The following is a 72,089-nucleotide window of genomic DNA, read 5'->3' as shown; positions in this document are numbered from 1 at the left end:
GGAAGCGCACTCACTCAGAGAGCACAATGGACAACGACGGCTTCTGTGGCTGAATAATCCATTGACACTTACTGTGCTGGGCCACACACAAAGAGCGGCCATCTGGACAAGGTGCGATTGCAGGGCCTGAAGTGGTGGTGTCATGCCTCACAAATAGCACATCGCAAGACAGGTCCTGTCAATCAAACGCATGACTCCCCATTGGTAATGCAGCATCCCAATGAGGTACTGTCTTGATGCGATGTACGTACACCTTTAAGGGAACAAACCTTAGACTGGTGTCCATCATTACCCACCATGAGCCAGGATGTGATGTATAATCCCATGACTTTGTAGACAGAATACAGAAGCAGTCGTACAGGTCAGACATGTCTACATAGTCTCCCAGTTACCATTGTCTGTTTATAGTTCTATCTTCAGTTAGAAATCCCACATTATGGTGATGCCAATCCTTGTTTTTTGATTGCAATAAACAAAGAAACACAACAGTGCCACTGAGTACTGTAACAATATTCTACCAATAGTCAAACTGCTAAATACAGAATGACAGCAATTAGCCCTCAAGATGGAGTTTGTAAGCCAGGACAAAAACAGAATTACCTGGAAAAACTCAGCAGGTCTGGCAGCATCGGCGGAGAAGAAAAGAGTTGACGTTTCGAGTCCTCATGACCCTTCGACAGAACTTCTGTCGAAGGGTCATGAGGACTCGAAACGTCAACTCTTTTCTTCTCCGCCGATGCTGCCAGACCTGCTGAGTTTTTCCAGGTAATTCTGTTTTTGTTTTGGATTTCCAGCATCCGCAGTTTTTTTGTTTTTATCTTTGTAAGCCAGGAGATGCTTTTAAATGGTGTTGTGCTTGGAGTAGTTTAAAGTCCAGCTGAGTCTCCTCTACATTTTAAATTGAGAATAGAAGAAAAATAGCAGCCCAACCTGTAGAGAGAGTAACTTCCATCAGAGAAAAGCACGTTAAAATAGGGAGAGGTCTTTTTATAAAGATTTGGATAGTCTGCTTTGATTACAGGCACTCCTCTGCCTGGCTCTCAATCACATCTTCTCCCAGGCAGGTTGAAACAAACTCCGCAGTTTACAAAAGATCCTTGTTTTTGAGGAACTGTACCTGATCTTTCCCCAGTGTGCTGTCCATGGCTTTGAGGAGATTCTTGGAACAGTGCCTCCCGAGTGGCTGACGATCCCTCAGTCTGGGGTTTTCTTGAGGAGAGAGCTTTTCTGGTCGCTCACTGACAGGGGCAGGAGCAGTTGGTTTTTGTTGTCACGTGTGTGAGAGAGAGAGAAGTCGGCGCAAGCCACACCTGAGTTGTGTTACAACCTGTCTGACTGCAAGAAGGAAATATGCATTACTGTGAGGATTGATCAGCAAACAGAGCAGAAACACGATAAGAAACTAGCTGGCTGAAGGGTTTACAGCCACAAGGTAGAAATTTAAGGTGGTTGGCAGCAGAATGAGCAATAACTACTTTATGCAATCAGTAGTTTGCAATCTGTCTGATAGGACGACGGAAACAGAATTCATTAGCAGCTTTGAAAAGGGAACTGGATAAACACTTGACCTCTTGCAGTACTGAGACAGTGCTTCACTGTCAGAAGTGCCATCTTTAGGATGAGATGTTAAACCCAGGCCCCGTCTGCCCTCTCAGGTGACCATTTTGAAGATGACCGGGGGTCGGGGGGGGGTGGGGGGTGGTGGATTCTCCCTGGTGTCCCCTGCCAATAGTTATCTCTCAACCAACATCACAAAAACAGATCACTTCTGTTGGTGGGGATCGTGTTCTGTGCAAATTAGTTACCGCATTCCCCACATTCCAACAGCGAACACATTTCAAAACGTATTTAAAAGCAAAATACCGCGGATGCTGGAAATCTGAAACAAAAATAAAAATAGCTGGAAACCTGCTGGGTTTTTCCAACTATTTTTATTTTTGTTTCACGTTTCAAAACGTACTTCATTGGCTGTAAAGTGCTTGGGCACATCCTGAAAGTCGCTATATAAACGTAAGCCTTTGCTTTCCTATCAACATATCCTTCCATTCTTTTCTCCCTCATGTATTTATGTAGCTTCCCCATAACTGCATCTCTGCCATTCCCCTCAAGTACTCCATATGGTGGTGAGTTCCACATCTCATTGTTCCGATGAGATGTTAAGTGATGATAAGTGGCTTGGCATGGTCGGTATCTTGAAACTACTTACAAAGACTTCATGGTAAGTACATGGTTCTATGGACACTGACTGTTCTGTGTCTTGCTCTCTTTGAGCTCTTGGTTGGCTGACCCTGATGTCAAGCTTAAATTGTCATTAATGTCACTGTCTCATTAATATAACCATTAACCCTTTACTCTATAGTCACCACTCAGTATTACAGTATCTTTACAGTGCAGAAGGAGGCCATTCGGTCCATTGAGTCTGCTCTGGCTGTCTGAGAGAGCATTCCACCTAATTCCACTCCCCTACCTTATCTCGGTAACCCTGCATATTCTCTCTTTTCAGGTAGAAATCCAATTCCCTTTTGAGTACCTCGATCGAGAACCTGCCTCCACCAGCCTTTCAGGAAGTTTGTTCTGGGTTCCAACCATCCCCTGGATGAAAAGATTTTTCCTCACATCACATTTACTCCTTGTGCCCATTATTTTGAACCTGATCCCTCTGGTTCTTGATGCTCTCTTGAATGGGAACAGTTTCTCACTATTTATCCTGTCCATACCCCTCAGAACCTTGAATACCTCTATCAAGTCTCCTCTCAGCCTTCTATTCTCCAAGGAGGAGAGTAGCAATCTCTCTAATCTATCCTCACAGCTACAGTTCTTTATTGCTGGAATCACTCCCTGAATCCTGAATTCCTTATAATTATCTGTTAGTGACTACCTTACATTTATGGCCCCTAGTTTGGATCCCACTCACTCTGTGCAAGCTGTACAATATTCTTGGGTGAAAGACAGAATACTGTGGATGCTGGAGATCTGATATAAAAACAGAAAGTGCCAGAAAAAACTCAGCAGGTCTAGCAGCATATTGGACTAGAAATGTTAACTCTGCTTCTCTCTCCACAGATGCTGCCAGACTTGCTGCGTTTTTCCAGCATTTTCTACTTTTATTCAATATTCCTGGGCATTTGTTAAGACTTAGAACCATAGAACCATAGAAAAGTTACAGCACAGAAGGAGGCCATTCAGCCCATCTTGTCTATGCCAGCCCTAGGGCACCCAGGTGTCCTTTCTAGTCCCACCTTCCTGCACCCGGCCCATAGCCCTGCAGCTTACAACACTTTAGGTGCAGATCCAGGTACTTTTTAAAAGAGTTTAGAGTTTCTGTCTCTACCACCAACCTGGGCAGCGAATTCCAGACACCCACTACCCTCTGCATAAAAAAGTTCTTCCTCATGTACCCCCTACACCTTCTGCCACTTATCTTGAATCTATGTCCCCTGGTTCTAGAATTCTCCATCAAGGGAAACAATTTTATCCTGTCCACTCTATCTAATCCCCTCATAACTTTGTACACCTCAATCAAGTCACCTCTCAGCCTTCTTTGTTCTAAGGAAAATAATCCCAACCTATCCAATCTCTCCTCATAGCTACACTTTTCTAACCCTGGCAACATTCTTGTAAACCTCCTCTGCACTCTCTCCAGAGCTATTACATCCTTCCTGTAATGTGGTGACCAGAACTGCACACAATACACCAGTTGTGGCCTCACCAGTGTTTTATACAATTCCAACATTATATCCTTATTTTATATTCTGTACCTCTGCCAACGAAGGAGAGCATTCCATATGCCTTCTTTACAACCTTGTCTACTTGAACTGCTGCCTTCAGGGACCTATGTACTTGTACGCCAAGATCTCTCACTTCATCTACCCCCCTTAGTATATTCCCATTTAGTTTGTAACCCCTGTAACTGTTTGACCTCCCTAAATGTATGACCTCACATTTCTCTATGTTAAAATCCATCTGCCACTTTACCGCCCTCTCCAACAACCCATCTATATTGTTTTGGAGATTATGGCTATCCTCTACATTATCCACTACTTGGCCAATCTTTGTCTCATCTGCAAATTTCCCAATCGTGCCCCCCATGTTCACATCCAAATCGTTAATATATAACACAAACAGCAAAGGTCCCAACACCGAGCCCTGTGGAACACCACTTGAGACAACTTTCCATTCGCAAGGGCATCCATCGACCATTACCCTTTGTTACAAAGCCAACCTTTTATCCAGTTTGCCACATTACCCTGAATCCCACGGGCTTTTACTTTCCTGACCAACCTGCCATGTGGGACCTTGTCAAATGCCTTGCTAAAATCCATGTACACAACATCCACTGCACTACCTTCATCAACCCTTCTTGTCACTTCCTCAAAGAATTCAATCAAATTTGTGAGGCAAGACCTTCCTTTAACAAATCCATGCTGACCATCCCTGACTAGTCCATGCCTTTCCACATGGTCCTATATCTCAGGATTGATTCTACTAATTTGCTCACCACTGATGTAAGACTAACTGGCCCATAATTGTTTGGCATTTCCTTTGATCCCTTTTTAAACAATGGAACTATGTTTGCATGTCTCCAGTCTCCAGACCTCCTCTGAAGATTGGAAAATCATCCTCAGAGCATCTGCTATCTCCTCCCTGACTTCCTTCAGCAGCCTCGGAAACAATCCATCTGGCCCTGGTGACTTATCAAATTTCAAGGATTTCAACCCTTCGAGTACTTCCTCTCTCTTGATGACTATCCCGTCCAATATCTCGCAGTGTTCCTCCTGGACTGCTATATCTACATCCTCCCTTTCCTTTGTAAACACGGAGACAAAATATTCATTCAAATCCCTTCCCACATCCTCTGCATCTACACACAAGTTTCCATCTTCATCTCTGATAGGTCCCACTTTTTCCTTAACTAACCTTTTAGCATTAATGTATTGGTAAAACATCTCTGGGTTATCTTTAACTTTACTTGCTAATCTTTTTTCATGCCCTCTCTTTGATTTCCTTATTTCCTTTTTTACTTCGTCCCTGCACTTCCTATAGTCTCCTGCTCCTTTAGAAAATGGACGTTTACTCAAGAATCTAATTACTGAGAAATGTTTAATAGCGAGCTAAGGAAGGAGAAGAAAAACAAGTGGATGCCTCTAGTTGCTCATGTTGTAAAATGAGAGTGGGGATAAAAGATGGAGGACTTGCACTGAGGAGGAGAAAAGACAAGTCATTGTTGATAAGCTACAGCAATAATGATTGGCAGTTATATTTTGCTCAGTGTTGGAATATGCTGTGCTGCAGATTGGCAACATGCATGCTCCATGCTTGCGCTAACCATATGTTGACGAGTTTCTGTTTCCCTCAAGGAGAAAGGTACAACAATGCAAAACACAGATCTAATGATGAAAGCTTTTTTTTTAAATGAGGAAAATTGTTACTTGAGGTGACCAATCCAATACGTTCTATCTGTATTCACTGAAAGTTTGAATAGTTACATATTGAGCCTGAGTTTGCGTGGAGTGGCAGAGTCGAATTGCCACACCGCTCCTACTTTCCTACCTGGAAATCCAGGCAATCCTTTTTGTCCAACCTTCTGACTCAGGCCTGGTAGGGTGGGAAGGTGGGGTCGCATGCTGCAGTGGGAGTCTGTAGCCCGGGTGGGGTGGTGGAGTGCAGTTGGGGGGAACTAAATGCTCTCACCATAGCACCTGGTCGAGTTACCCAGAGACAGCAATGCTTAGAAGACATTTATTAACTTATCATGCATAATATTATGAGGCAGAAAGAAATCACTAAGAGCCATTACTTCACTTACCTCAAACTCCTTTGTAAGTGCAGGGTCAAACTGGTGGTGCATTGAGTGATGCTCATTGGAGATAAGCTGGAGATTACTCAAAGAGCTATCTGCTAACATAACCAGCACCTCATTAGCAGCAAGTTGGCTATTGACTGTACTGCATTTTGGATGAAAATTCTTCTCATACAAAGGAAGAGAGATATGAACATTGAACATATCTTCAGGGTTATTAAAAAAACACAGCTTTCTCCCACAATGAATCATTAGCTTTAAGTCACAAAATGAGCCGATTACATGCTCCCCTTAGAGGCTTCCACCTAAAATTGGGGATGGGGTGTCCTCTACCATACAAAGACTGTAATTGGTTCAATGTTTCAAATACCAAGAGCAAAGCTCCCGATACAGAACCTTGCTGGAGTGAAGCACAGGTTAGAGCATTGGGTGTGGAGATCCCTGTGTCCAGTATCCAGTGATTCATTGCAGGTGGACATGAAAGATCCTTGTGGACCATTTGGAAGGAGAACAGGGAAGCTCTCCTCAGCATCCTAGCCGACATTTATCCCTTAACTACTAAAAGCAGTGCTAACGCTGTGGCCGATGTTATTCACTGAAGAAGCCAAATCCCAGCGGGAAACTTGTCTTACTGATCGTAACACTTTTTTTGTTATTTTAAAATGAGGGGAAGCTACAAATCCCAGAAGCGTAGAATTCCAGCTACACTTTTAGAATTTTAAAATGAGGAGATTCATTAACAAGGAGGAAAAAAAAAATTTAAGAATACAAGATTAAAATTACACAGAAAAAATTTTAAGCATACAAGATTAAAATTACACAGTTAAACTGTCCTACAAAACATTCCCCCAAAAAACACACTTGATCAGAACACGCAAGTAACTCCTTTATAGATTTAAAAAACAAAAGGGTTTCATTCTGACCAAGGTCATGTAGAGCCACAAGAACTCAAGTTAAAAGTCACAAGAATGACTTAAGTTAGGATCCTTCAGCCTCACAAAGAGACATTACATCAGGGAACAACATAAAAATCCAGTAATATTACCCAATGCAAAAACTGCTACTACTTTAATAAAGTATACAATACAACTTCTTAAGCTCTTCCACTCTGCTGTGGAAAAACCAAAGGAAGGTCAGAAACAGACTGTTTCCTGGAAACAAAGGCTTTTCTGGCTTGAAACTAGATGGCTGCTTCAAAATCACAACATTCCTCAGCACAGAGCTGGTCTCAGGACATCTCCCCTACATAGCTAACAAAACTCATCTAAACATCTTTCCTAAAATATCCTTTCCCCTTTTCATCTTAGACTCCATTGTCCTAAGCATCTCTTTGAACTCAATTTCTCCATATAAAAGTCTTTCATGTCTTCCTATTACCTCCACTTTTGGGTAAAATAAAATTTAATAACTTCCCTTGTTTATCTATAAATCCCAGGCGAACCACATAAGGGACATATCTTTTTATTTCTGTTGGGCTGTTGTAAAGAACATTTCCTTTTACTTTCTGCTGGGCTGTGGATTAAAATTACAATGGTTGCAGTTTGAAAGACATGTCCATTGGAACAGGATGAGAGATATATACAATGTTGCAGTCCTGGTACAGAGTGTGCCATGAAAGACAGGATGGTGATGGAAAGGAGTTCTGGACCAAGGCAGCTGCCTGGCAACAATGTTTTAATTGGCTCCTGACCAGGTGACCAGGTTTTTTTGTGAGAGCAGTTCAGAAGAATAGCTCCTAGCCTGAAAGGAACAAGACCTAAAACCTCTCTCTCTTGTGTGTGGAAGATTCCAGTAATCCCACAATAATAGCTCGCTGGCTTTTTCTCCTCATGTCTCTATAACCTGTTCTCCCTCTGAAAACCCCTGCCAAGAGGCAAAGGGGAAAATCATTGTTAGAGGTATTGAAAGGCAAGTGCTCAAATAGTGAGCTAAATACTACAAGTGCTGGAAGACCACCTCATGTCATCAAGAAGAACTGAAAGGAACTTGGAAGACATTGATCAAAATCAACCCATCGAATCCTGTACTCTGGAATTGGTGCTATTTTGTGTGTCTTATGTGTCTTGTATGAGTGTGTACAGGGATTTAAGAAAGGGTAGAATTTAGGTTATGGAGTTAGAAATTAGTAGTTCATAATTCTTTCTTTTGCCACTGGTTAATGACAATTTGTTCAATAAACAGTTATTTGTTTATTAAATTTACAAACCTGGTGCTCGTATTCTGTTAACCTAAATTAGACAGTTTGGTAGAATTGGGGCAATCTGGTGGTTTGGTCAAACTTTTCACATTTATCATGGCTCAGAGAACAGAGGGGCTCGATGTTACAGCGCACTATCCCCAGAGAGTCGTGACAAAGTTATAAAAGTCCCTTATCACTTCTAAGCTCCCTTTGAAATTTAACAGCTGAAAAGTCAAGTCTTTACTTATCACCTAATGCAAATGTCAGAATCCAAAGTATTTACTTGTACATTCAACTTCACCATAGCCTCTCGTTACAAATGTATGCATCAATCACCTTTGTCTTTCATCTCTCACCCTTGTCTTTCATCTCTCTGCTCCCACAGACAAGCTGTCTTTATTAACCTTCCCCTAATTTAATTATGCATACACACACACACACACACATGCACACACGCACACACACACACACACACACACACACGCACACACACACACACACACACGCACACACACACGCACATGCATATACACACACACACGCACACACACTACAGCCTTCTTTACAGAATACCATCATAACATCCATCTTCACAAGCAGATTATCTGTTCATTGTCGCATTACTGTTTGTGGGAGTTTAAAGTGTGCATTTTAGCTGCTTTGTTTTCTATATTGCAACTGAGGCTGTTGTGTTTTGATAATGATACAATGGCAACAATCACTCATAAGGAATGCGGTAAAGACATTGGGCTCATTTATTAAGACTAGGCTCAAAAGAACATGTATATATGGATATAAAGCTTGAAGGTATCAGCAGAAGAATCATGTGTGCCTTGCGTTTTTCTCATAGGCCAAAGTGAAACTGAGACTGGATCACATGGCCATATATGACACAGATTTGGGGAAGGTTCCATTAGATTGGAAAATAGCAAATGTAACCCCTTAGTTCAAAAAGGGAAGGAGAAGAGCGCTGGAACTACCGGCCAGTTGGTTTAACATCTGTCTTAGGGAAAATATCGGAAGATATTATTCAGGACATTGTAGCAGGGTACTTGGGAAAATTCAGGTAATCAGCCAGAGTCAACATGGTTTTGTGAAAAGGAAATCACGTTTAACCAATTTATTGGAGTTCTTTGAAGAAGTAACATGTGCTGTGGATAAAGGGAACTAGTGGATACGCTGCACCTATATTTTCAGAAGGTATTTGATAAAGTGCCTCATCAAAGGTTGTTTTGGAAAATAAAAGCTCATGGTGTAAGGGGTAACATATTGGTGTGGATAGAAGATTGGCTAGCTAACAGGAAACCGGCGTAAATGGGTCATTTCCTGGTAAGCAGGATGTAATGAATGGCTTGTCACAGGGATCAGTGCTGGGCCTCAACTTTTTACCATTTATATAAATGACTTGGATAAAGGGACCAAAGGTATGGTTGCTAAATTTGCAGATGACACAAAAGATAGGTAGGAAAAGAAGTTGTGAAGAGGAGATAAGGAGGCTACAAAAGGACATAGATAGGTTAAGTGAGTGAGCAAAGTTCTGGCAAATAGAGCATAATGTGGGGAAATGTGAAATTGTCCATTTTGGCAGGAAGAATAAAAAAGAAGCATATTATCTAAATGACAGAGAGATTGCAGAGCTCTGAGCTGCAGAGGGCTTTGGGTGTTGTAGTACATGAATCACAAAAGGTGAATATGCAGGTACAGCAAGTAATTAGAAAAACTAATACAATATTATTGTTTATTGCAAGGGGAATTGAATACAAAATTAGGGAGGTTATGCTTCAATTATATAAGGCATTGGTGGAACCACATCTGGAGTATTTTGTAAAGTATTGGTCTCCTTATTTATGGTAAGGATGTAAATGCATTGCAATTCAGGGAAGGTTTACTAGACTAATATCTGGAATGGGTGAGTTGTCTTATGAGGAAAGGTTGGACGGGCTTGGCCTATATCTGCTGGAGTTTAGAAGAGTGAGACTTATTCTTCTTAAGACTTAATTGAAACACATTAGATCCTGAGGGATCTTGATAGGGTGGATGTGGAGAGGACATTTCGTGAATCTAGAACTAGGGGTCACTGTTTAAAAATAATGGGTCGCCCATTTAAGACAGAGATGAGGAGAAATTTTTTCTCAGAGGGTCGTGAGTCTTTGGAACTCTCTTCCTCAAAAGATGGTGGAAGCAGAGTCTTTGAATATTGTTAAGGCAGAGCTAGGTAGATTTTTGATAAACAGGGGGGTGAAAGGTTATCGGGGGTAGGTGGGAATGTGAAATTGAGGTTACAATCAGATCGAACATGATCCAATTGAATGACAGAGCAGGCTGAAGAGGCCGTGTAGCCTACTCCTGCTTCTAGTTCGTATGTACTTCCCTTCCAGTGATGACATGTCGCTATCCCTTAAAGGCACATTTCAGACTGTTGAACACCAATTACATGCCACTTGCATCAATAAGTGCAGATTATGGTCATGTTCTCGCTTTGCTCTTTTCACAATAGCAACATCATCGGTGATCCAGATGCATCCTGGCATAAGACATGCAATGCTGCCCATATGAGATTGAAAGAGACCCTGGCCAATAACAGGTAGTTACCAACTATCTTGACGAATACATAATTTGTATTTTGGCAAACACTTCTTTTCCAGTGATCCATGCTGCTATTCCTTAAAGGCAAATTTCAACAATGACTACACTTCAAATAGTTCTTCACCTAGTTCTGAAGAAGAGTCATATTGCACTTGAAATGTTAACTCTGTTTCTCTCACCATGGATGCTGCCAGAGCTACAACTGAAGTCTCTGACTGAGTAACAATTCAGAGGAATAAAGAACAGCCAGCTCTAGAGACTGGGAAAGAATGCTCATAGCCCAGTGGATTCATACACCAGCCAGTGTCCTACAAATTGGGATAATGTGGGTTACAGGACGTGTCTGATAAAGAAATCTTCGTAATCTTCTGTATGTTCACAGCAAGTCTATATTAACTACTTGTAACTATATACATATATAGATTAAAGGGTACAGGCCAGGAGCTATCTCCATCTCTAGATCTTAACACATCTCTGGCCAACACCACACTGACCCTTGGTCTAGGTCATATGCCTTTTTACATCACTGTGTGGGTGGTACTGCATTCAGTCCCACATTAACCCTGTATATGCCGGACCCTTGTACTACACCACAGGCCAGGTTGTGGTCTCTGGTTGTTTGAGTGCTGGGCCCTCACACCCAGACATTCTGCACATCAGGGCTCAGCATGGCCAAGCCAGGAAATTTAGACAGCATTACATCAAAAGCTATGCCTATGAGCTCAACAAATAGAGACACATTGGAAATAACCAGCAGTGAACAGTCATCATACTCACACTGCTGCCCAATCGAATGATGCTGTCGTGAGGATATTGGAATCTAAAAATTTCCAAGCGTATGAATGCCTCGGCTCAAGTTTCTATCTCCCAGCATTATCTCATCAGAAAGAAGCCAGCAGCATGGAAATCTATATACACACAACCCCACAGACACAGACACATAGTCACACCCAGAGACCCAGACACAGACACACACACTCACGCTCATACACACACTCACACTCACACACACACTCACACTCATTCACATACGCACACTTATTCACATACACACACACACACACTCATACTCTCACTCACTTACTCACATATGCACGCTCACTCACACACACACAAACACACACACTCACATACGCATACTCACTTACACACACACTCACGCACTCACACACATTCACATACACACTCACATACACACACTCTCACTCACTCACATATGCACACTCACACACACACACACACACACACATATGCACACTCACATAAATACACACACACACACACACATATACACACACTCACTTACACACACACACACCTAGAGATACAGACACACACTAACACACATACACACAAATGTGGACACTGACACACACATACACAAACACTCACACTTACACACTCACTCACATGCACACACACCTAGAGACACAGACACACATTAACACACACACACACGTGTGCACACACACACTTACATTCACATATAAGGTGTTCAAACAACATCAGAACAGTTTAAGTTTTGCAGAGTTCACTGTTTGAACTCACTAAAGCTGCAATAAATTCAAGAATTTAATAACTATTCACTTATTGTTGCCTTCTTCATGTTATATGGAGAATGCCGGTCTACTCAGGAAACTTCTTTCCCCCAAACTGGACAAATCGACTTAGCAGATGTGGTTAATTCTCATCCCTGTTTTTAAATCTCTTCATAGCCCTCCTCCTCGCTTACCACATTAAAGGCACCACATAAATGCACACCATTTTTGTTGTATGCATTTCAAGCCTTGGTAACAGAGTGTGTGTGTGTTGTTGGGAGGGGGGAGGGGGTTGGTACCATATAAGATTGAAGCCTTGACAGGGGTTTTTTCAGAATTTGCAACCCCAATGACCAGCAGTTAAGTGTCCACTCCCCTTGCCTACCCCTCTCCACCAAACCGCCCCCTGCCCCCCACCTGCCCTGGCCCCACCTCCCAGTGTCCAATAGAGTGGATTCAGTAATGGGTAAGCTGGCACAACGCTAAGGTAGATCTCTGGGACCCTGGGTAATGTTGGCAAACATCAGCAGGCGGTTCCTCCTCACTGGCGAGCACTCATTGGGGAGGAGGGCAGGGACTGAAATTGCCTTTGATGCCCATTCTGCTCAAGTAGCTCACTGTGCATAAAAAAATAATCACTACTTGCTGAATTTCTAAGAAACTCTGCCTCCAACAGGATCCAGCACTTGTGGAATATTGGCTAAAAACACATAATACCATCCAAAGAATATATTTCATTGCCAAGCTGATTAAATCCTGTTTTCTGTTGCTCATCCCTTTTTGATATTCAATTCCGATCTGTGGCTAAGAGCTTTGAGTTTAGGCTAATCAGGTAATGGAACTGGCTTTCAGCCACGAGCCCCTCTTTCCCTGACACACAAACACACTTGAGTGTCGCTACAATTGTTGGGAGTGGGTTGTGAAGTTTGAAGAGGGGTGGGGGGAGGGGGAGGTTCCAAGCCACTGGCCGTTTACAGACATTTTTTCCAATGCAACAGGGAAAGTCTTTTAATATCCGGCCAATGGCAGGGTGACACGGTTGCTATTAAAGGAGTCGGAGCCTCTGAGAATGACCTCTGGCTCATGTGGACCCTCAAATATGGCAATGTGATGCCACAGCCTTGTCAGGACGACTATATTAAAAGTCTCCCATGACTTGACGAGGAATTCATTTGCTACTGCTATTAGGCAGGAGACTTCACAAGCCAAGGGCCACCTGGTGCTATCAATCAAACAAACAGACCATTTGTGGAATACAGTGATCCAGAGGAGTTGCTTTAGACCTGACGGCCCTCGGTACTTTTCCCCGTTTTGGATCTGCCTCTCATTATTTACATATATTTCTTTCTTAAGAAATTTTGGAGGGTTTATATTTGCTGCCTTGAATTGAGTTGCTAACAACATGGCCTCCCAAAAGGTTTGGCTTTTCTGTCTGTTGCTGACTTTTGTGTGCTCCATTCACATCAATGTCATCCCTAGAGTCGCTGCTGCTGCTGCTGCAGATGATGATGATGATGATGATAACAATGGTGGAGAACATGGAGATTTGAAGGATGTAGGAGCCGGGAAGGATGATCATCATGATCATGACGACGACGATGATGACGATGATGAGGACGACCATCACGACGATGATGATGATGATGACCATCACGACGATGATGACGATGACGACCATCATGACGATGATGACGATGACGACCATAATGACGATGATGACGATGACGACGATCATCCTGATGATGATGAGGACGATGATGACGCTGATGATGACGATGATGATGATGATGATGATGATGATGACAGTGATGACGATGATGATGATGATGATGATGACGATGATGACGACAGTGACGACGATGATGATGATGACCATGGCAACAAGAATGATGATGACGATGACGACGACGACGATGATGACGATGACGACGACGATGATGATGATGATGATGACGACGACCACGTCGACAAGGACGATGATGACGGCGATGATGATGACGATGATGACGATCATGATGACAACCATGGTGACAAGGATGATGATGACCACGATGATGACAAGGACGACAACGATGATGATGATCACGATAATAAGAAGCATAAACATGAAGATGGCAACACTGATGATGATGATGATGATGACAAGAAGGAAGATGAGGAAGGTAACGATAACTAAATAAGAGAAACAAAACTTGCACTCTGAACTAGTGATCATTGCTAAGTTACTTCCTTAAGAGCAGTCATTCTGCTGGCACTTGTACTATTAAACAGATTCCATAAGGAATAGAAACATCACACTAGCAACATAAATGGAAAATAATGGAGTGACAGCTTTAAGATATTTTCCGAAAGTATTGTACAGAGCTTTGAGGTCCACAAACACAGTGTGGACTTGTGTGACATTATAACATCTTCCGATTGGGATACAATCTGTTGCGGCAACTCTTTACCAAAGTCAAGTTAATTAATTGAGACACTGTATATTGTAACATTAATAACAAGTAACAATTGGTCTATCTGCTCCTTGGTATCTAAGGTATAAATTTTAGCCTCTCTGCAAAAATACTGTGAACATTTAAAAAAAAAAATTAAACATGTCACAATAAAACTAAATAAAGAACCTTGCAAGTAGTCACTCCAATTTGTTTCCTTGCATGTTAATAGGTGCACTGATAATTAGATTTTGGCTTCGGGTGGGCCAGGAGGGTGAAGAAGCAGATTAGATTCTCTTTACAAAGTCAAGGGCTACAATACTTGTTCCACAACACGCACAGTTAAAGAGGAGCTTGAAAACGTTTCAATCTGTTAAAAGAATTGAACTGGGGGAGAGTGGCCAGGAAAATCTGTGCAATTCACTCCTTGCGTTTTATATTGAAAAGAACACATCAAAATTAGTCCTTCAAGTAATTACTGTAAAAAGAATGTGCTGTGACAGGTTCTTTTTTGGAGATAAGATGTTGGGAGGGATACTTTGAGAAATGAATATTCCTCCTTCTAGATTGTTCTTCCCTCTTAAGAGATGAATGATCGGTTTGGTTTATTCCTGGGGCCCTCCCGGCTTGTGCTCTGTGTTGGGGTGGAGTTCGAAGACTCTGGGAGGTGTAGCTCTTGACACAACTGACAACAGGTTCATCCTTTATCAGGGTATTTAGGCAGACTGAATATATTAACCCCCTACTCCAGCTAGTTGCAATTCTGTGCATGCCTGGGGTCGTGGAGTTATCACTGATGGGGTTGTGGCTATATGGTTGATTACTAAAAGCCAGTTGGTGCTTTATCAAAGGAACTTTGTGCATTATTCTGCTGAATCTCTCAGTACAGCACTGGGTGGTATTTAGTTACAATGCTGCAGAAGTTACTTGGTGCTTCCCAGCTGCAGCTGTCTTAATGCCAAAAGCGCACCATTAAGTTCAGATTGGCTCCATCCGATCATCTGTCTGGTTATTTTACCACCTCTCCCCTGCTCTTGTTAAGTCAGGTAATGTATGCTGGAATTTCCCTCTTCTTCCATTTCCTTGGGAGAAAAACTAACGGAAGATCCAGGGGAAAGAAAGTTCTCCGATTGACCATGTTTTGTTAGCAGAGGAGTGGTAAGTAATCATTTTTGTTTAGCTGTTTCCCCTTGCGGGGGAGACTAGAATTAGAGTTTCACTGCTTAAAAATAAGGGGTCTCCCATTTAAGATGAAGATGAGGAGAATTCTTTTCTCTCAGAGGGTCGTGAGTCTTTGGAATTCTCTTCCCCAGAGAGCAGTAGAGGCAGGGTCATTAGGGGGCGATAGTAAAGTAGTGGTAATATCACTGGACTAGTAATCCCAGATACCCACCCTAATATTCTGTGGGCATGGATTCAAATCTCATCAAGGCAGCTGGTGGAATTTGAATTCAATTAATAAAATCTGGAATATGAAGCAATGATGGTGACTATGAATCTATCATTGATTGTTGTAAAAACTCATCTGGTTCACTAATATCCTTTAGGGAAGGAAATCTGCCGTCCTTACTTGGTCTGGCCTACATGTGACTCCAGATCCACAGCAATGTGGTTGACTCTTGACTGCCCTCTGAAATGGCCCTAGCAAGCCACTCAGTTCAAGGGCAATTAGGGATGGGCAACAAATGCTGCCTTTGCTAGTGACACCCACATCCCTTGGAAAAATAAAGCAAAGTCATTGAATACTTTTAAGGCAGGGGTAGATAAATTTTTGGCTAACAAAGGAGTCAAAGGTTATCAGGGGCAGGCGAATGAGGAGTTGAGGCGACAGTCAGATCAGCCATGAGCGTATTGAATGTGGAGCAGGCTCAGGAGGCCTAGTGGCTTACTCCTGCTCCTAATTCACATGTTTGTATGTCTTTTTGTATGGTTTGTGTGTAGTGGTAATGTCACAGGACTTAGTAATCCAGAGATCTGGGCTAATGCTATGGGGATAAGATTTCAAAGCTGGGGAAATTTAAATTCAATTAATAAAATCCAGAATGGAAAGCCAGTCTCAGTAATGGTGACAATGAAACTATCATCAAATGTTGTAAAATCCCATGTAATTCACTAATGTCAGAAGAAAATCTGCCATCCTACCTGGTTTGGTCTACACATGACACCAGATGCACAGCAATGTGGTTGACTTTTAAATACCCTATGAACAAGGGCAGTTAGGGATGGGCAGTAAATGCTGGCCTAGCCAGTGACGCCCACATCTCGTGAACAAATTGAAAAACACTTATAGTAACAGGGTGGCTGAAATTCAATGCCTTTCATCAGGGTCCATTCACAGGGGTTTAAAATCTTGCAGGATGCAACAGCATTGAAAGTTCACCCCTTTTAACTACAACTCACTATCAATCTCCACTCAACTTCTCCCAGCACAGGCTAGGTGGGCCGAGTGGCCGCCTTTTGTGCTGTATCATTCTCTGATATTCCGGAAATCACCGCAACCTTGTTGTTGGCTGTTGGGACCTAATAGCACGCATTTTTACATGGCTGAAGGAACTATCAAGGCTCTTCGTCATTACAGCACTGCCAGAGGTGTTATCTTTCCAAGCAGATGTTTATTTCAAGGTCCTCTCAGGTAGACATGAGAATTTCCATGACACTATTGGAAGAAGGGCCAGTCATAACCCAGATATCCTTCAACCAACACCACTAAAACCAGATCAGTTCTGGTCAGTTTCCCATTTCAGTGAACTCCTAAAGTGATAGACGTAGGAGCTCTAAAGACGTTTAGGGATCCGTGCACATAAGTCATTAAAATGCCGTGGAGTGGTATGGAAAACACAGAGGGGTGGAATAGAAGTGAGGGGAGATGGTGGCATAGTGGTATTGTCACTGGACTAGTAAGCCAGAGGCTCAGGCTATTGCTTTGGGTACGTAGGTTCAAATCCCACCACAGGTGATGTAGAATTCAGTTAACAAAATATGGAATTGGAAGTTACTCTCAGTAATGGTGACCATGAAACTACCACCAATTATCATTAAAAACCCATCTGGTTCACTAATGTCTTTTAGGGAAGGAAATCTGCTGTCCTTACCTGGTCTGGCCAGATAAAGGCTCCAGACCCACAGCAAGTGGCTGGTTCTTAACCACTATCACTCAGTTCAAGGGCATTAGGGATGGGCAACAAATGTTGACCTTGCCAATGACATCCACATCCCATGAAAGAATAAAGGGGAACTTATGTCACAGCTATACAAAGCCCTGGATCACAACTCTAATACCATGTTCAGTTTTGGGCTCCGCATCATAGGAAAAGTATATTGGCCATGAGAGAGTTACAATGTACATTTGCCCGAACAGTACCTGGGTTACATTTCAAGGAGTGATTACACAAACTAGAGTTGTATTTCCTGGAATTTAGAAAGTTAAGGGTGATTTGAATCAAATTTTCAAGATATTAAGGGGGGGACAGATAGGGCAGAGGGCAACAATTTCTGCCGTTGGGTGGGGGGGTGGTCTAGGATGAGGGGGCATAGTCTGAAAAATCAAAGCAGACCTTTCAGGAGTGAAATCAGGAAACACTTCTACGCACAAAGGCCTGAGTTTTAGGTCCCGCGGGTGTGCCTGACCCATCCAGCTGTGAAATAGCACAAGATGACATCAGGCGAGCGTCCCAATGTCATCGCACACTCTCACGAGATCTGGCTTGGCAGTCGGGTGCAGCAGTCAGAATTGCTCCCGCCGACAATGAAGGGGGTAATTAAGCCCATTGAGGAAGCAATTGAGAGCGATTTTTTTTTTGTGGCTCCCGTCCACTTTGACGGCTGGAGGACTCGCCATTCTCCCAGGCGGCCTTCACATTTTTGCTCAAACCTCGGTCCAGAGCGGGATGAAATCTCTGTGGGGAAACAAAAGAGAAAGAGATATCTGGGGACCGGGTTTTTTTTTTATATGAGATGCTTTCAGGCTCTGGATTGTGCTGCACGGACGTGTTTTGCAGCATTTTTGTTGTTCTGTTTATCCTGTCTGCCTTGGGGGAGCTCAATGGAAGCGCTCAGCAGTTAATTGGCCAGCCAGCCTGAAATCACAGTCAGGGGCCTATTTCCCATCCGCTCTCAGGCCCTCCAATCACACCAGGAAAATTCAGGCCAAAGACAGAAGTTTGGAACTTTCTTCTTCAATTGTTAATGTTATTGCCGATGGATTTTTGTCAATTTAAGGTTTTAAGGGAAATGGGGCAAAGGTTAGGAGATGTGCCACAGATCACCATGATCTCATTGAATGGCAGAACCGGCTCAAGGGGTTGCTGCTATGTTATCACATTGCTGTCTGTGCTGGTAGTGGTTAGTTACAGTTCACTCAGGGAGTGCAGGTTACTATGGCAACATGTATCTTTACATGCATGTTGTAGTCACAAGAAATGGGGGGAGGAGTAGACCAGCCTGGCATTGGTGTGTATTTGGCCACATTCCTTGGCCATCAAGCCCTGGAGTGGGACTTGAACCCAGAACTTCTAGCTGAGAAGCGACCCATTGCGCCACAAGACCTCATTGCTGTTAGTAGGGCCTTGCAAATGTGACTTCACAGTGCCTGTGCTTCAAATAGCCTTAAAAAGCTATGGGGTGCCCCAAGGAAGGAAAGGCATTAGGTAAATGAAAGTTCTTTCTACTTTTCTAAAAAAAAGCCTGCTATCATCTGAACCAACAGCACTTGTACATGTCTACATAGGAACAAAGGAATTGCCAGATAAAAAAATGAATAAGGTCCATCTAGTTCGCCTTCTACCATTCTGTTAGAGACATGATTCAACGATAATAGAGTTGTTGATTAATCACTGCAATCAATGAGTCTACAACACAGACCCCCTGGGCGTGAGGGGGTATTTTTATGCAGGCGATGAGGGTCATACTCACTGGCGGGAGGGCTGCATAGTGAGAGACCCATGCTGCCTTCTTTGGGGAAGGCCCACTGACTTAAAGGTGAAACAGGCACATAACAAGCCACCAGCAGGCCTTCCGCAGGATCAGGACCCCAAGGGTGGAAGCCCTGTCCCTCGAGAGTTGCTGGCCAATCGGAGACCAGCAGCTCTTCTGCTCATCAGCGCCACCATGGAGGTGGTGGCTGCTGCTGGAAGTACACCCACTGGAGGTCCAGGAATGAGGAGTGACCCAGGCCATAGGTAGGTGATGGTGGGAGGGGTTCTGTGAGGTGGGGGGTGGGGGGGGCGGGGGTGGGGTGGGGGGTCATAGGGAAAGGGGCGTAGGTGGGTTCATCAGCAGGGGCAGGGTTTGACTCTCAGTGGGGACCCCCCTTCCTGGGATGCTGGGACCCTCAAACAAGCACTGAGAGCATTTGAATGAGGGACCCACCCCCCAGAGACCACAAGCAACCGGCACAGTTTTGCTTGCCATTCTCCCCACGTGGCAAGCCCCCTGCCCGCTGCTGGGTTAAAACCAGCAGTAGCAGGATGAGGCTCACGAGCAGGCACTAATTGCTGACTTAAGGGCCTCAACTGTTGGCAGGGCAGGAAGGCAGTCCAAAGGCCTTCCCACCCTGGACTTAATCGAAGTGAAGGCAGGAAGGTGGCAAGGTCCCAACCCACCACCATCCCACTAAATTAAATGCCCTTCCCACCTCCAAACCTGCCTCAGGGGAGGGCATAAAATACCGCCCTAAATCCCTGTTGGTGGAGAACTTAGGGAGGCGTACACCCAGAGTTACCTGTTGCCTCCAAGCTCGACTCACCACACACCATGTCCCAAAATGCTCATACTGCAAAGTGTGATCTTCTGAAAAAAGTGAAGCTCCACAGGGAACCTGGTCCATAGATTATTCAGTCACCCACTGCAATATCGCTTCTGCGGATTCGTTTTGAATTCACCCCTTCTAGTGCAGGTCATATCTGGTTTTACTATTCTGGATAAGGTGAAATAACTTGTTGTGGACAACATTATCCAGGCCCTGTAGAATCCTAAAATTAGCTGACCTATCCCTTCTTAACCCTCTCTTTTCCAGTGAGAACATGTACAGTACACAGTGAGGAAGAGCTATTGATTCATCCCCCTCTTTATATGTATTTATGTTCCCTGTAGCAATAGATCTGATATTTGAGAACAGTACCTGCAGATTAGTAATGTGACAGTTGAGTAATGGAATTCACTGTAGTATTGAAAATTGCACTGTGCATTTTGTCTACTTGATGCTACCATATACACTTGTACCAGCAGAGGGAGTCTGCTAGGAGTAGATAATAATGGATCCATGTTTAACAGCTTATGCAGTTCTAATTCTAAATGTCTCAGGCTGAATATATAATTGTTTCTGTCCCAGGAATTTCACACCCACCTGATACAAAGAGGGTGTTGTACATGGGGTATCTGGTTAGGAACAGTTAACTTTCTGCAGTGTATTCTATATTCGGTATTTAAAAATGGAGGACATCAGTCTCTTGAGCAAGCTTCTGCTTTTTCCAAATGGTGAACTTGAGGAACATTTGTGAATGTCTATCCAATCTTCCATCTCAGTGTTGGCTTCACATTTTAACACACTAGTAGGATCCTGGGGTAGAACACACCATTGGGGTTCAACAGCATTCCAACAGCTTGCATTAATGTAGTGCCTTTAACATCCCAAGGAGCTTCACATTGGAAAGCATGGACACCAAGCCCGAGTAAATGTGTTTAGGTGATCTGACCAAAGTTATGGACAGAATATTCATGTGGAGGTTTTTAACGGTTGTGTTGGGAAGGACAACCCAGTATGGATTGTTCCTCATGATCAGTGAGTGTTGACCACAATTGGAAATGTGTGTATGTGTGTGTGTGTGTTGTATGTCTGTGTCGGTGTGTGTGCACACGCATATGTATGTTCAATGATTGTGTGTGTTGTTTTTTTTAATTCATTAATGGGATGTGGGTGTCGCTGGCTAGGCCAGGATTTATTGCCCATCCCTAACTGTCCTTGTTCAGAGGGCACTTAAGAGTAAACCAGGGTCTGAGGTCACATGTAGGCAAAGCCAGGTAAGAATGGTAGGTTTCCTTCCCTAAAGGGCATTAGTGAACCAGATGGGTTTTTACAACAATCAGCAATGGTTTCATGGTCATCATTAGACTTTTAACTCCAGTTTTTTTATTGCATTCAAATTTCACCATCTGCCGTGGTGGGATTCGAACTCAGGTCACCAGAGCATTATCCTGGGTCTCTGGAATACCAGTCCAGCGAATGGCTGTGTGTGGGTATGAGCGTGTGTCTGAGTACATGTGTGTATTGTATGTCAATGTGTGTGTGTACATGTGTGTATTGTAATTCTGTGTGTGCGCATGTGTATTGTAACTCAGTGTGTGCATGTGTGTATTGTATGTCTGTGTGTTCATGCATGTGTGTGTTGTATGTCTGTATTTGTGAATAGATGTGGACATAACATCTTGATAGGAATGAATTGACAAACTCCCTGGTAGGATAGTCTGCCAATACACCAATGCCCAGATTCCCACATAGTGAATGGCTGAGGTGTAAGACAGATGGTAGCACCTTCAGAAGGGCAACAATTGGAAATATTAGTTTTATTTGCAATGAATATTTCTTTTTGATTACTGGGCAGGCCAGCTACATAGTAAAGGTGCAATGATACCAGTTTATTCAGAGAGTATTGTGAAAATCTATGCATCACTCAGTCAGTAACCGGGACTCATGGGAGGTGAAGGGCTAGGTAAGTGTAACATCAACATACAAACAAACGAATTAAGAGCAGAAGTAAGCCATTCGGCCCTTCGAGCCTGCTCCCCCATTCAATAAGGTCGTGGCTGATCTATTTGTGAGTTCCACATTCCTATCTATCCCCGATTGCCTTTGATTCTCTTGCCTGACAAGAATCTACCTCTGCCTTAAAAATGTTCAATGACACCCCTCTTCCACCGCCTTCCGAGGTAGAGAGTTCCAAAGTACACCTTATACATTACAAAGGATGCTATCTCCCTTTTGGAGATATCCGAACACTGCCTGGTGCCTCTCAGTCCCTCTGTCCCAGGGAGGTGTCTGTGGGGCAGAATTTTCACCTTGGCAGACGCACAGCCGACCCACTCGAGCGTGAGATGACACGCGTTGGTGTCGGGCGCACATCCTGACATCAACACGCAGTCGCACAATAATTCAGTTGGCGTGGGCACGCGGGAATCGGCAGTGCGCCCGCCAACAGTTAAAAGATCTGTTAAGGCCATTAAAGTGTCAATTAAGTAAAATTTTAGCAGCCTTTGCATTTTTTTTTGGAAACCTCATCCATGGGCGGGATGAGGTTTCCAACACCAAATAAAAATACAATATTTTAAATTTCACTTATAACACGTCCCCACTCATGTGAAGAGTCACGTCTTTATTAACATTTTTCACATCTTTAATATTTTTTTTGAAAGCTCTCCATCTCCCCGAGGCAGCTCTGTGCCTCAGGGAGATTCTCAAGCGTACACTCAGGCGCATGCGCAAAGTCTGCACTCACCCCGCTCGCCCTCCTCACCCCCACCTCCCCCCACCCCCCCCCCCACCCCCCCACTTAATTGGCCCCGCCAGCGTGAAATCGCCTTCCGGCCCCGATCACGGGCAGTGGTCAGCGGTCAGCTTCATGACCACCCCCGCCAAGCCCGTCCTTAAGGGCTAAATTCTGCCCATAAAGTTTTTTTTTCAATTCATTCATGGGTTGTGGATGTCACTGGCTAGGCCAGCATCTATTGCCCTTGAGAAGGTGGTGGTGAGCTGCCTTCTTTAACCGCTGCAGTCCATGTGGTGTAGGTACACCCACAGTGCTGTTAAGGAGGGAGTTCCAGGATTTTGACCCAGTGACAGTGAAGGAATGGTGATATATTTCCAAGTCAGGATGGTGAGTGACTTGGAGGGGAACTTCCAGGTGGAGGTGTTCCCATCTATCTGCTGCCCTTGTCCTTCTAGTTGGTAGCAGTCATGGGTTTGGAAGGTGCTGCCTAAGGAGCCTTGGTGAGTTCCTGCAGTGCATCTTGTGGATGGTACACACTGTTGCAACTGTGTTTGGTGGTGCAGGGAGTGAATGTTGAAGGTGGTGCTAATTAAGCGGGCTGCTTTGTCCTAGATGGTGTCAAGCTTCTTGAGTGTTGTGGGAGCTGCACTCATCCAGGCAAGTGGGGAGTATTCCATCACACTCCTGACTTGTGCCTTGTAGATGGTGGACAGGCTTTATGGAGTCAGGAGGTGAGTTACTCACTGCAGAATTTCTACACCCTAACCTGCTTTTGTAGCCATAGTATTTATATGTCCAGTTCAATTTCTGGCCAATGTTAACTCCCAGGATGTTGATAGTGGGGGATTCAGTGATGGTAATGCCATTGAATGTCAAGGGGTTATATTCTCTCTTGTTGGAGCTGGTCTTTGCCTGGCATTTGTGTGGCATGAATATTACTTGCCACTTGTCAGCCCAAGCCTGGATATTGTCCAGGTCTTGCTGCATTTGGACATGGACTGCTTCAGTATGGTGCTGAACATTGTGCAATCATCAATGAACATCCCCACTTCTGACCTTATGATGGAAGGAAGGTCATTGATGAAACAGCTGAAGATGGTTGGGCCGAGGACACTACCCTGAGGAACTCTTGCACTGATGTCCTGGAACTGAGATGATTGACCTCCAACAACCACAACCATCTTCCTTTGTACTACATATGATTCCAACCAGTGGAGAGTTTTCCCCCTGATTCCCATTGGCTCCAGTTTTGCTAGGGCTCCTTGATACCACTCTCAGTCACATGCTGCCTTGATGTCAAGGGCAGTCACTCTCACCTCACCTCAGGAGTTCAGTTCTTTTGTCCATGCTTGATCCAAGGCTGTAATGAGGTCAGGAGCTGAGTGGCCCTGGCAGAACCCAAACTGAGCATCAATGAGTAGGTTATTGCTAAGCAAGTGCCTCTTAATAGCACTATTGATGACCCCTTCCATCACTTTACTTATGATCGAGAGTAGACTGATGAGGTGGTAATTGGCTGGGTTGGATTTGTCCTGCTTTTTGTGTACAGGATGTACCTGGGCAAATTTCCACATTGCCAGATAGATGGCTGTGCTGTTGCTGTACTGGAACAGTTTGGCTAGGGATGCAGCAAGTTCTGGAGCACAAGTCTTCATTACTATTGCCAGAATATTGTCAGGGCCCATAGCCTTTGTGCTATCCAGTGCCTTCAGCTGTTTCTTGATATCATGTGGAGTGAATTGAATTGGCTGAAGACTGACATCTGTAATGCTGGGGACCTCCAGGTGAGGCTGAGATGGATCACCCCCTTGGCACTTCTGCCTGAAGATTATCACAAATGCTTTTGCATTGATGTGCTGGGTTCCCCCATCATTGAGGATGGGGATATTTGTGGAGCTTCCTCCTCCAGTGAGCTGTTTAATTGTGCACCACCATTCACGACTGGATGTGGCAGAACTGCTAATTTGCTTAGCTCTATCACTTGCTGCTTATGCTGTTTGACACTCAAGTAGTCCTGTGTTATAGCTTCACTAGGTTGACAGCTCATTTTTAGGTATGCCTGGTGCTGCTCCTGGCATGCCGTCCTGCACTCTTCATTGAACCAGGGTTGATCCCTTGGCTTGGTGGTAATGGTAGAGTGGGGGATATGCTGGGCCATGATGTTACAGATTGTGTTAGAGTACAATTCTGCTGCTGCTGATGGCCCACAGCACCTCATGGATGCCCAGTCTTGAGTTGCTAGATCTGTTCAAAATCTATCTATTTAGCACAGGGTAGTGCTATGCAACATGATAGAGGGTATCCTCAATGTGAAGATGGGACTTTATCTCCACAAAGACTGTGTGGTGGTCACTCTACCGATACTGTTATGGGCGGATGCATCTGCGACAAGCAGGTTGGTGAGGATGAGGTAAAATATGTTTTTCCCTCTTGTTGGTTCCCTCACCACCTGCCGCAGACACAGTCTAGCAGCTATGTCATTCAGGATTCGGCCAGCTCGGTCAGTATTTGTGCTACTGAGCTACTCTTGCTGATGGACATTAAAGTCCCCCACCTAGAGTACATTCTGCTCCCTTGCCACTCTCGGTGCTTCCTCCCGGTTGTGTTCAACGTGGAGGAGCACTGATTCATCAGCTGAGTTGGTGGGGGTTTGGGGGATGTGGATGGCTTGTGGGGAGTGGTGGGTGGGTGCAGTACATGATAACCAACAGGAGATTTCCTTGCCTATGTTTGACCTGATGCCGTGAGTCTTCATGAGGTTCAGAGTTGATGTTGAGGATTCCCAGGGCAACTCCCTCCTGACTGTAACCACTGTGCCGTCACCTCTGCTGGTTCTGTCCTGCCAGTGGAACAGGACATACCCAGGGATGGTGATGGTGGTGTCTGGGACATGATCTGTAAAGTATGATTCCGTGAGGATGACTATGTTAGGCTGTTGCTTGTCTAGTCCGTGAGACAGCTCTCCCAATTTTGGCACTAGCCCCCAGATGTTAGTAAGGAGGACTTTGCAGGGTCGACAGGGCTGAGATTGCTGTTGTCATTTCCGGTGCCGAGGTCAATGCCGGGTGGTCTGTCCGGTTTCATTCCTTTTTGTGACTTTGTAGTGGTTTGTTACAACTGAGTGGCTTGCTAGGCCATTTCAGAGGGCATTTAAGAGCCAACCACATTGCTGTGGGTCTGAAGCCACATGTAGGCCAGACCAGATGGCAGATGAACCAGATGGGCTTTTAATGACTATGGTTTCATGGTCATCATTAGACTTTTAATTCCAGATTTTTATTGAATTCAAATTCAAACCTGAGTCCCCAGAGCATTCACCTGAGTCTCTGGAACACTAGTCTAGTGACTGTACCACCACACCACTGCCTTCTGCCTGGTGTCTCTCAGCCCCTCTTCCTCTGGGAAATATCTGTACACAGCCTGATGTTTCTCAGTCCCTCTCTCTTAGGGAGATATCTGTACACAGCCCGATGTCTCTCAGTCCCTCTCTCTTAGGGAGATATCTGTACACTGCCCAGTGTCTCTCAGTCCCTCTCTCTTAGGGAGATATCTGTACACTGCCCAATGTCTCTCAGTCCCTCTCTCTCAGGGAGATATCTGTACACTGCCCAGTGTCTCTCAGTCCCTCTCTCTTAGGGAGATATCTGTACACTGCCTGATGTTTCTCAGTCCCTCTCTCTTAGGGAGATATCTGTACACTGCCTGATGTTTCTCAGTCCCTCTCTCTTAGGGAGATATCTGTACACTGCCCGATGTCTCTCAGTCCCTCTCTCTTAGGGAGATATCTGTACACTGCCCGATGTCTCTCAGTCCCTCTCTCTTAGGGATATATCTGTACACTGCCTAGTGTCTCTCAGTCCCTCTCTCTGGGAGATATCTGTACACTGCCCAGTGTCTCTCAGTCCCTCTCTCTTAGGGAGATATCTGTACACTGCCCAATGTCTCTCAGTCCCTCTCTCTCAGGGAGATATCTGTACACTGCCCAGTGTCTCTCAGTCCCTCTCTCTTTGGAGTTAGCTGTACACTGCATGGTGTCTCTCAGTCCCTCTCTCTCAGGGAGATATCTGTAAACTGCCCAATGTCTCTCAGTCCCTCTCTCTCAGGGATATATCTGTACACTGCCTGGTGTCTCTCAGTCCCTCTCTCTCTGGGAGATATCTGTACACTGCCTGGTGTTTCTCAGTCCCTCTCTCTCTGGGAGATATCTGTACACAGCCCGATGTCTCTCAGTCCCTCTCTCTTAGGGAGATATCTGTACACTGCCCGATGTCTCTCAGTCCCTCTCTCTTAGGGAGATATCTGTACACTGCCCAGTGTCTCTCAGTCCCTCTCTCTTTGGAGTTAGCTGTACACTGCATGGTGTCTCTCAGTCCCTCTCTCTTAGGGAGATATCTGTAAACTGCCCAATGTCTCTCAGTCCCTCTCTCTCAGGGAGATATCTGTACACTGCCCAATGTCTCTCAGTCCCTCTCTCTCTGGGAGATATCTGTACACTGCCTGGTGTCTCTCAGTCCCTCTCTCTTTGGGATATATCTGTACACTGCCTGGTGTCTCTCAGTCCCTCTCTCTTTGGGATATATCTGTACACTTCCCGATGTCTCTCAGTCCCTCTCCCTCTGGACGGCATCCAAACATTTCACAGTATACATTAAATTCCTGTTTGCCAGTCAACCCCTTGAATACACTACATGGTCTCGACCAGCTCACAATTGTCTCACTTCAGCAACACACTCTACAATGGGTTACATATGCCACACAACATAAAAGCAAAATACAGCAGGAGCTGGAATTCTGAAATAAAAATGGAACCGTGAACTTTGCGGAATCTCGGTTCAGTGTCACTTTCATATTCCGCCCCACTCCCATTCTGGCCTCTCTGTCCTCGGCCCTCTACACACTTCTCTGGAGCACTAGTCCAGTGACTGTACCACTACTCCACAGCCTCCCGCCTGGTGTGTCTCAGTCCTTCTCCCTGTGGGAGATACCCGTACAATACCTGGTGCCAGTGGAGCTCAACTTAGGTTTGAGGAACAGCACATCACCTTTCGATGAGGCACTTTCAAGCCTGCCGGACTCAACATTGAGTTCAATAATTTCAGCTGATAACCACTGCCCCCAGGAGCAGTGGGTGATGATTCTGATTTTCACATTTATACCTCCTCTAGACGCAACTTCTGTTTCTTTACTTACCCCGTTACCTTTTCTTTTAGCCTCGTGCCACCAACCCTTTTGTCATTTAATCTCTCCTGCCTTCCACTGAGCACCCCTCTTCTGTTCTTTAATCCCCCCAACCGCCCCCACCAACCGCAACCCCACCACCACCCCCCCCCGACCTTTTCTTGCCTCTGGACTTGCCTCAATCGAGTTGCTTCTCTAACTTTTTTCCATCCAAGACCATCACCTGAAACGTTAACTCTGTTTCCCTCTCCACAGGTGCTTCCTGACCTGTTGAATACTTTTATTTTAAAATACAACATTTTGTTTAGGAGATAAGATGAAAACTGCATGGTGGTAAATAGCATTGAGATGGCTCACAGTCTGAAGTAGGTTAACACAGGGGCTCCATTTTGTCAAATAATTCATAACACACAAACGGGATGATGTCAAATATAAAATAGCATCTAATTTGGAGTATATTGCATCAGAATAACACACAGGCAGGCGTAGATTACCAACAGGAATGAGTTAACAATTACACTGCAACGAATGAACAAATATCAAATGCAAAAGAGTTATCCCTAGCCTAATGAGGATGTCAGCTCTCCTTGCCTATGTCGATGAGGGCCCTAAGGCCTGTTAAAGACCCTTCTGGCACATTCGATGGCACTGAGGAGTTCAGGCCTACCCCATACAGGCTTTGCAGCTGTAAAATTCCAGTGCGATACCAAGGCCAGGACTTTTCAGTCGGCCTTTAGCGGGGCGGGGGCGGGGCCTACACGCCGGAACGTAAAATGACGCGCGATGATGTCGGGCGTGCGTCCCGATGTCATCGCGCTGCCTCGCGTTATTTCATTCGGCGGGCGCGTGCCGGAGTTGGCTGCACGCCCGCCGATAATTAAAAGGCCTGTTGTGGGCATTAACAAAATAATTAAGTTCAACTTTACGCTGCCCGTCCAACCTTACAGCTGGGGGGAGCAGGCGAAAAGGCCAAGCGGCCTTTACGTTTTTTAGGAAACCTCATCCACGAGCGGGATGAGGTTTCCTAAAGCTTTTACATCTTAAATAAAAAGTTTCTATGAAAAATAAAAACATGTCCCATCTCGTGTGACACAGTCATACGAGGGGATGTGTTTCATCAAATTTTCGTTGTTTTTATTTGTTTTTTTAACAATCGTTCCAATCTCCCTGAGGCAGCTCCGTGCCTCGGGGAGATTGAAGTGTTCTTTCACGCGCGTGCGTGAAAGAGCGCTGGACCCGACTCTCTCTCCTCCCACCGCCCGCACAAGTAGCTCAGCGCTACCGCTTGCGTATTACACTGGGTGGGCCTTAGTTGGCCTGCCCGCGGAAAATGGGTGGAGCGGAACCAATCGTAGGCAGCGGTCAACTCCACTGCCACCCCTGCCCCTCCCACTCAGCCCACCTGGTGCGGGATGGAGTGCTGCACTGTCAGAGGTGCCATGTTTCAGGTGAGACGCTAAGTCCATCTACCTGCGCGGGTGGAAGCACCATTTCAAAGAAAAGCAGGTGAGTTTTCCCCGGTATCCTGGCCAAAATTTATCCCTCATTCCACTTCGCAAAAATCAGATTATCCGGTGATTATGGCATTGCTGTGTGTGGGAGCTTGCTGTGCACAAATTGGCTGCCGTGTTTACAACAGCGACAACACCTCAAAAGTACTTCATCGGCTGCAAATTGGGGCATCCAGTGGTTGTGAAAGATGCTATATAAATGCAGGTCTTTCTTCCTTTTCAAATGTAGCCATTTTTCAAATAGTTGCCCTCAAGGGGACCGCTGAAGGAAAAATGCCAAATAATAGATCTATTTTTCAAACTTACTTTAACACGGAGGCTTAAAGAGTTCTTCTTCGAGATTCACAACACCACTGCCACCATGCAAGTTCAGGATTCCAGTGTTTCCCTGGCCTGTCACGTGTCAACTCTTGCTGACGTAAACCAGCGGCTTTTCACAGCCGGAGAGGCTTTTTGTCAGAAGTTGTCTGCGTGCAGCTCCAGAAGCTTCCCTCGTGCACAGTGTGAGAACTTGGGTGGGTTACCATGGTAACACTGCAGGCCTTCGTGAAAGACATGCGAAGGTTGGGAGATGACGTGGGTCCACATTGACCAAAGGCTAAAGGGATTGACCAATCGCCCGACCATAAGAATCGGCTACAACAGGACATAGGTACACTGTGTGGAACCGGGCAGACAAGTGGCAGGTGGGCTTTCACACAGAGAAGTGAGAGGTGAAGCATTTTGGCAGAAGCGGTGGGGAGAGGCAATATAGAGACACAATGGCACAACTCTAAAGAGTGTGCAGGGTCAGAGGGACCTGGGCTTCATGTGAGTTGACCTTTGAAGGTGCCAGGACATAGTGAGAGAGTGGTTAACAAAGGATATGGCACATTGGGCTTCATAAATAGAGGCATTGAATGCAAAAGCAGAGAAATGATGCTGAACCTTTATAAAGCTCTGATTAAGCCACAACTGGAGTACTGCGACCAGTTCTGGTCACCACACTTTAGGAAGGATGTAAGGGTCCTTGAGAGGGTGCGGAGGAGATTTACCAGAATGGCTCCATGAATCGGGGTGGGGGGAGCGGTTTCAGTTACAAAGTTATGTTGGAGAAGCTGGGGTTGTCCTCCTTGGGGCAAAGGAGGTTGAGGGGAGATTTGATAGAGATGGACAAGGCTATGACAGGTTTAGGTAAGATAGACAATGAAAAGCTGTTCCCATTAGCTGATGGGACTAGGGGGACATGGATTTAAGGTCTTGGGTAAGAGATACAGGGGGAGTGTGAGGAAGAACCTTTCTCCGCAGCAAGTGATAATGACCTGGAACTCCCCATGAGGGTAGTGGAAATGGAGAATGCTAATGATTTCAAAACGAAATTGGATGGACACTTGCAGGAAATAAACGTGCAGGGCTATGGAAATCATCGGGGGAGTGGGACTGACTAGGTTGCTCTGGGGCCAGCCAGCAAGGTCTCGATGGGCTGAATGGTCTCCTTCTGTGCCATAAATGACTCAATGACATTTCTCCTGAATTCATGAGGCTATACTTGTGGGACAAAAGAGTTGATCATTTCCAGTACAACAGGTGCCTGTGTCATGAGAACATAAGACTCTGATTGGCTGAGGTGTTGCCATGGAGAAAGCAGCCGGAGCCAAAGGGTCCCCAAGCTCCCGGGTAATTCAAGAAGGGCTTGACTATGTTCCTTTTGTTTGCAGAGAACAGGTCCATGCGAATGAACATATGTAGCTTCTAGCAAGCGACAATGAGTCACGTTACAAACTCAACCAATTACCCTAAATTGGTTGTTAACATAGCTATTAGTGCACTCAGGATTTTTCAGCAAGTGCTGCCCAATCGCAGAATCACATCTAACTGCAGACATTTTGTTTTGGATTTTTCAGGCGTGGTCTGGTTGAGTTGAGTATGCTCTGTACTCTGCTCATTACTCTCTGTCTGTTAGATGTGATTCTGTGGTTCCTCATCCAATCAGAGTTGACTTGCCAACAAAATCAGCATCCTTTTCTCCTGTAGTATAAATTTTTATGATTATTTGAAATTTGGCATTCTTGCTTTTATCCCGATGAGTGCAAGATGAAAAGCTTCAGCAACATGCCTCTCTTTTAGGTAATATTCAGGCTCTGTACCACCAAGTGACAGTTAATGTTGACGGTGTTCCATTCTTCAAATGAAACAAAGACAGAACAAGCATTTATATAGCGCCTTTCATGACTGCAGGATGTCCCAATGTGCTTTGAGCAAGTTAAGCCCTTCTGTAATGTCTCTGCAGCTGATTTGCACACAGCAAGATCCCACCGGCAGCAACAAGGTAATGATCAGGCCACCTGTTTCAGAGACATTAATTGAGGGATAAATATTGGCCAGAATGCCAGGGCCAATGCCCCCGCTGCTCTTTGAAATAGTGGTTATGGGATCTTTACAGCCACCTGAGAGGGCACAAGGGGCCTCGGTTTAACATCTCATACAAAAGATGATCCTTTCCCTCCCTCCAGTCATGCTCAGTTATAGTCAGTAAAACTGCAGGTGCACCAATATGCAGCGTGGACTTCTGATAAGGAGAGGTATTTGTTGAGTTGGTTGTTCATTATAGAGTACAGCAGAACATTACATGTTGTATATGATTCAATAAGATCACCTCTCGTTCTTCAAAACTCAAATGGGTATAGGCCCAAATCATTCAATCTTTCCTCAGAATGGGTTGTCTTATGGAGAAAGGTTGAACAGGCTGGGCCTGTGTCCATTGGAGTTTAGAAGAATGAGCGGTGATCTTATTGAAACATAAGAGGAGACACGGTTTAAAAATAAGGGGTTTCCAATTTATGACTGGGACGAGGAGAAAATTTTTCTCTCAGAGAGGCGTGAACCTTTGAAACTCTTTTCTCCAGAGAGCAGTAGAGGCAGGGTCAATGCATATTTTTAGGGCAGTGGTAGATAGATTCTTGACCAACAAGAGGGTCAAAGGTTATAGGGCTAGGTAGAATGTGGAAGATGTGGAACCTGTGGAGAAGACTAGAACTAGGGGACATGGTTTAAGAATAAAAGGTCTCCCTTTTAAGACTGAGATGAGAACTTTTCTCTCACTGAAGGTCGTTATTATGTGGAATTCTCTTCCCAAGAGAGCAGTGGAAGCTGGGTCACTGAATATATTCAAGGCTGAGTCAGCCAGATTTTTGATCGACAAGGGAGTCAAGGGTTATGAGGAGGGAGGTTGGGAGTCAGGCAGGAAAGTGGAGTTGAGGCCACAATCAGATCAGCTGTGATCTTATTAAATGGCAGAGCAGGTTCAAGGGGCTGAATGACCTGTTCCTCGTTCTTGTGTCCTGTGCATATTGTAGGGAGTAATTGATTCTTTGTATATTTTTATTTCATGTTATATCTATTGCAAAATGACAGCAGCCAGTCAGAGGTGGTGGAGCTAATCAGAGGGCTCTGACATAGTGTGCAGCCCTGGAGCAAGTAGTGAAGATGTTTAATGGGCCAATTTACACTCAGGACATGAGATCCAGTGATAGTGGTGACTAGTGTCACTAAAATCAAGAAAAACTGTAGCCTTAAAACCAGATGTAATAATTCATTTAAGATAGAATCAGCATTAGACACCTCTTATCTTCAGCCGAGTCCTCCTTGTAGAAGATAATTACATTTTCAGATTTATGTATTGGTTCATTGCTATTGTGGGAGAATGAAAGATGGTGCAGTGCATTGAAGCTTCTTGAAGCTACAGCATGAAATTTATTTGCATGTTCAACAAGAAATGGTCATTATACATATCTTTGGAAGGATCTAGGAGTTATCCCTCTCACCACATCTGTCTCTATCTGTGGGTTCCTGAGGAGGATACCCATGACATGCTGATGCACCTTGATTCTATTATTTTTTTACTCATTCACAGGATGTGGGCTTCACTGGCTGGGCCAACATTTATTGCCCATCCCTAATTGCCCTGGAGAAGGTGGTGGGTGAGCTGCCTTCTTGAACTGCTACAGTCCCTGTGGTGTAGGGTGCACCCACAGTGCTGTTAGGGAGGGAGTCCCAGGGTTTTGACCCAGGGACAGTGAAGGAACGGCGAATATTTCCAAGTCAGGATGGCGATTGGCTTGAAGGGGAACTTCCAGGTGGTGGTGTTCCCATGTGTCTGCTGCCCTTGTCCTTCTAGATGGTAGCGGTCGTGAGTTTGGAAGGTGCTGTCGAAGGAGCCTTGGTGAATTGCTGCAGTGCATCAACTTTCATATGTCTTTTTTATTTAAACCTTTCCTTTTTGTTTTCTTTGGCAGCTGAGGAAGGTGAGGAGGAGGCAGGTGACTACAAAGATGGTTCTCTCTGCAGTTACTGTGCCTTCTGTGAGGTGAGCAACCCTGCAGCACTGTTTTTGAAGATTGATTGATCCAATTTCTATACCAGGATGAGACACAATAGCTGGCTGTATCGGAGAGACAAATAGGGACCGATTCTCTAACTGACAGCCCGAGCATGACATTGGTATTGTGGGTCAACTGCCCATTACAGGAACCACTCACTCCCTGCAAGTGAAAGGGCAACTTTCCAATCAACTTTAATTCAATGAGATTTTCATACAATAAGCACTAGAGTAACATATATTTCTCCAGCAACGAGAGACCTTATTCCCCTCTGAAGATAACCAGTCAACCTCATTATGCGACTTGCTTACCAGAAGCAACATACGTTCAAATGCAGGTTCTCTGCAAACAAAAGGAATATGTTCAAGCTTTGCACTTTTTTTGAATTATCCAGGAGCTTGAGGAACCTATAGTTCCCTATTACTTTCTCCATGGTAACAACTCCGCCAATCAGAGTCGACTTGCCAACCAATCGGCACCCTTTTCTCCTGTTGCATTGTATTGTTGTGATTGTTTGAAATTTGGCATTCTTGCATTTGTCCTGTTGAGTGCAAGACAAAAAAGCTTCAGCAACATGTCTCTCTGTTCAGCAATATTCTTCTCTGTTCGCCCTGGATTTGAACCTGTTTTTCTTTTTGGGTGCTTTTTACCTTCTTTTCTTCGACAAGTTTCTTACGTTAAATGCATCACTTTTCTCCTGTTCCCACAGCACTGCGATGAATGTGATAAATGTCCTTGCGAAGAAGGAGACAAGAGTGAGCATTGCGAGGACTGCAAGGTAAGACAGTTCACCTCCCCATCCATCATAACAATGCTGGCCAAGGCTCGGTACCAGGAGAGTATTGGGAAGCCGCATTGGTGCAGTCCAGGTTTCTGTTGAGCAATGTCAGGGGTTAAATGTACATGTTCCTGATGGACAAGGCCCCAGTTTAGAACTGCACAGCTTGATATTCATACTCGCTATCCATTCAGTGTTCTCCAGTTCTTCAATGTGTTTGCGAAATTGTTCCCTCCATCTCTATTCCTTCAGTGTGTTTGTCCAGTATCTTCACTCTGGCTTTCTCTGTCTCCAATTTTGAAATGTGTCTATGCCTCCTGTTGTATATTTTGTGTGTTGGAGCTAAGCAGAGGTGACACTGGTTTCTAGTTGTGTAACAGGTTTTATTGACAGTGCATTAAATTACCTGTTCCATGCTTCTAGCTCTAGCTTCCAGCTCTTTGTAGAGTTTGTTTACCTTTCCCTGAATCCACACCCAGGCTTAACAAATCAAGCCTAGTGAGCATCAATAGTAAACAGACTCACATATTCAAACACAGAACAATTGAACACCATACCTCCATCTCCAGTCCTTCATTGAATCAGTGAATCTTACAGCACAGAAGGAGGCCATTTGGACCATTGTGCTTGTGTTGGCTCTTGGAAAGAACTATCCAATTGTACCTGTGCCTATGTTCTTTCCCTATAGCTCTGTGGCTTTCTCCCCCTTCAAGTAGCGATCCAATTCTCTTTTAAAAGTTATTATTGAATCTACTTTCAATGCCGTTTCAAACCGTGCATCATAGATCATAACTCACAGTGTAAAAAATATTCTCCTTTCCCCTCTGGGACTTGGTCAAAGGCCTTCACTCTGTATCCCTCTGGTTAGCCAACCTTCTGCCACTGTCAATGATTTCTCCTTGTTCTTGTGAGGTGGTGAATGGTATCCCTGCCTCTGAGCCAGAGGCCCTGGGTTCAAGTCCCTCCGCAGGACTTGATGACCAAGAAAGGTGTGTTCATAATGTGACCAAACAGGTTGAGTATCAAGCTGCAAATCCTTCCAACAGCCACCAATGGCAGTAAGAGTGGGAGAGATTCCTGGTCAGCCCATGTGGTGGAAAGAATGTTGGAGCCTCTACCATCACCATCCATAACTCCAGACTACAAAGTGAATGTAAGAGTGTGTGCTGCTGCAGCAAGTCGAACTTCATAAGACATAGGAGCAGAAATTAGGCCATTCGGCCCATCGAGTATGCTCCGTCATTCAATCATGTTGATAAGTTTCTAAACCCCATTCTCCCGCCTGCTCCCCGTAACCTTTGATCCCCTTACCAATCAAGAACCTATCTATCTATTCCCTGAGTTAACTGTAACACACCATCACCATTGTATCAAAACCCTTCCTGATTGTGAGTACTCCTGTTAAATCTCCCCATAACCATCTCTTTTCTAAGGTGAACAGTCCCTCCATGTATGCTTTTGCCTTTCTCTCCAATGCTGCGATGTGTTACCCCTCTGTCTTCAGTCTCTCAATATGTATCCCATCCCTCGGAGCTCAATCCTTCATTGACCTTTGTAACCTTTGACCCTACCTAGTATTATTTAGCGAGATCCACCTCTGTTTCTAATCTGTATTATAAAAAACATTTATTTTCTATTTCTTCCACAGTACTGTCAGTTCTGTTATGTCTGCCCCGTAATATGTGAAACAGTTTGCAAACCAGGTAGGTAATGTTTGAAACTCTGTCATCTCTATCCCAGCCCTGTCATTTTATCATAATCATTGCAACCATGTGACATTCTGAAGTGTTATTTTGGGGATAGGTAATGGGATGGTAATTCAGAGGCCTAGACGAATTTATTTTATTCTTTCACCGGATGTAGGCGTCACTGACTAACCAGCATTTATTGCCCATCCCTAATTGCCCTTGAGAAGGCAGTGGTCAGCAGCCTTCTTGAACCGCTGCAGCCTCTCCTGCAGTGTAGGTATACCCGTGGCGCTGTTAGGAAAGGAGTTCCAGGATTTTGACCCGGCGACAGTGAAGGAACGGCGATATATTTCCAAGTCAGGATGGTGAGAGGCTTGGAGGAGAATTTGCAGGTGGTGGTGTTCCTGTGTGTCTGCTGCCCTTGTCCTGGAGACATGGGTTCAAATCCCACCATGGCGGCTGCAGGGATTTAAATTCAATTATTTAATAAGTCAGGATTCTCGTCTCATTAATAAGGGTTATGAACCTACCGGATCGTTATAAAAACCCACCTGGTCCACAAGAGTTCTTTAGGGAAGGAAACCTGCCAACCTTACCCTGGTCTGGCCTACATGTGACTCCAGACCCACAGCAATGCGATTGACCCTTAACTGCCCCCTGAAATGGCCTAACAAGCCCCTCCATTGCATCAAACCACTACAGAAAGAAGTACTGTGGGCGTACCAACACCACAAGGACTGCAATGGTTCAAGAAGGTGGCACTTAGGGTTGGGCAACAAATGCTGGCCTTGCAAATGAATCCAAAGAAACTGTAGTTGGAAACTGAACTGAAATGCAGGCCTTTATTGAGTTAGATGCTGCCAGGGATTATCAAGGCCAGAGAGATCTACTGGGCTAATTTTGAACACCTAGGGAGCTGATCAATTAGATTAACCATTTCTCAGTTCATTTTCCCTGCATTTTTTGCCTCTCCCAGGTGACCACGTGGTTTCAGGTGGGGTACAACATGTATATATTGTGATCCATGATGCACTGGGGGCCTTGTGGTACAGTGGGTAACATCGCTGCCTTTGGCCCAGAAGTTTCTGGGTTCAAATCTCACTCCAGGACTCAATGGCTAAGGAAGGTGCTTTCTTAACATAGACAAACAGGCCAATTATTGGCCTGTCAGTCCTTCCAACTCAAACCAATGGCAGGTGGTAAGAGAGGGAGAGATTCCTGGTCAGCCATGTGATGGATGATAGGGCATTAGAACTTCCACCATAGCTCCACACTACAATAAGCATGTAAAAAGTGCATGTTTCCACAATAACTTAGACTGCCTGTGTGAAAGCAAAGAGAGGGCATGAAAGAATATTGGCATAGTGAATCCAAAGACATTTTATCAATATACTAAGAGTAAGAGGGTAATTAAGGAACGAGAAGGGCCCAAAAGACAAAAAGATCACCTATATGCAGAGGCAGAAGATGTTGGTATGGTTCTCAATGAATACTTTGTGTCTGCCTTCACAAACGAGGGGACATTGTAGTTAAGAAGGAGGAGTGTGAAGTACTGGATGTGATAAACGTAGGGAGAGAGGAAATATTAATGGGATTAACATCCTTGAAAATGGATAAACCACCAGGGCTGGATTAAATGTATCCCAGGCTGTTTAAAGGAGCAGAAGGCCTGACCATCATTTTCCAAACCTCACTGGACACAGGTGAGGTGCCAGAGGACTGGAAGACTACTAACGTTGTACCTTTGTTTAAAGAGGGGGCGAGGAATAGACCGAATAACCATAGGCCAGTCAGCCTGACCTCAATAGTGGGCAAATTATTGGGAATTAATTCTGAGAGACAGGATAAACTGTCACTTAGGAAGGCACAGATTAATCAAAGATATTCAGCATGGATTTGTTAAGGGAAGATCGTGTCTGACGAACTCGATCAAATTTTTTGAGGAAGTAACAAGGAGGATTGATGAGGGCAGTGCATTTGATGTGGTCTACATGGACTTTAGGATGGCTTTTGACAAGGTCCCACATGGCAGACTGGTTAAAAATTTAAAAGTCCATGGGATCCAGGGGAATGTAGCAAACTGGATACACAATTGGTTCAGTGGCAGAAAACAAAGGGTCATTGTTGATGGACGTTTTTGTGACTGGAAGGCTGTTTCCAGTGGGGTTCTGCGGGGCTCAGTACTAGGGCCCTGAATTTTTGTGGAAATATTAACAATTTGGATGTAAATGTAGAGGGAACATGATCAAGAAGCTTGCAGACGACTCACAAATTGGCCGCGTGGTTGATAGCAAGGTGAGGAGCTGTAGACTGCAGAAAAATGTCCATGGATTGGTCAGGGGGCCAGAAAAGTGGCAAATTGAATTCAACCCAGAGAAGTGTGAGATGATGCATTTGGGTGGGGGGGTGGTGGCGGTCAAACAAGGCAAAGGATTACACAATTAATCGGAGAATATACTCAGAGGGGTAGATGACCTTGGAGTGAGTGTCCACAGATCCTTGAAGGCAGCAGGGACAGGTCGAGAAGATGGTTAAGAAGGCATATGGGATCCTTTCATTTCCCAGAAGGAATAAAAGTTCGTACCAGTGCTCTTATTTCCCGATTTTTACTGGTCTTCCATTTTAAGGTAGACAAGCCCAGTTCGGACCAGTTTTCTTATTTTTCCCAGTTTTTACTGGTCTTCCATTCTGGGTTATTAGCTGAGGTATAGAATATGAGAGCAGGGAGGTAATGCTGGAACAGTATAAATCATTAGTTAGTTAGCCACAACTTGAGGTCTGTACGCAGTTCTGGCCACCTCATTACAGAGAGGCTGTAGCTGCACTAGAGAGGGCACAGAGGAGATTTACAAGGATGTTGCCAAGACTGGGAAACTGCAGTGATGAGGAGAGGTCGGATAGGCTGGGGTTGTTCTCCTTGGAACAAAGGAGGCTGAGGGGGGATTTGATTGAGAAGTACAAAACTGTGAGGGGCCTGGATAGAGTGGATGGGAAGGGCCTATTTAACTATTTTTATTATTTGTTCATGGGATGTGGACATCACTGCCTAGGCCAGCTGTCATTGCTCATCCCTAATTGCCCTTGTTCAGGGGGCATTTAAGAGTCAACCGACATTGAGGGTCTGGAGTCACGTGTAGGCCAGACCGGGGAAGAATGGCAGATTTCCTTCCCTAAAGGGCGTTAGTGAACCAGATGGGGCTTGTAGAACAATGGACAATGGTTTCATGGTCACTATCAGACTCTTCATTTCAGGTTTTTATTGGATTCAAAATTTCACCATCTGCCATGGTGGGATTCGAACCCAGGTCCCCAGAGCATCACCCTGGAGTTTCTAAATGACCAGTCCATTGGCAATGCCACTACAACACCACCTCCCCACTTAGCAGAGGTGGTGGGGGGGGGGTGATAGGTTTAAAGTGATTGGTAGAAAGATTAGAGGGGAGATGAGGAAAGGCTTGTTTTCAGCCAAAGGGCTGTGGGGGTCCGGAACTTACTGAAAGGGTAACGGAGACAGAAACCCTCAACTCATTTAAAAGTTGGCTGGATATGGACCTGAAGTGCCGGAACCTGCAGGACCACGGACCAAGTGCTGGAAAGTGGGGTTAGGCCGGGTGGCTTGTTTTACGGCTGCCGTAGACACGATGGGCTGAGTGGCCTCTTTCTGTGCCGTAAACTTTCTATAATTTCTATGAAATGTAACACACCGCCACCACACAGTACATCACAATTGTGTGGGACACACTGGATGAGCTAAGGGATCTTTACCAGCCAGTCAATGGCTATATGGCACGGTGAAGGCCCACATTAATGGACATCACGACTGCTGCAAATGATAGAAAGGAAGACAAAGTCAATGGGGCTTATTGGGGCAGATGGTGGTGTAGTGGTAATGCCACTGGGCTAGTAGTCCAGACTAATTCTTTGGGAACGCAGGTTCAAATCCCACCACAGCAACTGGTGGAATTTATATTAAATTGATAAACCTGCAATTATAAAGCTCATCTCAGTAATGGTGACCATGACAAATATCATCAATTGTTGTAAAAACCCATCTGGTTCACTAATGCCCCTCTAGGGAAGGAAATCTGCCATCCTTAGACCTACAGCAATGTGGTTGACTCTTAACTGCCCCTGAAGTCGCCCCAGTAAGCCATTCAGTTCAAGGGGAAATTAGGGATGGGCAACAAATGCTGACCTTGTCAGTGACACCCACATCCCATGAAAGAATAAAGGCAGCGTGGGGGGGAAGAAAGGTTAATGCGTGGCTATTAAAAAAATCAACAATTGTGGAAGAGGCTGAGGGACATAAGGAGTTCCACAGTTTCAGGGTTTTGGAAGGGAATGGATTTGATCTGACTTCAACACGATGAGGATTGACTAGGAGACAGAGCTCTCGAGACAAACATGACAGGATTAACAAGAGAGATTAATGAAACACTGGCCGTGGATGTTGATAAATCTGAGACAAGTGTGGTTGTGACACGTGGAAAGAGTTTGGAGGCTCTTTGCAAGAGTGAAACCGGTTCTGACGTGACAGTCACAGGAGGGTAAAACTCCTGGCGTCCAAGTTAACGGGTGGAATTGCCCCAGATTTGCACTAAGTGCGGTAGCCGGCAAGAAAGAGGACATTTTACCCATCGGCTGCAATGGTGGCTTTTCACACCATATCGTCCCAATCCCATCTCATTAATCATGCACTCCCGGGAAACCCACCGTTTCGATGGTGGGCAGGCTCCGATTCACCCGCCACGACATCATGTCGCCCCTTCATCACACCGGGCACCACATTTAAAGTCCAGCCGTGCGCTCACCTCCCAGTGCTTCCAGCTGCAGTAAAGAAGACAAGGCTCCGAAAGGCAAGAAGCCTTCAGCCCTGTCCCACCCCCCTGGATTTAGTGATCCCTCGAGCGCCTTTCGGAGGCTGTGATGTCCTCTACCCCCACTCTGCCACAAGAGGGGCAGCTACATTACCACTCCGGCTTGGTAGACAGTGGCTGTGGTGGTCAGTGCCAATGCTGCACAGATGAGGTTGACCATCCAGTGCAGAAAGAGGGTGAATGATCTCATCTGTGCAGCCAGGGTAAGGCAACCACCTCATCACTCTAAACTCACACACTCAAGCCCATCACACATTCACTGGCATCTCACTCACTGCCAGCTCAAGGGACATCACCACCCACTCTCTCACACATACCCTCACATCTCCATCTATCCTCATCTCCTCTGGAGACTGCCTCCTCAGCCCTCACCATCTTGAGGCCACACGCACAGATCATCATGTACCCCCACGTACACCCTGGGATACCCCCCCTTCCCCCGTGCAGCCCCTGTCCTGCAGCCTCTTCCCTTGTCTAATGTCACTCCCCCCACTTCCCCAAGCAAGCCCTAGTCCTGCAGCCATTGAAAAGCCACCTACATGTGGCTGGTCTGGTAGGTAGAGACCTGCCTGTGGGCCCCTCTAACAGGGATGTGGTGCTGTCTGTGAAGCCTGGCGCTGGTGACCACGAGTGCTGCCTGAAGCAAGGTGGGCAAACAAACCTCAAAGTCCCGAGTGAGGTGCAGCTCACCGGACGCATGTCGCTTACGTTTAGTTGTGAAACACATTGATGTGCAATCACACCACTGTACTCGGCTGATCCAGTGCGGAGGGGATGATACCAGTGAGCTGGACTTGGAATGATATGCAGATGTGTTACAATGGGGTTCCCGACGTTTGACATGTGGGAAACACAGCCCTGCCACTGACACGCAGAGTGGACGATCGCAAACTGGTTTCACAGCCTTGTGAAACTGATTTTTGGCCTTCTCGCCATATTGTCTACTCAAACCACCAAACACGCCCAATGCCGGCGGGCACAGAAAATTCCACCCAGTGTTTCAAAGAGTTAGTCACAGGGTAAGGATCACTCACGGTGTAACTATAGAGAGTATCTGTTTATTCAGCAGGGTATGGATCACTCACTGTGTAACTATAGAGAGAACCTGTTTATTCAGCAGGGTAAAGATCACTCACTGTGTAACTATAGAGAGTACCTGTTTATTCAGCAGGGTAAGGATCACTCACTGTGTAACTATAGAGAGAACCTGTTTATTCAGCAGGGTAAGGATCACTCACTGTGTAACTATAGAGAGTACCTGTTTATTCAGCAGGGTAAGGATCACTAACTTCCTCTTTTTGTCTTCTTTGTAGGGAGTTACGTAGATGAATTCTCATCAACAATATACCAGTGAGTAAAACTGTCAGCCCACATTATACAGTACAGAGACTTTTCAGATATTCCAAAAGCTGGGACAACATAACACAGGGATGTGAGGGAGGGAGCACTGGAGAGTGAGGAATGGGGAGTGAGTGAGTAATGGAGTTGGAGAAAGTGATGGGGATGGAGTGAGTGAGTGATGGGGATGGAGTGAGTGATGGGGATGGAGTGAGTGTTGGGAATAGAGTGAGTGATTGATGGGGATGGAGTGAGTGAGTGATGGGGATGGAGTGAGTGAGTGATGGGGATGGAATGAGTGATGGGGATGAAGTGAGTGATTGGAATGGAGTGAGTGATGGGAATAGAGTGAGTGATGGAGTTGAAGTGAGAGACTGATGAGAATGGAATGAGTGATGGGGATGGAGTGAGTGATGAAAAGAGCGAGTGAGTGATGGGGATGGAGTGAGTGATGAAGAGAGTGAGTGAGTGATGGGGATGGAGTGAATGATGGAGAGAGTGTGAGTGATGGGGATGGAGTGAGTGATGAAGAGAGTGAGTGAATGATGGGGATGGAGTGAGTGATGGAGAGAGTGCGTGAGTGATGGGGATGAAGTGAGTGATGGGATGGAGTGAGTGATGGGGATGGAGTGATGGGAATGGAGTGAATGAGTAATGGAGTGAGTGATGGGAATGGAGTGAGTGATGGGAATGGAGTGATGGGGATGGAATGAGTGATGGGGATGGAGTGAGTGATGGGAATGGAGTGAGTGATAGAGATGGAGTGAGTGATTGGAATGGAGTGAGTGATGGGGATGGAGTGAGTGAGTGAGTAATGGAGTGAGTGATGGGATTGGAGTGAGTGATGGGAATGGAGTGAGTGATGGGAATGGAGTGAGTGATGGGAATGGAGTGAGTGACGGAGAGAGTGAGTGAGTGATGGGAATGGAGTGAGTGATGAGGATGGAGTGAGTGATGGGAATGGAGTGAGTGTTGGGGAGAGTGAGTGAGTGATGGGGATGGAGTGAGTGATGGGGATGGAGTGAGTGATGGAGGGAGTGAGTGAGTGATGGGGATGGAGTGAGTGTTGGGGATGGAGTGAGTGATGGGGATGGAGTGAGTGATGGGATGGAGTGAGTGATGGGGATGGAGTGAGTGATAAGGAGAGTGAGTGAGTGATGAGAATGGAGTGAGTGATGGGAATGGAGTGAGTGATGGGAATGGAGTGATGGGGATGGAGTGAGTGATGGGAATGGAGTGAGTGATGGGGATGGAGTGAGTGATGGGGATGGAGTGAGTGATGGGAATGGAGTGAGTGATGGGGACGGAGTGATGGGGATGGAGTGAGTGATGGGGATGGAGTGATGGGAATGGAGTGACTGAGTAATGGAGTGAGTGATGGGAATGGAGTGAGTGATGGGGATGGAGTGAGTGAGTAATGGAGGGAGTGATGGGAATGGAGTGAGTGATAGAGATAGAGTGAGTGATGGGAATAGAGTGAGTGATGGGGATGGAGTGAGTGAGTGAGTAATGGAGTGAGTGATGGGAATGGAGTGAGTGATGGGAATGGAGTGAGTGAGTAATGGAGTGAGTGATGGGAATGGAGTGAGTGATGGGGAGAGTGAGTGAGTGATGGGGATGGAGTGAGTGATGGGAATGGAGTGAGTGTTGGGAATGGAGTGAGTGATGGGAATGGAGTGAGTGCTGGGGATGGAGTGAGTGATGGGAATGGAGTGAGTGCTGGGAATGGAGTGATGGGGATTGAGTGAGTGATGGGGATGGAGTGATGGGGATGGAGTGAGTTATGAGGATGGAGTGAGTGCTGGGAATGGAGTGATGGGGATGGAGTGAGTGATGGGGATGGAGTGAGTGATGGGAATGGAGTGAGTGATAGAGATGGAGTGAGTGATTGGAATGGAGTGAGTGATGGGGGTGGAGTGAGTGAGTGAGTAATGGAGTGAGTGATGGGATTGGAGTGAGTGATGGGAATGGAGTGAGTGATGGGAATGGAGTGAGTGATGGGGATGGAGTGAGTGAGTGAGTAATGGAGTGAGTGATGGGATTGGAGTGAGTGATGGGAATGGAGTGAGTGATGGGAATGGAGTGAGTGATGGGAATGGAGTGAGTGACGGAGAGAGTGAGTGAGTGATGGGAATGGAGTGAGTGATGAGGATGGAGTGAGTGATGGGAATGGAGTGAGTGTTGGGGAGAGTGAGTGAGTGATGGGGATGGAGTGAGTGATGGGGATGGAGTGAGTGATGGAGGGAGTGAGTGAGTGATGGGGATGGAGTGAGTGATGGGGATGGAGTGAGTGTTGGGGATGGAGTGAGTGATGGGGATGGAGTGAGTGATGGGATGGAGTGAGTGATGGGGATGGAGTGAGTGATAAGGAGAGTGAGTGAGTGATGAGAATGGAGTGAGTGATGGGAATGGAGTGAGTGATGGGAATGGAGTGATGGGGATGGAGTGAGTGATGGGAATGGAGTGAGTGATGGGGATGGAGTGAGTGATGGGGATGGAGTGAGTGATGGGAATGGAGTGAGTGATGGGGACGGAGTGATGGGGATGGAGTGAGTGATGGGGATGGAGTGATGGGAATGGAGTGACTGAGTAATGGAGTGAGTGATGGGAATGGAGTGAGTGATGGGGATGGAGTGAGTGAGTAATGGAGGGAGTGATGGGAATGGAGTGAGTGATAGAGATAGAGTGAGTGATGGGAATAGAGTGAGTGATGGGGATGGAGTGAGTGAGTGAGTAATGGAGTGAGTGATGGGAATGGAGTGAGTGATGGGAATGGAGTGAGTGAGTAATGGAGTGAGTGATGGGAATGGAGTGAGTGATGGGGAGAGTGAGTGAGTGATGGGGATGGAGTGAGTGATGGGAATGGAGTGAGTGTTGGGAATGGAGTGAGTGATGGGAATGGAGTGAGTGCTGGGGATGGAGTGAGTGATGGGAATGGAGTGAGTGCTGGGAATGGAGTGATGGGGATTGAGTGAGTGATGGGGATGGAGTGATGGGGATGGAGTGAGTGATGAGGATGGAGTGAGTGCTGGGAATGGAGTGATGGGGATGGAGTGAGTGATGGGGATGGAGTGAGTGATGGGGATGGAGTGAGTGATGGGGATGGAGTGATGGGGATGGAGTGAGTGATGGGGATGGAGTGAGTGCTGGGGATGGAGTGAGTGATGGGAATGGAGTGAGTGCTGGGAATGGAGTGATGGGGATTGAGTGAGTGATGGGGATGGAGTGATGGGGATGGAGTGAGTGATGAGGATGGAGTGAGTGCTGGGAATGGAGTGATGGGGATGGAGTGAGTGATGGGGATGGAGTGAGTGATGGGGATGGAGTGAGTGATGGGGATGGAGTGATGGGGATGGAGTGAGTGATGGGGATGGAGTGATGGGGATGGAGTGAGTGATGGGGATGGAGTGAGTGATGGGGATGGGGTGAGTGATGGGGATGGAGTGATGGGGATGGAGTGATGGGGATTGAGTGAGTGATGGGGATGGAGTGATGGGGATGGAGTGAGTGATGGGGATGGAGTGAGTGCTGGGAATGGAGTGATGGGGATTGAGTGAGTGATGGGGATGGAGTGATGGGGATGGAGTGAGTGATGGGGATGGAGTGAGTGATGGCGATGGAGTGAGTGATGGGGATGGAGTGATGGGGATGGAGTGATGGGGATGGAGTGAGTGATGGGGATGGAGTGATGGGGATGGAGTGATGGGGATTGAGTGAGTGATGGGGATGGAGTGATGGGGATGGAGTGAGTGATGGGGATGGAGTGATGGGAATGGAGTGAGTGATGGGGATGGAGTGAGTGATGGGGATGGAGTGATGGGGATGGAGTGAGTGATGGGGATGGAGTGAGTGATGGGGATGGAGTGAGTGATGGGGATGGAGTGATGGGAATGGAGTGAGTGATGGGGATGGAGTGAGTGATGGGGATGGAGTGATGGGGATGGAGTGAGTGATGGGGATGGAGTGATGGGAATGGAGTGAGTGATGGGGATGGAGTGAGTGATGGGGATGGAGTGATGGGGATGGAGTGAGTGATGGGGATGGAGTGATGGGAATGGAGTGAGTGATGGGGATGGAGTGAGTGATGGGGATGGAGTGAGTGATGGGGATGGAGTGAGTGATGAGGATGGAGTGATGGGGATGGAGTGATGGGGATGGAGTGAGTGATGAGGATGGAGTGATGGGGATGGAGTGATGGGGATGGAGTGATGGGGATGGAGTGAGTGATGGGGATGGAGTGATGGGGATGGAGTGATGGGGATTGAGTGAGTGATGGGGATGGAGTGATGGGGATGGAGTGAGTGATGGGGATGGAGTGATGGGGATTGAGTGAGTGATGGGGACGGAGTGATGGGGATGGAGTGAGTGATGGGGATGGAGTGATGGGGATGGAGTGATGGGGATGGAGTGAGTGATGGGGATGGAGTGATGGGGATTGAGTGAGTGATGGGGACGGAGTGATGGGGATGGAGTGATGGGGATGGAGTGAGTGATGGGGATGGAGTGAGTGATGGGGATGGAGTGATGGGGATGGAGTGAGTGATGGGGATGGAGTGATGGGGATGGAGTGAGTGATGGGGATGGAATGAGTGATGGGGATGGAGTGATGGGGATGGAGTGAGTGATGGGGATGGAGGGATGGGAATGGAATGAGTGATGGGGATGGAGTGAGTGATGGGGATGGAGTGAGTGATGGGGATGGAGTGAGTGATGGGGATGGAGTGATGGGGATGGAGTGAGTGATGAGGATGGAGTGATGGGAATGGAGTGAGTGATGGGGATGGAGTGAGTGATGGGGATGGAGTGAGTGATGGGGATGGAGTGATGGGGATGGAGGGAGTGATGGGGATGGAGGGAGTGATGGGGATGGAGTGAGTAATGGGGATGGAGTGAGTGATGGGAATGGAGTGAGTGATGGGGATGGAGTGATGGGGATGGAGTGAGTGATGGGGATGGAGTGATGGGGATGGAGTGAGTGATGGGAATGGAGTGATGGGGATGGAGGGAGTGATGGGGATGGAGTGATGGGGATGGAGTGAGTGATGGGGATGGAGTGAGTGATGGGAATGGAGTGAGTGATGGGGATGGAGTGATGGGGATGGAGTGATGGGAATGGAGTGAGTGATGGGGATGGAGTGATGGGGATGGAGGGAGTGATGGGGATGGAGTGATGGGGATGGAGTGATGGGGATGGAGTGAGTGATGGGGATGGAGTGATGGGGATGGAGTGATGGGGATTGAGTGAGTGATGGGGACGGAGTGATGGGGATCGAGTGAGTGATGGGGATGGAGTGATGGGGATGGAGTGAGTGATGGGGATGGAGTGAGTGATGGGGATGGAGTGAGTGATGGGGATGGAGTGATGGGGATTGAGTGAGTGATGGGGACGGAGTGATGGGGATGGAGTGAGTGATGGGGATGGAGTGATGGGGATGGAGTGAGTGATGGGGATGGAGTGAGTGATGGGGACGGAGTGATGGGGATGGAGTGAGTGATGGGGATGGAGTGAGTGATGGGGATGGAGTGAGTGATGGGGATGGAGTGAGTGATGGGGATGGAGTGAGTGATGGGGATGGAGTGATGGGGATGGAGTGAGTGATGGGGATGGAGTGATGGGGATGGAGTGAGTGATGGGGATGGAGTGAGTGATGGGGATGGAGTGAGTGATGGGGATGGAGTGAGTGATGGGGATGGAGTGATGGGGATGGAGTGAGTGATGGGGATGGAGTGATGGTGATGGAGTGAGTGATGGGGATGGAGTGATGGGGATGGAGTGAGTGATGGGGATGGAGTGATGGGGATGGAGTGAGTGATGGGGATGGAGTGATGGGGATGGAGTGAGTGATGGGGATGGAGTGATGGGGATGGAGTGAGTGATGGGGATGGAGTGAGTGATGGGGATGGAGTGAGTGATGGGGATGGAGTGATGGGGATGGAGTGAGTGATGGGGATTGAGTGAGTGATGGGGATGGAGTGATGGGGATGGAGTGATGGGGATGGAGTGAGTGATGGGGATGGAGTGAGTGATGGGGATTGAGTTAGTGATGGGGACGGAGTGATGGGGATGGAGTGAGTGATGGGGATGGAGTGAGTGATGGGGATGGAGTGATGGGGATGGAGTGAGTGATGGGGATGGAGTGAGTGATGGGGATGGAGTGATGGGGATGGAGTGAGTGATGGGGATGGAGTGAGTGATGGGGATGGAGTGATGGGGATGGAGTGAGTGATGGGGATGGAGCGAGTGATGGGGATGCAGTGAGTGATGGGGATGGAGTGATGGGGATGGAGTGAGTGATGGGGATGGAGTGATGGGGATGGAGTGAGTGATGGGGATGGAGTGATGGGGATGGAGTGAGTGATGGGCATGGAGTGATGGGGATGGAGTGAGTGATGGGGATGGAGTGATGGGGATGGAGTGAGTGATGTGGATAGAGTGATGGGGATGGAGTGATGGGGATGGAGTGAGTGATGGGGATGGAGTGAGTGATGGGGATGGAGTGATGGGGATGGAGTGAGTGATGGGGATGGAGTGAGTGATGGGGATGGAGTGATGGGGATGGAGTGAGTGATGGGGATGGAGTGAGTGATGGGAACGGAGTGATGGGGATGGAGTGATGGGGATGGAGTGAGTGATGGGGATGGAGTGAGTGATGGGGATGGAGTGAGTGATGGGGATGGAGTGATGGGGATGGAGTGAGTGATGGGGATGGAGTGAGTGATGGGGACGGAGTGATGGGGATGGAGTGAGTGATGGGGATGGAGTGATGGGGATGGAGTGAGTGATGGGGATGGAGTGAGTGATGGGGATGGAGTGAGTGATGGGGATGGAGTGATGGGGATTGAGTGAGTGATGGGGATGGAGTGATGGGGATTGAGTGAGTGATGGGGACGGAGTGATGGGGATGGAGTGAGTGATGGGGATGGAGTGATGGGGATGGAGTGAGTGATGGGGATGGAGTGATGGGGATGGAGTGAGTGATGGGGATGGAGTGAGTGATGGGGATGGAGTGATGGGGATTGAGTGAGTGATGGGGATGGAGTGATGGGGATGGAGTGAGTGATGGGGATGGAGTGATGGGGATGGAGTGATGGGGATGGAGTGAGTGATGGGGATGGAGTGAGTGATGGGGATGGAGTGATGGGGATGGAGTGAGTGATGGGGATGGAGTGATGGGGATGGAGTGAGTGATGGGGATGGAGTGATGGGGATGGAGTGAGTGATGGGGATGGAGTGATGGGGATGGAGTGATGGGGATGGAGTGATGGGGATTGAGTGAGTGATGGGGACGGAGTGATGGGGATGGAGTGAGTGATGGGGATGGAGTGATGGGGATGGAGTGATGGGGATGGAGTGAGTGATGGGGATGGAGTGAGTGATGGGGATGGAGTGATGGGGATGGAGTGAGTGATGGGGACGGAGTGAGTGATGGGGATGGAGTGAGTGATGGGGATGGAGTGATGGGGATGGAGTGAGTGATGGGGATGGAGTGATGAGGATGGAGTGATGGGGATGGAGTGAGTGATGGGGATGTAGTGATGGGGATGGAGTGAGTATTGGGGATGGAGTGATGGGGATGGGGTGAGTGATGGAGATGGAGTGATGGGGATGGAGTGAGTGATGGGGATGGAGTGATGGGGATGGAGTGAGTGATGGGGATGGAGTGAGTGATGGGGATGGAGTGATGGGGATGGAGTGAGTGATGGGGATGGAGTGATGGGGATGGAGTGAGTGATGGGGATGGAGTGATGGGGATGGAGTGAGTGATGGGGATGGAGTGAGTGATGGGGATGGAGTGATGGAGATGTATTGAGTGATGGGGATGGAGTGATGGGGATGGCGTGAGTGATGGGGATGGAGTGATGGGGATGGAGTGATGGGGATTGAGTGAGTGATGGCGATGGAGTGATGGGGATGGAGTGAGTGATGGGAATGGAGTGAGTGATGGGGATGGAGTGATGGGAATGGAGTGAGTGATGGGGATGGAGTGAGTGATGTGGATAGAGTGATGGGGATGGAGTGAGTGATGAGGATGGAGTGATGGGGATGGAGTGATGGGGATGGAGCAAGTGATGGGGATGGAGTGAGTGATGGGGATGGAGTGAGTGATGGGGATGGAGTGATGGGGATGGAGTGAGTGATGGGGATTGAGTGAGTGATGGGGATGGAGTGATGGGGATGGAGTGAGTGATGGGGATTGAGTGAGTGATGGGGATGGAGTGATGGGGATTGAGTGAGTGATGGGGATGGAGTGATGGGGATGGAGTGAGTGATGGGAATGGAGTGAGTGATGGGGATGGAGTGATGGGAATGGAGTGAGTGCTGGGGATGGAGTGAGTGATGTTGATGGAGTGAGTGATGGGGATGGAGTGAGTGATGGGGATGGAGTGAGTGATGGGGATTGAGTGAGTGATGGGGACGCAGTGATGGGGATGGAGTGAGTGATGGGGATGGAGTGATGGGAATGGAGTGAGTGATGGGGATGGAGTGAGTGATGGGGATGGAGTGATGGGGATGGAGTGATGGGGATGGAGTGAGTGATGGGGATGGAGTGAGTGATGGGGATGGAGTGAGTGATGGGGATTGAGTGAGTGATGGGGATGGAGTGATGGGGATGGAGTGAGTGATGGGGATGGAGTGATGGGGATGGAGTGTGTGATGGGGATGGAGTGATGGGGATGGAGTGAGTGATGGGGATGGGGTGATGGGGATGGGGTGAGTGATGGAGATGGAGTGAGTGATGGGGATGGAGTGATGGGGATGGGGTGAGTGATGGGGATGGTGTGAGTGATGGGGATGGAGTGAGTGATGGGGATGGGGTGAGTGATGGAGATGGAGTGAGTGATGGGGATGGAGTGATGGGGATGGAGTGAGTGATGGGGATGGAGTGAGTGATGGGGATGGAGTGAGTGATGGGGATGGAGTGATGGGGATGCGGTGAGTGATGGAGATGGAGTGAGTGATGGGGATGGAGTGAGTGATGGGGACGGAGTGATGGGGATGGAGTGATGGGTTGGAGGGAGTGATGGGGATGGAGTGATGGGGATGGAGTGAGTGATGGTGATGGAGTGAGTGATGGGGATGGAGTGATGGGGATGGAGTGATGGGGATTGAGTGAGTGATGGGGACGGAGTGATGGGGATGGAGTGAGTGATGGGGATGGAGTGATGGGGATGGAGTGAGTGATGGGGATGGAGTGATGGGGATGGAGTGAGTGATGGGGATGGAGTGATGGGGATGGAGTGAGTGATGGGGATGGAGTGAGTGATGGGGATGGAGTGAGTGATGGGGATGGAGTGATGGGGATGGAGTGAGTGATGGGGATGGAGTGATGGGGATGGAGTGAGTGATGGGGATGGAGTGAGTGATGGGGACGGAGTGATGGGGATGGAGTGAAGTGATGGGGATGGAGTGAGTGATGGGGATGGAGTGATGGGGATGGAGTGTGTGATGGGGATGGAGTGAGTGATGGGGATGGAGTGAGTGATGGGGATGGAGTGATGGGGATGGAGTGATGGGGATTGAGTGAGTGATGGGGATGGAGTGATGGGGATGGAGTGAGTGATGGGGATGGAGTGATGGGGATGGAGTGAGTGATGGGGATGGAGTGAGTGATGGGGATGGAGTGAGTGATGGGGATGGAGTGATGGGGATGGAGTGATGGGGATTGATTGAGTGATGGGGACGGAGTGATGGGGATGGAGTGAGTGATGGGGATGGAGTGATGGGGATGGAGTGAGTGATGGGGATGGAGTAATGGGGATGGAGTGATGGGGATGGAGTGAGTGATGGGGATGGAGTGATGGGGATGGAGTGATGGGGATGGGGTGAGTGATGGAGATGGAGTGATGGGGATGGAGTGAGTGATGGGGATGGAGTGATGGGGATGGAGTGAGTGATGGGGATGGAGTGATGGGGATGGAGTGAGTGATGGGGATGGAGTGAGTGATGGGGATGGAGTGATGGGGATGGTGTGAGTGATGGGGATTGAGTGAGTGATGGGGACGGAGTGAGTGATGGGGATGGAGTGAGTGATGGGGATGGAGTGAGTGATGGGGATGGAGTGATGGGGATGGAGTGAGTGATGGGGATGGAGTGAGTGATGGGGTTGGAGTGAGTGATGGGGATGGAGTGATGGGGATGGAGTGAGTGATGGGGATGGAGTGATGGGGATGGAGTGAGTGATGGGGATGGAGTGAGTGATGTGGATAGAGTGATGGGGATGGAGTGAGTGATGAGGATGGAGTGAGTGATGGGGATGGAGTGATGGGGATGGAGCAAGTGATGGGGATGGAGTGAGTGATGGGGATAGAGTGAGTGATGGGGATGGAGTAATGGGGATGGAGTGATGGGGATGGAGTGATGGGGATGGAGTGAGTGATGGGGATGGAGTGAGTGATGGGGATGGAGTGAGTGATGGGGATTAAGTGAGTGATGGGGATGGAGTGAGTGATGGGGACGGAGTGATGGGGATGGAGTGATGGGGATGGAGTGAGTGATGGGGATGGAGTGAGTGATGGGGATGGAGTGATGGGGATGGAGTGAGTGATGGGGATGGAGTGAGTGATGGGGATGGAGTGAGTGATGGGGATGGAGTGATGGGGATGGAGTGATGGGGATTGAGTGAGTGATGGGGACGGAGTGATGGGGATGGAGTGAGTGATGGGGATGGAGTGATGGGGATGGAGTGAGTGATGGGGATGGAGTGAGTGATGGGGATGGAGTGAGTGATGGGGATGGAGTGATGGGGATTGAGTGAGTGATGGGGATGGAGTGATGGGGATTGAGTGAGTGATGGGGACGGAGTGATGGGGATGGAGTGAGTGATGGGGATGGAGTGATGGGGATGGAGTGAGTGATGGGGATGGAGTGATGGGGATGGAGTGAGTGATGGGGATGGAGTGAGTGATGGGGATGGAGTGAGTGATGGGGATGGAGTGATGGGGATTGAGTGAGTGATGGGGATGGAGTGATGGGGATGGAGTGAGTGATGGGGATGGAGTGATGGGGATGGAGTGAGTGATGGGGATGGAGTGAGTGATGGGGATGGAGTGATGGGGATGGAGTGAGTGATGGGGATGGAGTGATGGGGATGGAGTGAGTGATGGGGATGGAGTGAGTGATGGGGATGGAGTGATGGGGATGGAGTGAGTGATGGGGATGGAGTGATGGGGATGGAGTGATGGGGATGGAGTGATGGGGATTGAGTGAGTGATGGGGACGGAGTGATGGGGATGGAGTGAGTGATGGGGATGGACTGATGGGGATGGAGTGATGGGGATGGAGTGAGTGATGGGGATGGAGTGAGTGATGGGGATGGAGTGATGGGGATGGAGTGAGTGATGGGGATGGACTGAGTGATGGGGATGGAGTGAGTGATGGGGATGGAGTGATGGGGATGGAGTGAGTGATGGGGATGGAGTGATGAGGATGGAGTGATGGGGATGGAGTGAGTGATGGGGATGTAGTGATGGGGATGGTGTGAGTATTGGGGATGGAGTGATGGGGATGGGGTGAGTGATGGAGATGGAGTGATGGGGATGGACTGAGTGATGGGGATGGAGTGATGGGGATGGAGTGAGTGATGGGGATGGAGTGAGTGATGGGGATGGAGTGATGGGGATGGAGTGAGTGATGGGGATGGAGTGATGGGGATGGAGTGAGTGATGGGGATGGAGTGATGGGGATGGAGTGAGTGATGGGGATGGAGTGAGTGATGGGGATGGAGTGATGGAGATGTATTGAGTGATGGGGATGGAGTGATGGGGATGGAGTGAGTGATGGGGATGGAGTGATGGGGATGGAGTGATGGGGATTGAGTGAGTGATGGCGATGGAGTGATGGGGATGGAGTGAGTGATGGGAATGGAGTGAGTGATGGGGATGGAGTGATGGGAATGGAGTGAGTGATGGGGATGGAGTGAGTGATGTGGATAGAGTGATGGGGATGGAGTGAGTGATGAGGATGGAGTGATGGGGATGGAGTGATGGGGATGGAGCAAGTGATGGGGATGGAGTGAGTGATGGGGATGGAGTGAGTGATGGGGATGGAGTGATGGGGATGGAGTGAGTGATGGGGATTGAGTGAGTGATGGGGATGGAGTGATGGGGATGGAGTGAGTGATGGGGATTGAGTGAGTGATGGGGATGGAGTGATGGGGATTGAGTGAGTGATGGGGATGGAGTGATGGGGATGGAGTGAGTGATGGGGATGGAGTGATGGGGATGGAGTGTGTGATGGGGATGGAGTGATGGGGATGGAGTGAGTGATGGGGATGGGGTGATGGGGATGGGGTGAGTGATGGAGATGGAGTGAGTGATGGGGATGGAGTGATGCGGATGGGGTGAGTGATGGGGATGGTGTGAGTGATGGGGATGGAGTGAGTGATGGGGATGGGGTGAGTGATGGAGATGGAGTGAGTGATGGGGATGGAGTGATGGGGATGGAGTGAGTGATGGGGATGGAGTGAGTGATGGGGATGGAGTGAGTGATGGGGATGGAGTGATGGGGATGGGGTGAGTGATGGAGATGGAGTGAGTGATGGGGATGGAGTGAGTGATGGGGACGGAGTGATGGCGATGGAGTGATGGGTTGGAGGGAGTGATGGGGATGGAGTGATGGGGATGGAGTGAGTGATGGGGATGGAGTGAGTGATGGGGATGGAGTGATGGGGATGGAGTGATGGGGATTGAGTGAGTGATGGGGACGGAGTGATGGGGATGGAGTGAGTGATGGGGATGGAGTGATGGGGATGGAGTGAGTGATGGGGATGCAGTGATGGGGATGGAGTGAGTGATGGGGATGGAGTGATGGGGATGGAGTGAGTGATGGGGATGGAGTGAGTGATGGGGATGGAGTGAGTGATGGGGATGGAGTGATGGGGATGGAGTGAGTGATGGGGATGGAGTGAGTGATGGGGACGGAGTGATGGGGATGGAGTGAAGTGATGGGGATGGAGTGAGTGATGGGGATGGAGTGATGGGGATGGAGTGTGTGATGGGGATGGAGTGAGTGATGGGGATGGAGTGAGTGATGGGGATGGAGTGATGGGGATGGAGTGATGGGGATTGAGTGAGTGATGGGGATGGAGTGATGGGGATGGAGTGAGTGATGGGGATGGAGTGATGGGGATGGAGTGAGTGATGGGGATGGAGTGAGTGATGGGGATGGAGTGAGTGATGGGGATGGAGTGATGGGGATGGAGTGATGGGGATTGAGTGAGTGATGGGGACGGAGTGATGGGGATGGAGTGAGTGATGGGGATGGAGTGAGTGATGGGGATGGAGTGATGGGGATTGAGTGAGTGATGGGGACGGAGTGATGGGGATGGAGTGAGTGATGGGGATGGAGTGATGGGGATTGAGTGAGTGATGGGGACGGAGTGATGGGGATGGAGTGAGTGATGGGGACGGAGTGATGGGAATGGAGTGAGTGATGGGGATGGAGTGATGGGGATGGAGTGAGTGATGGGGATGGAGTGATGGGGATGGAGTGAGTGATGGGGATGGAGTGATGGGGATGGAGTGATGGGGATGGGGTGAGTGATGGAGATGGAGTGATGGGGATGGAGTGAGTGATGGGGATGGAGTGATGGGGATGGAGTGAGTGATGGGGATGGAGTGATGGGGATGGAGTGAGTGATGGGGATGGAGTGAGTGATGGGGATGGAGTGATGGGGATGGAGTGAGTGATGGGGATTGAGTGAGTGATGGGGACGGAGTGAGTGATGGGGATGGAGTGAGTGATGGGGATGGAGTGAGTGATGGGGATGGAGTGATGGGGATGGAGTGAGTGATGGGGATGGAGTGAGTGATGGGGATGGAGTGAGTGATGGGGATGGAGTGATGGGGATGGAGTGAGTGATGGGGATGGAGTGATGGGGATGGAGTGAGTGATGGGGATGGAGTGAGTGATGTGGATAGAGTGATGGGGATGGAGTGAGTGATGAGGATGGAGTGAGTGATGGGGATGGAGTGATGGGGATGGAGCAAGTGATGGGGATGGAGTGAGTGATGGGGATAGAGTGAGTGATGGGGATGGAGTAATGGGGATGGAGTGATGGGGATGGAGTGATGGGGATGGAGTGAGTGATGGGGATGGAGTGAGTGATGGGGATGGAGTGAGTGATGGGGATTAAGTGAGTGATGGGGATGGAGTGAGTGATGGGGACGGAGTGATGGGGATGGAGTGATGGGGATGGAGTGAGTGATGGGGATGGAGTGAGTGATGGGGATGGAGTGATGGGGATGGAGTGAGTGATGGGGATGGAGTGATGGGGATGGAGTGATGGGGATTGAGTGAGTGATGGGGACGGAGTGATGGGGATGGAGTGAGTGATGGGGATGGAGTGATGGGGATGGAGTGAGTGATGGGGATGGAGTGAGTGATGGGGATGGAGTGAGTGATGGGGATGGAGTGATGGGGATTGAGTGAGTGATGGGGATGGAGTGATGGGGATTGAGTGAGTGATGGGGACGGAGTGATGGGGATGGAGTGAGTGATGGGGATGGAGTGATGGGGATGGAGTGAGTGATGGGGATGGAGTGATGGGGATGGAGTGAGTGATGGGGATGGAGTGAGTGATGGGGATGGAGTGAGTGATGGGGATGGAGTGATGGGGATTGAGTGAGTGATGGGGATGGAGTGATGGGGATGGAGTGAGTGATGGGGATGGAGTGATGGGGATGGAGTGATGGGGATGGAGTGAGTGATGGGGATGGAGTGAGTGATGGGGATGGAGTGATGGGGATGGAGTGAGTGATGGGGATGGAGTGATGGGGATGGAGTGAGTGATGGGGATGGAGTGAGTGATGGGGATGGAGTGATGGGGATGGAGTGAGTGATGGGGATGGAGTGATGGGGATGGAGTGATGGGGATGGAGTGATGGGGATTGAGTGAGTGATGGGGACGGAGTGATGGGGATGGAGTGAGTGATGGGGATGGACTGATGGGGATGGAGTGATGGGGATGGAGTGAGTGATGGGGATGGAGTGAGTGATGGGGATGGAGTGATGGGGATGGAGTGAGTGATGGGGATGGAGTGAGTGATGGGGATGGAGTGAGTGATGGGGATGGAGTGATGGGGATGGAGTGAGTGATGGGGATGGAGTGATGAGGATGGAGTGATGGGGATGGAGTGAGTGATGGGGATGTAGTGATGGGGATGGAGTGAGTATTGGGGATGGAGTGATGGGGATGGGGTGAGTGATGGAGATGGAGTGATGGGGATGGAGTGAGTGATGGGGATGGAGTGATGGGGATGGAGTGAGTGATGGGGATGGAGTGAGTGATGGGGATGGAGTGATGGGGATGGAGTGAGTGATGGGGATGGAGTGATGGGGATGGAGTGAGTGATGGGGATGGAGTGATGGGGATGGAGTGAGTGATGGGGATGGAGTGAGTGATGGGGATGGAGTGATGGAGATGTATTGAGTGATGGGGATGGAGTGATGGGGATGGAGTGAGTGATGGGGATGGAGTGATGGGGATGGAGTGATGGGGATTGAGTGAGTGATGGCGATGGAGTGATGGGGATGGAGTGAGTGATGGGAATGGAGTGAGTGATGGGGATGGAGTGATGGGAATGGAGTGAGTGATGGGGATGGAGTGAGTGATGTGGATAGAGTGATGGGGATGGAGTGAGTGATGAGGATGGAGTGATGGGGATGGAGTGATGGGGATGGAGCAAGTGATGGGGATGGAGTGAGTGATGGGGATGGAGTGAGTGATGGGGATGGAGTGATGGGGATGGAGTGAGTGATGGGGATTGATTGAGTGATGGGGATGGAGTGATGGGGATGGAGTGAGTGATGGGGATTGAGTGAGTGATGGGGATGGAGTGATGGGGATTGAGTGAGTGATGGGGATGGAGTGATGGGGATGGAGTGAGTGATGGGAATGGAGTGAGTGATGGGGATGGAGTGATGGGAATGGAGTGAGTGCTGGGGATGGAGTGAGTGATGTTGATGGAGTGAGTGATGGGGATGGAGTGAGTGATGGGGATGGAGTGAGTGATGGGGATTGAGTGAGTGATGGGGACGCAGTGATGGGGATGGAGTGAGTGATGGGGATGGAGTGATGGGAATGGAGTGAGTGATGGGGATGGAGTGAGTGATGGGGATGGAGTGATGGGGATGGAGTGATGGGGATGGAGTGAGTGATGGGGATGGAGTGAGTGATGGGGATGGAGTGAGTGATGGGGATTGAGTGAGTGATGGGGATGGAGTGATGGGGATGGAGTGAGTGATGGGGATGGAGTGATGGGGATGGAGTGTGTGATGGGGATGGAGTGATGGGGATGGAGTGAGTGATGGGGATGGGGTGATGGGGATGGGGTGAGTGATGGAGATGGAGTGAGTGATGGGGATGGAGTGATGGGGATGGGGTGAGTGATGGGGATGGTGTGAGTGATGGGGATGGAGTGAGTGATGGGGATGGGGTGAGTGATGGAGATGGAGTGAGTGATGGGGATGGAGTGATGGGGATGGAGTGAGTGATGGGGATGGAGTGAGTGATGGGGATGGAGTGAGTGATGGGGATGGAGTGATGGGGATGGGGTGAGTGATGGAGATGGAGTGAGTGATGGGGATGGAGTGAGTGATGGGGACGGAGTGATGGGGATGGAGTGATGGGTTGGAGGGAGTGATGGGGATGGAGTGATGGGGATGGAGTGAGTGATGGGGATGGAGTGAGTGATGGGGATGGAGTGATGGGGATTGAGTGAGTGATGGGGACGGAGTGATGGGGATGGAGTGAGTGATGGGGATGGAGTGATGGGGATGGAGTGAGTGATGGGGATGGAGTGATGGGGATGGAGTGAGTGATGGGGATGGAGTGATGGGGATGGAGTGAGTGATGGGGATGGAGTGAGTGATGGGGATGGAGTGAGTGATGGGGATGGAGTGATGGGGATGGAGTGAGTGATGGGGATGGAGTGATGGGGATGGAGTGAGTGATGGGGATGGAGTGAGTGATGGGGACGGAGTGATGGGGATGGAGTGAAGTGATGGGGATGGAGTGAGTGATGGGGATGGAGTGATGGGGATGGAGTGTGTCATGGGGATGGAGTGAGTGATGGGGATGGAGTGAGTGATGGGGATGGAGTGATGGGGATGGAGTGATGGGGATTGAGTGAGTGATGGGGATGGAGTGATGGGGATGGAGTGAGTGATGGGGATGGAGTGAGTGATGGGGATGGAGTGATGGGGATGGTGTGAGTGATGGGGATGGAGTGAGTGATGGGGATGGAGTGATGGGGATGGAGTGATGGGGATTGAGTGAGTGATGGGGACGGAGTGATGGGGATGGAGTGAGTGATGGGGATGGAGTGATGGGGATGGAGTGAGTGATGGGGATGGAGTGATGGGGATGGAGTGAGTGATGGGGATGGAGTAATGGGGATGGAGTGATGGGGATGGAGTGAGTGATGGGGATGGAGTGATGGGGATGGAGTGATGGGGATGGGGTGAGTGATGGAGATGGAGTGATGGGGATGGAGTGAGTGATGGGGATGAAGTGATGGGGATGGAGTGAGTGATGGGGATGGAGTGATGGGGATGGAGTGAGTGATGGGGATGGAGTGAGTGATGGGGATGGAGTGATGGGGATGGAGTGAGTGATGGGGATTGAGTGAGTGATGGGGACGGAGTGAGTGATGGGGATGGAGTGAGTGATGGGGATGGAGTGAGTGATGGGGATGGAGTGATGGGGATGGAGTGAGTGATGGGGATGGAGTGAGTGATGGGGATGTAGTGAGTGATGGGGATGGAGTGATGGGGATGGAGTGAGTGATGGGGATGGAGTGATGGGGATGGAGTGAGTGATGGGGATGGAGTGAGTGATGTGGATAGAGTGATGGGGATGGAGTGAGTGATGAGGATGGAGTGAGTGATGGGGATGGAGTGATGGGGATGGAGCAAGTGATGGGGATGGAGTGACTGATGGGGATAGAGTGAGTGATGGGGATGGAGTGATGAGGATGGAGTGATGGGGATGGAGTGAGTGATGGGGATGGAGTGATGGGGATGGAGTGAGTGCTGGGGATGGAGTGAGTGATGGGGATGGAGTGAGTGATGAGGATGGAGTGATGGGGATAGTGTGAGTGATGGGGATGGAGTGATGGGGATGGAGTGAGTGATGGGGATGGAGTGATGGGGATGGAGTGAGTGATGGGGATGGAGTGATGGGGATGGAGTGAGTGATGGGGATGGAGTGAGTGATGGGGATGGGGATGGAGTGAGTGATGGGGATTGAGTTAGTGATGGGGACGGAGTGATGGGGATGGAGTGAGTGATGGGGATGGAGTGAGTGATGGGGATGGAGTGAGTGATGGGGATGGAGTGATGAGGATGGAGTGATGGGGATGGAGTGAGTGATGGGGATGGAGTGATGGGGATGGAGTGAGTGCTGGGGATGGAGTGAGTGATGGGGATGGAGTGAGTGATGAGGATGGAGTGATGGGGATAGAGTGAGTGATGGGGATGGAGTGATGGGGATGGAGTGAGTGATGGGAATGGAGTGATGGGGATGGAGTGAGTGATGGGGATGGAGTGATGGGGATGGAGTGAGTGATGGGGATGGAGTGAGTGATGGGGATGGGGATGGAGTGAGTGATGGGGATTGAGTTAGTGATGGGGACGGAGTGATGGGGATGGAGTGAGTGATGGGGATGGAGTGAGTGATGGGGACGGAGTGATGGGGATGGAGTGAGTGATGGGGATTAAGTGAGTGATGGGGATGGAGTGAGTGATGGGGACGGAGTGATGGGGATGGAGTGATGGGGATGGAGTGAGTGATGGGGATGGAGTGAATGATGGGGATGGAGTGAGTGATGGGGATGGAGTGATGCGGATGGAGTGAGTGATGGGGATGGAGTGAGTGATGGGGATGGAGTGATGCGGATGGAGTGAGTGATGGGGATGGAGTGAGTGATGGGGATGGAGTGATGCGGATGGAGTGAGTGATGGGGATGGAGTGAGTGATGGGGATGGAGTGAGTGATGGGGATGGAGTGAGTGATGGGGATGGGGATGGAGTGAGTGATGGGGATTGAGTTAGTGATGGGGACGGAGTGATGGGGATGGAGTGAGTGATGGGGATGGAGTGAGTGATGGGGACGGAGTGATGGGGATGGAGTGAGTGATGGGGATGGAGTGAGTGATGGGGATGGAGTGATGGGGATGGAGTGAGTGATGGGGATTAAGTGAGTGATGGGGATGGAGTTAGTGATGGGGACGGAGTGATGGGGATGGAGTGATGGGGATGGAGTGAGTGATGGGGATGGAGTGAGTGATGGGGATGGAGTGAGTGATGCGGATGGAGTGAGTGATGGGGATGGAGTGATGCGGATGGAGTGAGTGATGGGGATGGAGTGAGTGATGTGTATGGAGTGAGTGATGGGGATGGAGTGAGTGATGGGGATGGAGTGATGGGGATGGAGTGAGTGATGGGGATGGAGTGATGGGGATGGAGTGAGTGATGGGGATGGAGTGAGTGATGGGGATTAAGTGAGTGATGGGGATGGAGTGATGGGGATGGAGTGATGGGGATTGAGTGAGTGATGGGGACGGAGTGATGGGGATGGAGTGAGTGATGGGGATGGAGTGAGTGATGGGGATGGAGTGATGGGGATGGAGTGAGTGATGGGGATGGAGTGAGTGATGGGGATGGAGTGATGGGGACGGAGTGATGGGGATGGAGTGATGGGGATGGAGTGATGCGGATGGAGTGAGTGATGGGGATGGAGTGAGTGATGGGGATGGAGTGAGTGATGCGGATGGAGTGAGTGATGGGGATGGAGTGAGTGATGGGGATGGAGTGATGCGGATGGAGTGAGTGATGGGGATGGAGTGAGTGATGGGGATGGAGTTAGTGATGGGGATGGAGTGAGTGATGGGGATGGGGATGGAGTGAGTGATGGGGATTGAGTTAGTGATGGGGACGGAGTGATGGGGATGGAGTGAGTGATGGGGATGGAGTGAGTGATGGGGACGGAGTGATGGGGATGGAGTGAGTGATGGGGATGGAGTGAGTGATGGGGATGGAGTGATGGGGATGGAGTGAGTGATGGGGATTAAGTGAGTGATGGGGATGGAGTTAGTGATGGGGACGGAGTGATGGGGATGGAGTGATGGGGATGGAGTGAGTGATGGGGATGGAGTGAGTGATGGGGATGGAGTGAGTGATGCGGATGGAGTGAGTGATGGGGATGGAGTGAGTGATGGGGATGGAGTGATGCGGATGGAGTGAGTGATGGGGATGGAGTGAGTGATGGGATGGAGTGAGTGATGGGGACGGAGTGATGGGGATGGAGTGAGTGATGGGGACGGAGTGATGGGGATGGAGTGAGTGATGGGGATGGAGTGAGTGATGGGGATGGAGTGAGTGATGGGAATGGAGTGAGTGATGGGGATGGAGTGAGTGATGGGGATGGAGTGAGTGATGGGGATGGAGTGAGTGATGGGGACGGAGTGATGGGGATGGAGTGATGGGGATGGAGTGAGTGATGGGGATGGAGTGAGTGATGGGGACGGAGTGATGGGGATGGAGTGATGGGGATGGAGTGAGTGATGCGGATGGAGTGAGTGATGGGGACGGAGTGATGGGGATGGAGTGATGGGGATGGAGTGAGTGATGGGGATGGAGTGAGTGATGGGGATGGAATTAGTGATGGGGACGGAGTGATGGGGATGGAGTGAGTGATGGGGATGGAGTGAGTGATGGGGATGGAGTGAGTGATGCGGATGGAGTGAGTGATGGGGATGGAGTGAGTGATGGGGATGGAGTGATGGGGATGGAGTGAGTGATGGGGATGGAGTGAGTGATGGGGATGGAGTGAGTGATGCGGATGGAGTGAGTGATGGGGATGGAGTGAGTGATGGGGACGGAGTGATGGGGATGGAGTGAGTGATGGGGATGGAGTGAGTGATGGGGATGGAGTGAGTGATGGGGACGGAGTGATGGGGATGGAGTGAGTGATGGGGATGGAGTGAGTGATGGGGATGGAGTGAGTGATGGGGACGGAGTGATGGGGATGGAGTGAGTGATGGGGATGGAGTGAGTGATGGGGATGGAGTGAGTGATGGGGATGGAGTGAGTGATGCGGATGGAGTGAGTGATGGGGATGGAGTGAGTGATGGGGATTGAGTTAGTGATGGGGACGGAGTGATGGGGATGGAGTGAGTGATGGGGACGGAGTGATGGGGATGGAGTGATGGGGATGGAGTTAGTGATGGGGATGGAGTGAGTGATGGGGATGGAGTGAGTGATGGGGATGGAGTGAGTGATGGGGATGGAGTGAGTGATGGGGATGGGGATGGAGTGAGTGATGGGGATGGAGTGATGGGGATGGAGTGAGTGATGGGGATTGAGTTAGTGATGGGGACGGAGTGATGGGGATGGAGTGATGGGGATGGAGTGAGTGATGGGGATGGAGTGAGTGATGGGGATGGGGATGGAGTGAGTGATGGGGATGGAGTGATGGGGATGGAGTGAGTGATGGGGATTGAGTTAGTGATGGGGACGGAGTGATGGGGATGGAGTGAGTGATGGGGATGGAGTGAGTGATGGGGATGGAGTGAGTGATGGGGATGGAGTGAGTGATGGGGATGGAGTGAGTGATGGGATTGGTACAGCAGTTTTTTTTGCTGTGAGTGTTCCCCAGTTTCTGATTGGGTAAAGGCAGCTTTGTTCTGATCGGGGGCGATTTGGATTCATGATCTTTTCTCTTTCAGATCCATCGCCAACATCTTCGAGCAGCCAGAGCATTAGTTCTGTCAGTGTGTGGTCTGGAGGCCGGAGAGCCAGCTGTTTGGAAACAGATGCCACTTCACACCTCCGCCTGTAACGCTTTGTGCTGATGAACTGTGTCACTGATCTTTTTTTTTAAAGAAATCCCCAAAGTTCAAAACTTACTCCAAGTGAGCCCCTTGTAACAACACAGAATCCATTGCATAGGAGAGGTGGGGGGGGAGGGGGGTAAATCCCAACGGCCCTAAGCCTCCCCCTCATCTTCCCTCGGGAGCCAAACCCCAACCCATCATGAAGATTTCCAAGGACTCGCCTGTTAAATGCAGCCGGCCTTTGAAATACCTGAACGCTTCACTGGGGCCCCCTTTCAGGGGAGGGCCCACGCCTGACCCCGGTTTGGGCCGAGCCTGGATGACTCTTCACCGGTCTCACGGGGCCTAGCGAGACACTGAAGCCTACCACCACCACCTACTATCAGCTGGCAACGGGAGGCCGGCTTTTGCCTGGGAACGAACCGAGGTAAAGGACTGGGGATTGAGCAAAGGAGCTTCCACCTCCGGGCTGGTGAAGAGGATTGGCGAGGGTGGGGGGTTGTGGGAGTGGGGGTAAAGGGCGGTGGGGGGCCCTCACTGTTAGGCCCAGGCTTTTACAGGCTGATTGAGGTCCGGTCTCCTCATTAAGTGACTCGACCCCTTTCCCTTGGAAAATGCTACTTCCTCCATTACAGAAAGCACTCTGCACAAGCCTCTGACCCCTCTCGGTCAGTATTAACCCTCATCAAGCCCTTCATTTAAGTTCACTAATTAACACCTCCACAAAAATAAAGGAGGAATGCTGCACAGGCCTTTTAAACATTGGCGACAATCATTCCCATACTCTTTAACCACTGTTGTCCACCCAGAGCTAATCTGTCTCCCTGCCCCCTGTCCCCAAAGTGATCAGATCCTGGTATAACCTGTCTTACTTATAGTTTTCAATCCAATCCCACATGCATTGGGTCTCAAATCTCTAATGAGACTCAAAGAATAAAACTGCACGGTTAAATTCAATCCTCCAATTACTTTTTTCTCTATGGCCCTGCTCCCGGCCCATTGTTGTGTCGGTATTTATTTAAAAATCTGCTCATTTTGTCTTATTAAACTGGACGCGCCCGTGCTTTTTCCCCCATGCTGCCTGTTTTGGTGGGGCCGGGGTGGGTGGTGGAATGTGGTGCTGGGTGCTCCATACGGAATATGAACCTGTGATAAATTATTAAAATGGGAGAGGGTTGGAAAATCTCCCTCTTGTTCTGGTTGTGTGACTCAGTGATTTATTCTGCTTTAGCCAAACCTCACCAACCTTCTTCTGAGGGAACAAGCTCCTTATTTAGGTTACAGGTTGCGCGAGTTCGCTCTAGAACCTTCCACACCCTTGCCGCTCTTCAGGCCCGTAGCCTGAATGGTTGGGTTATTCAGCAGGGCCCAATCTGACTACCCCTCGATTTTGAAATCCCTCCATGACCTCACCCCTCGCTGATCACTGCAATCTCCTCCAGCCCTACAACCCTCTGAGATCCCTGCTCTCCCACAATTCCAGCCTCTTGTGCATCCGCGATTTTAATCGCTGCACCTTGCCTTAGCTACCTGGGCCCTAATCTCTGGAATTCCCTCCCTAAGCCTCTCCTCCTTTCTTTCCTCCTTTAAGATGCTCCTCCAAATCTCCCTCATTGATCAAGTTCTTCACCACCTGTCCTCGGTGTCAAATCTTATTGGATAACGCCGCTGTGAAGCACCTTGGGACTTGAAGCACCGTGGGTGCCATATAAATTCAAGTTGTCGTTGTTGGTCTTACCCGACAGCCGCACCCAATTTCTCCAATGGGATTGGGGTCACTAGGCAGCCATTAGGAGCTGGCTAACTTTATTAAGCATTCTGTTAGCATCGTTGTGGATCTTACACGAGGTTGTCCTTGGTTAGGATCAATAGAGGCTGTTGGAAGCAAGACTGTTGGAAAACTTTACTTTAATAAACTTTCTACTAACTATGTCCAATACAAGGCTTAGCACGAGGCTCTACATGGAACTGTCTCTCAACATACTCTGTCGTCATGTGATCTGACATTACTGATGATGTCGACTGTCTATTTACACATCCAGCATTAACCCTTTAGCGCCATCTAAAGGGTTATCCCTCTCAATGAGGGAGATTTGGAGGAGCATCTTAAAGGAGGAACGAGAAGAGGAGAGGCTTAGGGAGGGAATTCCAGAGATTAGGGCCCAGGTAGCTAAGGCAAGGTGCAGCGATTAAAATCGAGGATGCACAAGAGGCTGGAATTGTGGGAGAGCAGGGATCTCAGACGGTTGTAGGGCTGGAGGAGATTGCAGAGATCGCAAGGGGTTGAGGCCATGGAGGGATTTTAAAATTGAGGGTATTTGTTGAATATGTAAAAGGCACCATCTCACAAGATATTTACGAGCAGGAGTAGGCCATTTGGCCCAGTGAGTCTGTGCTGCCAGTAGCTAAGACCATGGCTCGTCTGATTGTGGCCTTAACTCCACTTTCCTGCTGGTTCCCCATAACCCTTGACTCCCTTGTTGATCAAATATCTGTCTCACTCACTTTTGAATGTATTCAATGACCCAGCCTCCACTGCTGTCTGGGGAAGAAAATTCTACATAATAACGACCCTCAGTGAGAGAAAATTTCTCCTCATCTCAGTCTTTAGTGGGAGAACCCTAATTTTTAAACTGTGCTCCCTAGTTCTAGACCCCTCCACAAGGGGAGATATCCTCTGTGTAATCTCCTCTGGCCCTACAACCCTGTGAAGATATCTCCAATTCCAGCCTCTTGTGCATCCTTGATTTTAACCGTGGTACCACTGGTGGCCTCGACTTCAACTACCTGGGCCCTAAGCTCTGAAATTTCTTCCCTGAGCCTCTGCCTCTCTTTCTTGCTCCAAATTTCCGTCATTGACCAAGCTTTTAGGTGGCTTGGTGTCAAATCAAACCCTGTGAAGCGCCTCGGGTTGTTAAGAGTTGGGGTGGGTGCTACATAAATGTAAGCTGTTGTTGGTGGTCTTACCTGACACACACACACACACTCGATTTCTCCAACAGGATTGGGGTCACTAGGCAACCATCAGGAGGTGGCTGATTTCCTTAAGAATCATCTCCCCCACCCTCCCCATACTCCTTCTTTTGCCCATGACACCACCAACTGGAAACACAACTGTGGTCAAGGCTCACGTCTCACACCTAACCCAGCATGGAAACATATCAGGATGGGGGCAGAGGTATAGGCAACATTACACTCTCTGAGGCAAGAACAGCCATTGTCACCCTGAGGTCCCTTCCCCCTCCCAGGGTGCAGCTTATCAGGATGCATTCCCCAACCTGACCCACGCTAACTGCCTATTTTTAGCAGTGTGACTCCTTTTCACGAAGTGGCCATAATCCTTCCCATCTCGGGCAACGACAACTGGCTCGACAGAGTTTCCAGCACAGCCCGTCTGCCTGGATTGGCTAAAGGGAACATTCAGAACACCTCTGTCTCCCCTCCCACCCTCTGGATCTGATCCTCGTCAGTGAAAACTTATAAGGCCTTCGGGTTTGCTTCCGGCGCTGGAGATTAACTATGGATAAAAAAAAAAGAAACGCCTGCATTTATTTAGCACCTTACATGACCCAAAGGTGTCCCAAAGTGCTTTGCAACCACTGAAAGACTTTTGAAGTGTGGTCGCTGTTGAAATGTAGGAAACGCGGTAGCCAATTTACAGACAGCAAGCTCCTGTGAACAGCAGTGTCATTGTGGCCCAGGTCATCTGTTTTTCTGACTTTGATTGAGGGGTAAATATTGGCCAAGGTGCCAGGGGTAACTCCCCTGCTCTTCTTCAAAATAGCACCAATGGGATCGTTTACATCCACCTGTTTTAACGTCTCACCTGAAATACGGCACCCCTGACAGTGCAGCACTCCCATGGGAGTGTCAGCCTGGATTACGTGTTGTCTCTGTGGCGTGAAACACTTCGAGACATCAGTTGTGCATTCTGAATATCCCAGAGAAATGTAGAGATGACACTAATTTCTAAGTGTGCAACAGCCTTATTTACATGAGTTTTAAAATATCTCTGCAATCACAAAATATCAGCACTCATGCTTACAGCTCAGCTTCTAGTAGCTTCTGTGGTGTCTGTTTACTTTGCTCTGGGTCAGCACCCAGGCTTAACCAATCGAGCACAGTGAGCATAGATTACTTACCTGATTTATAATTAAACACAGAAATACTGAACCAGTGAGCACAACAACACTCTTTAGGTGTTCAGTAAAAGACTCCCATTTCCTGGAGTCTAAGAGTTCTTGGCCCCTTTACAAAAGTATTCGCCCAAACAGAACAGAACCCAAGAAAATGATATTGTTACCGCAATCTCCGCACAAGCCTCTGATCCCTTTTGGTCTCTTAACACCCAGTTCTGCCAGAGCCACTCACTGCCTGACCTCACTGCAGCCTTGGTCCAAACATGGACAAAAGAAATGAACTCAAGAGGTGAGGTGAGAGTGACTGCCCTTGACATCAAGGCCGCATTTGACCGAGTGTGGCAACAAGGAGCTCTAGCAAAACTGGAGTCAATGGGAATCAGGGGAAAACTCTCTGCTTGGAGTCATACCCAGCACAAAGGAAGATGGTTGTGGTTGTTGGAGATCAGTCATCTCAGCTCCAGGACATCACTGCAGGAGTTCCTCAGGGTAGTATCCTGTGCCGAACCATATTCAGCTGCTTCATCAATGACCTTCCTTCCATCATAAGGTCAGAAGTGGGGATGTTCGCTGATGATTGCACAATGTTAGAACCATTCATGACTCCTCAGATACTGAAGCAGTCCATGTCCAAATGCAGCAAGACCTGGACAATATCCAGACTTGGGCTGACAAGTGGCAAGTAACATTCACACCACACAAGTGCCAGGCAATGACCATCTCCAACAAGAGAGAATCCAACCATCGCCCCTTGATGTTCAATGGCATTACCATCACTGACTCCCCCACTATCAACATCCTTGGGGGGTTTACTATTGACCAGAAACTGAACTGGACTAGCCATATAAATACTGTGGCTGCAAGAGTAGGTCAGAGGCTAGGAATCATGCAATGGGTAACTCACCTCCTGGCTCCCCAAAGCCTGTCCACCACCTACAAGGCACAAGTCAGGAGTGTGATGGAATACTCTCCACTTGCTTGGATGAGTGCAACTCCAACAACACTCAAGAAGCTTGACACCATCCAGGACAAAGCAGCCCCGCTTGATTGGCACCCCATCCACCACCTTCAACATTCACTCCCTCCACCACCGATGCACAGTAGCAGCAGTGTGTGTACCACCTACAAGATGCTCTGCAGAAACTCACCAAGGCTCCTGTGGCAGCACCTTCCAAACCCACAAACTTCTACTATCTGGAAGGACAAAGGCAGCAGATAGATGGGAACACCACCGCCTGGAAATTCCCCTCCAAGCCACACACCATACTGACTTGGAAATATATCGCCGTTCCTTCACTGTCACTGGGTCAAAATCCTGGAACTCCCTCCCTAACAGCACTGTGGGTGTACCTACACCACAGGGACTGCAGCGGTTCAAGAAGGCAGCTCACCACCACCTTCTCAAGGGGCAATTAGGGATGGGCAACAAATACTGGTCCAGCCAGCGACACCCACATCCCAAGAATGAATATAAAAAAACCCTCCACTTAAGTTAATTAATTAACACCTCAGAGAAAGTAAAGGAGAAGGAACCCTGAACAGACATGTTAAGCATTGGCTATGGTCATTTCCATACTCTTTAACCACTGTTGTCGATACCCAGAGATAGTCTGTCTCCCTCACAGCAGTCCCCTGTCGTGTCTCGAGAGGCACTTAGATAAATGGATATTCTCTTTCCTTTTTACCTTGGGACCAAATATCTGCCGAGTGATTCTTAAAAATAAGAAACACACTAGAATTGACTGCCCTCTCCCTCACCCCTGATACCTCAGAGCCCCAGTGATAAGATGCTATCTGCTCCCCTCCTGACACCCTGTTCCTTCCATCAATCCCCATATCTGTGTGTACCTCATAGAATCAGAGAGGCTTACAGCACAGAAGGAGGCCATTCGTTCCGTCATGCCTGTGCTGGCCTACAAGCAGCCATCCACACTAAGCAAGATGCTGGAGATCTGAAATAAACAGAGAGAGTTCTGGGAAAATGTGACAGGCCTTAGCAGCACCTGTGGAAAGAGATACAGAGTTAACCCTTCGAGTCCGTACAGAGTTAACACTTCGAGTCCAATATACTCTTCTTCAGAACCGGAGAGGCAGGAATGTGATGGGGTTTCTGCTGTTGAAATGGGAGGGGGGGCGGAGGGGCAGGTGGAGCAAAAAGGGGAAGGTCAGGGATAGGTTAGAGGGCGAGGGGAGATTAACTGACGAAGATGTCATGCAACAAAAGTCAAAGAGAGTGGTAATGGATGTAGTCAAGGAACGAAGCATTGGTCCAGAGTAGGTGTTAATAGCAGAATAAAGGTCAGTGCCGTCTGAGAACAAAACATGAGAACAAGATGGAGACTGGCACTTGGGGAAAAGAATACAAAATGGAGGACAGGGTTCATGGTCTGGAGTTGTTGAACTCAATGTGAGTTCAGAAGGCTTTAAAGTGAGGTGAAGATGAGGTGCTGTTGCTCCAGCTCGCTTTGGGCTTCACTGGAACATTGCAACAGGCCGGGGACAGAACTGTGAACATGATGATGACGAACTGAAATGGCGAGCGGTTGGCTAGGTCATGGTCAGGCTTGTGGACTGAGTGCAGTTGTTCCGCAAAGCAGTCACCCTGTCTGCGTTTGGTCTTCCCCAGTGTGGAGGAGAGTGCGTTGTGAGCAGTGGAATACACTGGAATAAATTGAATGGAATCCAAGTGAAACGCTGCTTCACCTGGAAGGAGTGTACGGGGCCTTGGACAGTGAGGAGGCAAGAGGTACAGAGGCAGATGTCAGCCACCCAGCCTAATCCCACTTTCCGGCTCTTGATCCGTAGCTTTGTATGTTTTGTCACTGTAAGTGCATATCCAGGTACTTTTTTAAATATTATGAGTGTTTGTGTCAACCACCCTTTCAGGAAATGAATCCCAGATCCCCACCACCCGCTGGGTGAAAATTTGCCCCCAAATCGCCTTTAAGCCTTGCACCTCTTGCCCTAAATCTATGCCCCCTGATTAAAGACTCCTCAAACAAGGGGAATAGGGACTTCCAATCCACTCCCTCTAGACTCCCTCGTGATTTTGTACACTTCAGTGAGGTCTTCCCTCAGCCTCCTCTTTTCCAAAGAGAACAATCCCAGGCTGTCCAACCTCTCCTCCATTCCAGGAAAAATCCCCACAAATCTTTAACATTCCTGTAGAAGTATGTTGTCTAAGCTTATTGTTTTGCATTCATCAGGACAAATGCAAGAATGCCAAATTTCAAACAATGACAACAATTTATACTACAGGAGACTGGTTGGAAATTCAATTCCTGAGTATGCTGATAACTACATTAACTACTATTTTAAGATAATCAGCCAAGCTCATAATGTGGCTCATTTATGCTTGCTATAAGCAATG

The 72,089-nt window shown here is 48.3% G+C and overlaps 2 protein-coding genes across 4 annotated transcripts in view; one reads left to right on the top strand and one right to left on the bottom strand.

Annotated features, from left to right (window-relative positions):
- trpm4a (transient receptor potential cation channel, subfamily M, member 4a) overlaps positions 1 to 1,246 on the bottom strand; it is a 106,762-nt gene extending 105,516 nt beyond the window's left edge. For 2 of the 3 annotated variants that reach the window (XM_041178086.1, XM_041178088.1), the window contains exon 1: positions 1,118 to 1,246. In XM_041178086.1, the coding sequence (XP_041034020.1) occupies positions 1,118 to 1,144 (27 nt within the window). In that variant the 5' untranslated portion in view covers positions 1,145 to 1,246. The remainder of the gene's footprint in view (positions 1 to 1,117) is intronic. The other variant, XM_041178087.1, reaches the window with a different exon arrangement.
- Positions 1,247 to 13,266: 12,020 nt separating this feature from the next.
- LOC121271775 (fibrinogen-binding protein) lies at positions 13,267 to 64,565 on the top strand. The gene is made up of 6 exons (XM_041178037.1): positions 13,267 to 14,265; positions 34,003 to 34,049; positions 34,772 to 34,840; positions 36,489 to 36,543; positions 42,719 to 42,755; positions 64,473 to 64,565. Exons 1-6 carry the CDS (start codon positions 13,506 to 13,508, stop codon positions 64,507 to 64,509), a joined length of 1,005 nt encoding a protein of 334 aa, XP_041033971.1. The 5' UTR covers positions 13,267 to 13,505; the 3' UTR covers positions 64,510 to 64,565.
- Positions 64,566 to 72,089: the final 7,524 nt, after the last annotated feature.

This window comes from Carcharodon carcharias, chromosome 31 (assembly GCF_017639515.1).
Source record: "Carcharodon carcharias isolate sCarCar2 chromosome 31, sCarCar2.pri, whole genome shotgun sequence".
NCBI lineage: Eukaryota > Metazoa > Chordata > Chondrichthyes > Lamniformes > Lamnidae > Carcharodon > Carcharodon carcharias.
This window is presented reverse-complemented; position numbering and strand designations above follow the sequence as displayed.

Bases quoted from the DNA above. Each gene is read 5' to 3' on its own strand.
- LOC121271775 (XM_041178037.1), top strand. From the start codon at position 13,506: ATGGCCTCCCAAAAGGTTTGGCTTTTCTGTCTGTTGCTGACTTTTGTG. The intron at 14,266-34,002 runs GTAACGATAACT...AGGAGGAGGCAG, and splicing joins CAAGAAGGAAGATGAGGAAG to GTGACTACAAAGATGGTTCT. The intron at 34,050-34,771 runs GTGAGCAACCCT...CTGTTCCCACAG, and splicing joins GTTACTGTGCCTTCTGTGAG to CACTGCGATGAATGTGATAA.